The 62,835-nt window shown below is 34.1% G+C and overlaps 1 protein-coding gene across 12 annotated transcripts; it reads left to right on the forward strand.

The window, feature by feature from the left end:
• Positions 1 to 8,050: 8,050 nt before the first annotated feature.
• Positions 8,051 to 56,543, forward strand: LOC110037272 (sphingoid long-chain bases kinase 1-like). Of its 12 annotated transcripts, none has more exons than XM_020741885.1 (11): positions 8,051 to 9,316; positions 10,867 to 10,942; positions 11,824 to 11,906; positions 21,220 to 21,634; positions 22,671 to 23,045; positions 40,116 to 40,209; positions 40,284 to 40,321; positions 47,604 to 47,750; positions 49,685 to 49,784; positions 51,222 to 52,186; positions 56,105 to 56,543. In XM_020741885.1, exons 3-11 carry the CDS (start codon positions 11,854 to 11,856, stop codon positions 56,261 to 56,263), a joined length of 2,346 nt encoding a protein of 781 aa, XP_020597544.1. In that variant the 5' UTR covers positions 8,051 to 9,316; positions 10,867 to 10,942; positions 11,824 to 11,853; the 3' UTR covers positions 56,264 to 56,543. The 12 variants fall into 12 exon arrangements, with proteins under 12 accessions (XP_020597544.1, XP_020597536.1, XP_020597571.1 ...); XM_020741877.1 differs by having other exon boundaries at positions 8,051 to 8,331; XM_020741912.1 differs by lacking the exon at positions 11,824 to 11,906 and adding an exon at positions 17,423 to 17,624 and having other exon boundaries at positions 8,051 to 8,331.
• The last annotated feature ends 6,292 nt before the right edge of the window (positions 56,544 to 62,835 follow it).

A 62,835-nucleotide genomic window follows, 5' to 3' on the forward strand; every position in this document is an offset into this window, starting at 1 on the left:
TATCAATAGAATTAATATTTGCATTTAGTTATAGTTACCATCTTTACATTTAATACTTGCATTTAGGAGTAGTTGCTAGATAAAACATCATTTTAATCGACATTCCAAACTAAGGACTAATTGTAGTAGATTAGAATTTGACTAAGGACCTCTTACCTCGCTTCCCTGTTGGATCGATTAACGGGACTCCACTAGAGCCCTATATTACTTGAGAGAAACGTATACTTGCGTTTGAAATTGTGACTTTACAAAATCATTATAAATATATAAATCTGGGTTCATAAATTTAAGCATATATAAAATCGCTGTCAATCGATCAATCACTTTGGGTTTGATCGATCATTCCAATCTGATCACCCACTCTTTTAGGCCTGATCGATCGACCTACCTTTTCGGTTCGACCAGCTGCTACGGTTCGGTCAACCAATCACTTGCATGCTTGTATGCTTTCTTGCATTTTGCATGTTTTCTTTGCATGTGTATGAAAAATATTTTAAACATAATGTCTATGATTTATTTCATTGCATGAAAAATATATTTGTCTTATATGCTTATTATGTGGCATGTCTTGGATGTCTTCTTGAGCATCCTTGTTTGTGTTGTCTCTTTGAGCACCCTCACTTTATGATATCTCTTTGAGCACCCATGTATGTGATTGTCTTTTCTACATACGCCACCGTATGACAGAGAATAGACACTTGCACATTTTTTGAGGAGATGACTCACATGTATATCCACATGCCTTGTTCCCCACGACACCACCCACAATGTTATGGGGTTTTTCAAATTATGCTAAGCACGTGTCACGCTTTCTAGCCACTGAACTAATATGAGGCACAATGTATGTACACCTAATATGTTATCTCATCCATAGGAATTATAAGACATAATATGTTTAACACTTAACATTTTTGTTTGCTTGTCATTTGCATGTTATATGCTTGACATTGCTGCATTTTTGTATGCTTTACTTGTCTCATTTGCCTTGTTGCATATCTTACATGTTTGCATGTGCACTCAGTGAGTGCCTCTCAAGTAAGGTGTAAATCCTCTTTATAAGCACCCTTTTAGTAGATGCAAACTCATTCGTATGGGTGCCTACTCGTTGCATGACACCTCAAGTCCCCCCGAGTAGGTGTAACTCCTTTCATGTGTAGCCTGTTTTTATTAGTATGTCTCATTCGTGTGTGTCATGTTGCATGTAGGAATCCTTGCATTTATTTGCATGATGTGTGTTTCACTCTTTTGGGCCCCCGTTGTGATTGTATCGTGCTTCAATCGAACAATAAAAATGTGAACTTCTTGCATGATTGTATGCTTGACCATTTGCCTAAATGGCTTGTCTTACTCGTTAGGCGAGTAACTTGTTTGTTAGACGTGAAACTTAAACAAACATTACACATGAGGATATCTCAATGAGCAATTTGAGTTTTTGTATCATGAGTAACAAACAATATGACTGTGCGAAGGATCCAATAACTCTAAAGCATGTCACTTGATTACCCCAAATTTGTCATTAACGGTCTATTATTTTAGAATATAAAATGGATATTATTGCTACTACAAGTACTATCCACCTATTTTAAAATTACATATATGTTAGGCCATACGTGAGACCACCTCTTTTAAAATGTCACCCCCTTTCTTGTGATATGCTTTAGATCCCTTGGATCCTTAAGATGAGGCTAGATCTTTCTCAATATGCCAGTAAAAGTCATATGGTTATCAGAGGATTTATCCTGAGCACTTAGCTGCTTGTTAGGACACTTTTCAGTTAAATGATGTGTTATGCTAGGACTAGGTTGTTAAGGAGTATTTTTGGCACCTGACTATTATTCTAAGCTAGCTTGGTTGTCCTAGCCAGGTGGCTTTTTCTACTTGTGGTTTTGGTGATTGTATAGCCATTTTTGATACACATGGTAGTATATTAGGTTGATCTCTTAAGGGGCTATGTCATATATATGCACACACACATGTACAATAAAAAGTGAAGTATCTGATGATTGACATGCCAACTTTTTCTTGCAGGTGTTGCTTAGCTCCCCCACTAGGCATAACTCAGACAAGTTGCATGTTATAACCCATGCTAACATTTTTCTATAAGTTGGGTATTTCTTTCACTTTTTTGATGTACTTTTTAGAGTCTTCAGGAGAGTCATGTAATAGAAATGAGATTCGAGCATGAGTTCTGAGGCGTTTTAGTGCGGGAACCATGTGATGGGAGACCAGGAGCAGTAGCTCACGTTCTGTATCTTAATTCTACATTTGATTTTATTGTATAGATTTAGAACCAGACATGTATATGCGGAGTCCAACCGCTCTTTTTATCTTTTCTGGGATATGTTGCCGACCTCTACGACACCTGCCTTTTCTTATTATTTCATTTGACTTGTTTTCCTGTTTTCTATTGCATGTTTGCATGCTTGAAATTGATTTCATTATTTCTTTCTATGATTTGTCTCAGAATCATGAATGCAATATAAATTCTTTAGGATTTAAAATTCTAAATTTACTATGAAATCCTAATAAAACATTCAATATTAATAAAAATTTAGGATTAAATATTAAATTATTTAAATTTTGAACTTTACTTATCTGCATGGTCTTTGGGCCAGTTTTAAAATGGTTTGCATAGCATGACTATATCCCATGCCATCCAAAACAGGGCCTCTACAATTAAAACTAGATAATTGCATCATGTTGCATGTCCTGAGGAGAAGTCTTCATGCTTCTTCAACTCAATTGACCAAGCATAAGTTTTATACTTAGGTGTTTGTCTAGCACGTGTAAGATGTTAGAGGTTTCCTCGACCTAGACGGGAAGTAAGACCTTTTATTGGGAGTGTTTTTAGCTTTGTAACTCGACTTCTTCTTTTTTTTTCTTTCATGTGGCATTCTCGCTTTTGTAGGTATAAGTCCCACTTCTTGGAGCTCCACCTAATATTCATAGGATAGAGTTTTATCCCATTGAACTTATGGCTACCGAGGTCCCCGTAGATGACACAATTCACGAATTGCTGACTGGGGTTCTCTGGACGTGTTGGGTTGATTACTTACACGACCATGTAGAATTAATCTCCTAAAAACTTAAGATGATGAGTCTGTGGTACCCCTACCTGGTTACCTCTATATTTTAGGATTACTCTACCCTTTCTCTTTTTGAGCCCCTTTATGCCCTGTCGTTCCTTTAACTTTGTTGATATCATCTTGATGGTCTTATTACAGATGAGTTGCTGCCCGTTTGAGATACAATGATTTACCCTATGCTCTTATGACTCGGTGAGCTCGATTTATAGAGATTTCCCCGTCAACATGATTTTGGTTATTTTGTAAGATCTGATACTGACAAGTAGCCACCTAATCGAGACTTAGGAGACTCGTTCTCTGCCCCACAGCTTAGTGAGAACTTTGAAGCATTTGAGCATTCTCATACAAAATAACCCTTCTTTGATGCCCCATGCTTCAGATTCGTGGTAATATAAGCAAAACTCATTTTATCGAGAGTATTCTCAGGTATTCCCTAAGATGTAATTAATCGGAGGGATGCGCTCCTCTAGTAGATTCTTGACCCCATAACAATAATGGATTTTTTTGTTCACTGGTTATGAGTGGCTTATGTAGGGATTCTTTTTATGAATGTTGTGTTTCAAGGTAATTCGATCCATTCTTGTTAGGATGTATATTATCGACCCATCACACGAGGATTACTTATATATAAGCCTTATAATTGTTTCTTTTTTACTTGCTTAGCTATTTACTGTCGTATATCATTCTTTTTAATTTCTCTTCTCTTCGAATCATTAATATGATTCAGGAGGGAGATTTATTTGAATAAAATAATTATATGACGAAATATAAATAGATAAGTTGGTGAATCTGAGTCTTTAAAAAGAACCGAGAAAACAAAGCCTTTATCCCACTAAATGGGGTTGCCACATGAATCCCTTTTCTCCATTGTGTCTTATCGAGTTTCATATTTTCATTTAATTCTAATAATCATTTTTTATTCCATAAGCTTAAGTCTTTTGAGTTCTACTCTGCCCTTCTTAATATAAGTTTAATTTAAATCATCTTTTTTCTTAACCAAATCATCAGATAGTCGATGTTTAACATGATTAAACCATCTAAGACGACTCTCTCTAATCTTGTCCTCCACTGGAGACCAACCCTATCAAGGATATATTCATTTCACATTTTTTCTCTAAGTGTTAAGCCACTTATCCACCTAAAAATTCTCATCTTAACAACATTTAACTTTATTTTATGTTTTTCTTTTAAAGGACAACATTATGCGTCATAGAGCATTGCAGGTATTGATCCCGATTTTTATATGTAAGGATCTATGAAGTTGACATCACTACAGTGCCAAAAACTTGATCCTTATATGAAAATTAAATTGTGTAAAAAATATATAATTATAGGCTATTAATAATGAGATTCTACGCAAGTATACGTATCATTATCAAGTAATAATGAACTTTCTATTTAAGCCCCAAATATCGATCCCACAGGGAAGATGTAAGTTAGCAATGATAAATTTTAATAGGAAATTTACAGAAAATCAAATGAAATCTCTATCACTAATTTCAAATGTTGGGATATTAACCAAACTAAATTACTTAACTATTAGCAAAATGGAAATGCAAATTTTGAATAATAACTACCAATCTACTGACTATGTTTATGTAATAAAGATTTCTTATGTGAAAAAGCATCCTTCCCACTACAATGAAATTCTAGTGAAATGAGATGAGATAAATGTATATAATATGTATTGTGCTAAATAGGAACAATTTTAATTTTCTACCCTAATACAGTGCATAGAAAATCATTAGTTAATCTTAGGTTTAGTCCCTAAATCCGCGGCTAGGCTAGGAGAATACCGGCTCCCCCTCCAGAGCTCCCCCTACCCTTCGATTTTAGTCTGTCACCCTAAAGATTCTCCAATTCTACACCCAACAAAGAATATTTTCTTATTTATTTGCACTTAATTTCATGAACAAAATTCTCCTTCATGAAATCAAATGTGATCCTCACTCTGTTGTAGAACACATACTCCATTTCCCATTCATAACATATTTTAACAAATCAATTGGCCAAATTGAAAAGTAAATTAAGTTTGGAGTTAAAAAATCATCACAATTTATTTTATATTTTAATTATGACACATTCATATTATCTCTTCATTTCTATAGATCTCAAAGTAGGGGGAAAGATAGAGGAAATCACTCAGACTTCATGAGAAAGATACGACAAAACATAAATTTCATATATAAATGAAAGTTCATACAACACTAAATAAACAAACAAACAAACTTATCTGAAACTCTTTCTCAAAGCAAATCCTTTGTAGCCTTTTCTTAGAAATGCAAGAAGAAGAACTCTCTCACTTTTCTCCTTCTCCAACACTCTTACAGAAAGTATCACACTAAATCTCACCATAAAAACTCTAAAATATGAAAGCAAAATTACTAGTTGACTCCAATATGTGGTGGAATGAAGATGAATTATGGAAATGTAGCGTGGTGGAAAGTTGTAGAGCAAAAAATGAACGTAGAGGAGCCCCTTTTTTGATGAAATTCGGCCCCAAATAAAGCCCAAGGTCGGTTTTCCAAGAGGGCCTCCAAAAATTCTTCAAAAATCGTCCAAATACATCAAACCTTCTAGAAATGGGGTCTGAACTGCCTTGGTGCCGTCGGTGCTGAGTAAAAATCCTCCCGCTTTCGATTGTTCTGTGCCGTCGACGCTGACCTTGGCGTTGCCGGCGCTGAGTATTTCCTCAAAAACGTTATTTTGACTCCAAATTTCATTCTTTTTGCTTTAAGCCCTAAAAATCAACAACTTGCAAGAAAACATGAAAATACCTTGTATTAAAGTGCAATATCACCAAAAATAGGTATAAAATATGGGTCTAAAAATGCATATATTTTAAGTGTATCAGGTATCACCATCATCTTATAAAATTTTACTTTAGGTCGAAGCGATACTTTTCTATCACATAATAGCTAGGCCCGATGCATTCCTCCACTTTAACCAACCTACTTGAATTCTAAAAAGTTCACATCTTTTAATAAATTGATCACCCATAGTTACAAATTTGCCACTAGTGCTACTAAAATTACATTTCATGTATTTAGTTTTAGATCTACTCAAACAAAGGCTTTTATAATCTAATGCTGACCTCCATAATTTAAGTTTTTCCTGAACTCCTTATCTAGTCTTATCCACAGGAAGGATATCATCAATGGAAGTCATACACCAAGGTACATCCTCCTATAAATTTCCAGTAAGAGCATCCATAACTAAAGCAAAAGCATATGGGCATAAAGCCAATCCCTGAAAGGCTAGAGAAAGAGTTCAAATTATTTGTATTTTTTGTTATAATGATGAATAAAATTCCTCTACTTCTTGAGTGATAATATATCATAAATACCTAACATTAGATGAAATGCACTTATGAAGCCTCAAGTATAAACCCAACAAAAAATAAACATAATTCAAATGTCTTGAAGTGTGAAGCTACATATCAATTATTTTTAAAAAGATGCTTTAGAGGACATTTTACATCAAAGATATAATGCTTATGATAATAATAAATTTTCTCATAAGATAAATCAATTGTACAAACCCTCTTAGTATTATACATTATCACTTATGGCTTTCAAATTTGAGTTAGATTAAATAAAAATTTTCCTAATTACATGTCAAATAATCCATGGTTATGCTTATTAATTGTCTTTAGCTCTAATATTTGAAATGTGATATGCGTCTGTAGCTATTTATTCAAATGATTGTCGGTCTAAATAATTTTTTCATCTTGTATCTACACTGAATGAAATCTATAATATGAGATCACAATTCAACAAATATCAAGTCAGAGATATATTTTGGAAGGGACCTTTCTAGTGTTTCATTTGTGTGATCTTAATGTTGATAAAATTATTTTTTTTTCCAAGTTACACGGAGAATTAAAATATTATATTTTTTACTACATTCATGTTCACGCATCACACACTCCTGTGACATCTCCAATGGATATTTTGGTGATAAAACATCAATGGAGCCATGTCAATATCTATCATGTTTATCTTTGACAACACTATTACCTACTCTTAAATAAATGCATGTCATATTATTTATAGATTTTGTGCTATTTATTTGAACCATTAATCCTCTGGCATTTGTATCAATAAATATCCAATCAAATTTGCTATATTATTTGCGTTAATCCTCAATAAACACAAGAAAATTGATAAATGATTCACCTACAACAAAAACTCTTAGGGAAGTGCTCTAAGTAAAAAAAGCAAAAGCAAGATAACTCACTAGTTTGAAAAAGATTCAAACTAAGTTTGAATAAAGGTTGAAGCTTGTTCAACCTAATACAAACCTATTCTAATTAGAAATGACAAAGGTCAAATCAAATTTGAACATCATTTAACCATAGAATTCAAACCTACTTCGAGAGTAGATAAAACATAATTTGAACCTAACTCATTGACCATTTATCTAGCTCTACATTCATCTCAAAAAAAAAAAAAATCAACTTTCATTTTCTCATATATATTCTCCTTTATAACAAATACATTTATTACAAAACATCAAATAAATTATTTCAATTATATGCCACAACATCATCTACACATTAGAAATACTTCCCATAGGTGTCAAAATTTGCTAATAATATTTTGCTTGGTTCAACTTTATCATCTCATTATTCTCAACTATTTTAAAAGAAATATCACAACTACATAGCAAAAAAGTCAGCAATGATTGCAATGTAATGTTGTGCATAGAGGAGTTGAGGACATTGTAATGTTTGAGAACATGATATATAGTTGGCTAGAGATATATAGATATATTTGTCATATGATATATTAAAGGTATTAATTTGTGGCATAAAAAATTATTAAAAAAATATGTATTTTTTAAATCGTTGAAATAGTAGGATGGGATGGTTGTGGGTAGGCAGCTGCAGCCTTTCTTTGCCTTCGTGAATAAATAATAAAAAATTATAGAATAAAAGGGCGACGAGCGGAGGGAGGGAGGGAGGGAAGCGGGAGGAGGAAATCAGAGAGACGGGAGTAGAGGAGAGAGAGAGAGAGGGAGTTTCAGAACGCGCATTTATTCTCTTGAACACGCAGGGAATTGGAGAAAAAGTGCTTTCGTCAATCTGGATCTTCTTCTTCATCGAGCTGGGATTAGAGCTTCTCTTGACCTAGGTGTTCTGCTTTTCCTTTGAAGGAAGATTTTGTAGCTGGTCTGTCATCCACCTTGTTTCCTTCGCGTTCATGCTGGAATCATCAAACTGATCGGGGTTTGTCGCTGTTATGTGCGCCTCTTGCTTCTAATTCAGTTATTATTTATAGCTATTCGATAGCTTTTTGCAGGTCGAGGAGATCTGAGCTCGCCAATGTAAAAAAATACAAATGAAAAAAATAAAATTATAATCTGGTCCGAATATAGCTGCTTCAATCCGTTCATTTCACAATTCTGATCTTGTTCTTATAATTATTCTTTATTGTTACTATTTCGATAAATTTTCAGGCTGATGTTGGGTAAAGTTTTGTTCCTCGTAGCAAACGAAACATGCACTGTCGACGCATTTTTGAGTTGAGGATTGTAACTGAGCGCTTTGGTTTTTGGTGTGTATTTTAGAATGCCAGAGCAATATGATTATCAGATTGAGCATGGCTGAATTTGTCCAATCAGATATGTGTATCAACATTCATAATTAATTGGAAATTAATCTCTACGAATTATAGCTGAATTGGATATTTGCATGCCAGCTTATCAATCAATGTGCCGATGAAATTAGTTTTCACGAATTATGGCTAAAGCAGCTCCCTCTCTGCCCCTTCATCGATCTATGCGCTCATAAATGCCACCTCACCAATCCCTATGCATGTATTTGTGATAACTGATTTTATAGCTAAATTTTTGCTCTTGATCGTGTGTATACTTTTTTTTATTTAATTATCCTAGGATTTTGTTTTTACTACAAATATTGTAACGGTTGTGTTACATGGGGGAATGAAAAAACGACGAGTTGGAAGAGGAAGTGAAGAGTCAAACATGGCGGAGTTGAAGCGAGGAGTCGTAAAGCAAACAAGCGAGAGGAATCAAGAAGTCGGGAAACCGAACAAGCCTATAAATTCGTCGTGAGGAGGGCAGAAACTTACAGGAGAGTTGAACAGTGCAAGTTAGAGTTTCCTCGTAGTCGGAGGCAACGGACGACGCGGAGGAGACCAGCGATGAAGAAGAGGAAAGGAAGGAGCATCGTAGAGAAGGAGGAGGCGGGTTGAGACCAATGAGAGGTTTGTAGAAATTCCACGAGGATTCACTTGGCTTTTTGTTTCCTCGCGTCCATGCGGGTTTGTTCTCTATTGTTTGGTAAAAAATCCGCTCTATTCAGCTACCAACCCTCTATTCTAAGGGATTATTTTCTAACGATCTCTGTAGTTCGAAGTAATACACACACTTTTGCCCTCTCTACCATGGGAATTGGAAAGAAGCGGTCCAAATGAAGTTCATCTAGCACTATTATTGCCACAATCTCTTTGTCAATCACTCTCATTTCCGTAGAGTAATCTGCACGTGCACTTGACTTGTGCATGAAATTGTGCTTATCTCATACCCATGTGTGAACTCAACTTGGAGTGTCATTTGTCTTTCTCGAATTAGCTTGGACTCATTTGATCTCTTATTGATTACTTTCTCAGGAGTTTGAGAAATTAAATATTAAGTTGACTATGAAGATTACATCAATCAATAATTTGGGTGTTTTTGGTTTTTGGTCAAACATCACAAGTAAGAATTAATCCACTTCTCGATTTTAATCTTGATTTTTGTTATGAGAAAATAATTTTTGGGGCATATTGATAGATGCGATCTTGCTTCATTTGAAAAGCCAACATCAGCTAAATATTAAAATAAAGATGTAAAAGTTATGGGAAGGATTATAGAATCTATTAAATTGATTCTTTGCAGTACAAGTCCTTATAAAATGGCTAATAGTATATCAGAAGATTTACGATAAATTTACATTTAGGATAATGCAACTATACTTTTTCAATCAGAATATGAGATTGTGAAATTATGCTCAAGAAGACATCTCAAATCATGATTACTTTTTAAGCCTCAAAACCAGTGGATAAAATTAGTTGATAAATCTTTGCAAGGTGTCTTCTAAATTTCTTTTAGCCATTAGAGGTTCATTAACAGACAAAGAGAGTTTTTTATTGAAACTTGGTTTTGAACATGAGATGACGACTCATGACCATTCTCCAATAATGGTGGTGTGCTTTAGAAAATTACAATCACATGAGAAACTTGTTGTATATACAACTCACAAGAACCATAAAAAAAAAGATATGCAAATAGATGCAATACTACACATGCAAGGATTACTGGCAAAGTGCTGCAAATTATGTAGACAAAATTTTTAATTGTTGTAAGAAGTCATTATATTTGATTAAAGATATTTAAAAATGTCCTTAGAATTTATAATCAAGTTCTATAGAAGCAATGGGTTAATAATCAGTTTGGTTTACCCACACAAACAAATTGGAGGTTTGCTCTTATAGTTAAAGCCCTATCTACTTTAGTGCATCAAAGTAAGGATGCACTACATACTCTCTTCATCTTATTTTGTAAATTCTAATGCTTTAAATAACATAAGTTATATTCATAATATCATATCATATCTAATAGTAGTCTTTTGTCTCTCAAAATAAATAGAGATATAAACCTTAGAGCTTAAAATGTTCTCATATCTCTTATGTTCTCAAGTACTCTCATTTTAGCCCAAAAAAAAAATGATAATAAATATTTTGTTCGATTTTCTTGTGATGGTTGCACTATGCAGGATCAAGATAGAAGAAAAATACTCATGAAGGGACCTAAAGGTGGACAATTATTTTTTGTATCCATTCATTTCAAAGGTGATTTCATTATCATGTATTTTATAAACGAAAATAATGGTCTCTTGCAAAAACGTTTAGGTAATCTAAACTCTTTTATTTCATAGCACTTAATAAATTTTTGTTTATTAAGAATGAAATATCAATTTGCTTCTCATGCTTCACTTGTCTGCTCAACATGCAATTTAGGAAAAGAGACTTTCTTTCCATCATTTGGTAATCATGATAAAAATTATGTTGGTTTGATCCTTAGTGATTTATGAGCTATCACTCTAGTTATATCATGTACAAATTACCAATGTTTTATCATTTTTATCAATGATTTCAACAAGTACTCGTGGATTACTTTTTTCTATCAAAAGTATGAAGTATTTTGTCATTTAAAAATTTGTTGTTTATGTTGAGACTTAATTTTCATATCATATAAAAATATTGAGATTTGATTTAGGGGTAAATATATTTATTAACTTTCATGAGTTTTGTTAAAATAAGGGAATTATTTTTATGAGATTATGCTTTATGCACCTCAATAAAATTGTATTGTGGGACAAAAAAAAATGTCACCTCTTAGGCGTTTAAGCCTTACTATTGGAATTTATAGTTTTGTCTAATTTTTTTGTTTTAAGAAACAACCATCTAATCGATAGATTACCCCCTCGTACCATAAGCTTATATATTACCCCTTTTATAAGCATCCAAACTATAATGATTTGCACATATTTGATTATGTTTATTTATTTATCTATCAACTCATGAATATCATAAATTTTCAGCTTAGTTCACTAAATCCGTATTTATGGACTACAATACTTCTCACAAAGTCTATAACTGTTATGATCCAGGATCCAAAAATTTCAAATCTCTAATCATGTTGTATTATTTGAACATCAATCTTTTTTCAGCCCGCGCCAATTGATCCGTCATATGAACTTATGCAAATTAATGCACGATCCGAATCTACTAATGAGATTCTCAATGACTCCAGGTTGATCTTCCTAAGTTTCTCTTCTTCTAAATTGGTACAAGTTTCACACCATATTGACGCCTATTCTTATTCCTTCAAGTATTTGAGAAATCAGTAACTTTGAATGTTAGAAGGAAGCTATGGCTGAAGAACTCCATGTTTTTAGGACAATCATACATATAGATTGTTTATTGTCCCTCTAAAATTCTAAAGCTACATCATGCAATGGATATACTCAATCAAACTTTACTTTAATAGTATTCTAGATCACTACAAAGCACAATTAGCTGTCCTTTATAAAATCAAGAATATGGAATTGTTTATGAAGATATGTTTGCTCTTGTAGCAAAAATGGTCATAATGCTAATGATTGTATTAATTGCTACCTCACAAGTATGGCCACTTAACCAAATGATGTGAAAAATGCCTCATGAAGATCATCTGGAATGCATGTATATGAAAGTTCTCTCTAGGGTACCTGTCTCTTCTCCTATTGAAGTATTCAAACTAAAGCATTCTCTATATAGTTTTAAATAGATTTCCATGTATGGTTTGATAAATTTGGTTAACTCTATTCTATCTCTTATACATATAGAAAATTTTATTCGTCATTATTTATCTGTAGGGATTTTTACATCCATGGCACTTGAAACATTAAAATTTACATATATCACACCCAATTTATTCTATTTACAAATATAGAACCTAAATCTCTATTAAAATCCAAAAACAGCACTCTGTTTTATCCTCATTACTTCCCCTCAATACTTCCCCCATTATCTCCTTTACTAAAAAAATTGCGGAGTGCTCTAGTCCGTGGAAACATTACCTCTGTCAAAGGCAAGCTTTCCTCAATTTCATCCCATCTTTCCTAAAGAACAACATCAAACACATGCAAACCTTCATATTTCCTTTTTAGTGAAGGAGATGACAATAAAAGAAACGGGAGATAACTGAGTGTTATTTTTGGGGTTTTAAAAGTGATTTAAATGTTATTTTGTAAACAATACAAATTGGGTGAGATACATGTAAATTCCAATGTTTCAAGTGTCGTGTATATAAAACCCCCTGCTCTATAAGATATTCAATGTAATTGTTATGTTTCTTTCAATAAACTTGGGATCATCTCTTAGTTCTTAGGTTTTGATATGCTCACTAATTTCTTTAGTGCATTTTTAAATCGACATTCACATACACAAGATCTGATTATTTTAGTAGTCGATCAAAATACTTTCCTTACAAATATTGAAGTAGAAAGAAACGCAAAGCATTGCTGTGAGAAATGTTATCTTCTCTTTGATCCCACCACAAATAGAGAACTGATAGAAAATTTAAGCTATTTGACTGTTACATGATTGGATATTTTCTTCATTGTTCAACAAGTCACTTATGCAAAGTCTTGTCATTTACATTTATATTTTGTTCATCAAATTATTTGCTAGCTTATTGGGACACCAAGTCATTTATTTTTTTTTCACATGATTCTCATCTAGTGGGGGAATATGGTAATGTGGATTATTCATAGAATAGTGAGGTATCTTACTAATTGTTTTCTTTCTAGAAAGAGTAAGAACTAATCTTGTGTGCCTAAATCATCCTCATAATATAAATATATATTTCTGCAACATGTTCAACACTTATTTACTATAGAAATTTGTTGTCACACCCAACAATGTCCTCTCCCCAAATTGACGCGAGATATAACAGAGGTGTATATGATTTAGCTGATTGAATAAATTCCTATCATCCATTCTAATATCATATTTGTTAGAATAGGATGAGCGATAAACTCAATCACTTGAGTATACCTGAAACAATATATTACAATATTTCACACATCTCTAATAAAATCAAATCATTCAAATTAAACAAAAACATTCCAAAGGATTTCGTTTAAATATATATATATATATATAAAGCATCTAAAACACGAAAAATTTTAACAAAAGGCATATAATTTAATTTATGTCTTACCTCGATATTTCTCTATTTTATAATAGTTATATAACTAAAAATGATAATAAGATGAAACTGATTTACTCATCCTCAACTTCATTTGTTCCTGCAAAGATAGCTACAATCATCTATAAGGAGCTACAGGACTCAACAAAATAAACAAATTAGATACATGTTATAAATACTCAGTAATAGTAAACGACATAAGTGATAACGACGAATAGTCATAACCATAAAACTGAATATATTTGATTTGTACATTACTATAATAGTGAAAATTAAATTTTAATTATATAAATTTTACTTTAAAATATTGATACATGGAGATAACAATAGAATTGTATTGATAATTATTTTTGGTATATTATGTCAGTTAATTATCTACTTACATATTAATCTAATATCTTTAATCCTTTATTTGGTTATATATTATTTTCTGTATTGTTTTTTTTATTTAGCTTCAGCATGTGTCATGAACGTTTGTGTACATTTAATGGTCATCATAAGGCAGTGAGTTGTGAAATCACACCTCATAATCTAGGGTATTAATCCATTCTGACGGCTACATCATCAAGTTTAATAAAATTTATGTGAAACCCACCATGGACCTTTTTGCCCCACATAAACATATCATTGCCAATAGATCCCCCATGAAACGACACTTTGTAAGCTCATTAGATCTTTATTATTGAACATTTAAATAAACATGTGCTTCGTTTTAAAATATATTGAATAATAATATACATAAATATGTAATTTATAAATACTAGATGTCTATTAAAATTATCACTAATTAAGGAAAGATTTTTATGATGAAAGTATATTTAATTGCAAGCTTGTATCAACAAACTTTTTTATATGGTCATTTATGTATGAATAATAAGCTGTAAAAAATGAATTCTTCAATATGAAGAATATTCATTACCATGTAATTAACAACCTGATTTACATATAAATACAAACACAAATGGCTACAAAAAATTACATTCATACCAATCAAATCCTTCTTATCTCATCTAAAATACCACAATTTCACCTTTTAAAATGTAAAATATAACATTTTCATGCATATGTAAAATGGTATATATATATATATATTAAAATTTTGTATATATGACCCAATTGATGATTTATTCATTCAAATTGAATATCCAAAACTTCTTTCTTTTGGAAGCAATCGAAAAATTACAAATTTTCAATCAATAGCATTTCCCAATTTATAGTTTTCTCTTAAATCAAGTTATCGTCAAAAGAACTCCATCCCATAGATGCTTTGAAGCCCATTATTTCAAATTGTAATCCATTCTTTAGAGAAATACCAATATATAAATTTTAAATACTTTCTTACTTCCTATCCTCCTCTTCTCTGCTTCTTCTTCTACTTATTCTTCTTTCCCCCATGCAATTCTAATTTCCCCTCGGTTTCTTCATTCCAACCACTGTTTCAACCATTCTGAAGCTCCTGGGATGATAATTACTAGAAATAAAGGTTGCTTTGCTGCTAAGTGGCATGGGTTCATTTTATGTATATATAATAATATAATTTTTATACCTAAATTCATTTGAAATCCATCACAACCATCCATTTGATGATCAATAGTTGCATGTCTCTGTTAGGGGAAAACCAGAATTTTATCGCTTAGGCCTAGTAATAGTGGATGAACATTAAAATTAAATTAAAATTATATGAAATTTAATTAAAAAAAACTTCTGTAATTTTCTTATCTACGAGAAGCAACATATAGTTCTATATATCGAAAGAATCGTTTTGAAGTGTTGAATGCGATGCAATGATTTCTGAAAAAAAATTGAAGTTTTGGTTATTATTCATTCAGGATATTTACGCTTATACATAGTCAAACAAAGAGATAAGATATTAAAGAGGGTGAATGATATATGTATAAACTAGTGAAGTAAAAATATAAGGAAAATAAAGATTTGGTTCAACTAAAGTGTTTTAAAGATAAAAATTAAAAAGCACTTTTCTCAAATGAGGATATTCTACATAGGTGAGTGAGATATTTTGATAAACTTTTCAATGAAGATTATGAAAATATGAACCATCACATTAGTAAAATGAAAGTTAAAGAGACTTTAAAGAAAATGAAGTGTGAAAAATAGTAGGAACTGATAGTATTCTAATAGAAATGTAAAAATGTTTAAGATATTTGAGAATTTCTTGGCTTACTAAACTTTTAATATTCTTTTTAAAAATTTTAAAAAATGTCTGATGAGTGGAGAAAAGAGTCTATTAGTCCTTATTTTTAAGAATAAAGGGGATGCGAAAGAGTGCAAATTATATAAAAATTAAGTTAATGTGCCATAAATTTAAGTTATGAGAGAGAGACTTATTGAGCATGGATTACAACATGATAAAAGTTTTTCAAAATTAATATGGATTCTTGTCAAGCAAGCCTACCATGGAAGCTATTATGTGATAGAAAAGTAGCACTTCGACTTGAAGGAAAATTTTATAAAATGTTGGTGAGAACTGCAATGCTTTATGGAGCAGAATGTTTGCCTGTAAAAGAGAAGCATAAATTTAAGTGTTACTGAGCTGAGAATGCTTAGGTGAATGAATGAGTTTCAACTTATAGACAAAATGCGAAATGAATATATCCATAGAAGGTTGGAGTAGCTCTGGAGAGAATCGTGTTAGATGGTTTGGTTACATTAAATGTCGACCACCTGATGAAACAGTTAAGAAACAATATTTTTTTGATATGAATTATGCTAAAAAGTGTAGAGGTAGTCCTAAAAAGACTTGAGGATGTTGTGTATAAAAAATAATTTCATTTATTAGAATTGAATGAAATATGACACTTAATAGGACACAATGTTGAAAAAGGATTTGTGTAGCCGACCCCACTTAGTGGGATAAAGATTTGTTGTTTTTGTTATACACTTGTACACAAAAATTGAGTATCATATTATTATTTAAACTTAAATTCCCTCAAGAAAGTTCCACTCCTGTACATGTTGACAGCACAAATGTCATCAAAATTTCCGTCAATTTGGTATATCATTAGATGATCAAGCATATTGAAGTTAATAGTTATTCAATTCGGGAAGCTATCTTTATTTATATTATTTATCTTCCTTACTTTTCCACAAACCCTCAAATTGCAGATATATTCATGAAGGCATTGACTAGACAAAGACATTTATTTCTTATAGGCAAATCAATGCTTCTTGATCAACCAATATTAATTTGAGTGGAGATATTGATGTATATAACTAGTTGGTTGGAAATTAATTTACATGAAGCATGGCTAGATTGGCTCTATGCAGGCTACTTCATCAATTCATGTGCTTATGTAATTAATCTTCATGAATGCTGGCTAGATCGCCTCCTTGCATATCACTTGCTCAATTCATCTCCTCATGATTCCCACCTTATCAATTCATCTGCATGAATTTATTGTAACTAATTGTATAGTCAAATTTATACATTTATATGTGCATTCTTCTTATTATATAATCTTTCTAGAGTTGTAGAAATATGGCTCAAAGGATGGAATAAGACTTAAATTTCACGTGGCATTTTATTTTTCAGTATTGCCTGACAACTTTTTTCTTAGGAGATTGCATGGAGTAAGGCTACCTAAATTTGGAGTTCAGGTTTTGATTCACAAAAGAATTTGCAGGGGCAGGGTCCTGTACATCAACCCCCCCCCAAGAACCATAAGTGATGGGATCCTCATGCACTGTGTGACACTTTTAGGTTGCAAAGCTGGGAAGCTGATGTATGTATTAAAAGAGTCTACATAACGCTAGATAAAGGTATTAGCTTTAAATAAAAAAATAGCAGGAATTTTAGCGGGTATATATGACGGAAAGCTTACATATTATTTGACAGTCACTGCTATATAAAAATACCCATAATATGCACTATTGACTTGCAATGTATGCTGTTCATAGTATGCCGTCAACAAATTCTTTAACTTTTCTTTCTTGATTTAAATAAGCGATGTGAAAGGGCTAATGGGATGCTCTGGCACAATTGGTGACTTTGTGCAGACATGCATATTTTTATATAAAATATATAAATTTGATTGTAGAATATATATGTTTGTCTAGAGCACATTAAAAATGCTTTCATGTATGGTAAGTAATTTCACATGCTTATATGGGTGAAAATTTCATTTCTTATTGTTGACCTCTAAAAAAGCGACGAAAGAAGGAAAAATACAATAAAATTAAAACTCCATCTACTTTCGCCCTAGGACGCATAACTGCTCCCGCTCGTTATATTCTATTCAAATAAAAAAGACACACGTTAGACAAATAAAGGACACAAAAAATATCCCATCCTCTCTGCCTTACGAACTCAGAGCAGGACTAGTTCCACTTCTTCTTCCACTTTGTTCATGTAACCCAAACGACCCCACGGTCGTAAATATGAAGTCCCTTGCTCGATTTTGTCTCCTGGCCGACGTTCCGTGACAGAAGAGCAATAACAACGGGATCACAACTTACAAAGACCTTCAAAACTCTCGCCTTTCTCTCCTGCGCCCAGGAAAGGCAACAACGGGATCACGACCTCTGAGACTGCTTAATTTTGTATGTAGGAATCCATGTGTTTGTACGATCTGAGTCGAAGTCGATGCCGGGATCTTTCACCGAAGTTTAACCTCTTTCTGTTCACCTACAACACTTGCGATACGCTCACGACTAGAGCAAGGAAAGAACAACGGATCTTTCTCTTCATCCTCCCATCTTACCTTTTTCTTCTTTAATGCTGTAGCTGAAGCCTCTTCATTTTGATTGTTTTGTCTTTCGTGAAAATTTTCACAATATAGAAGTGGCTAGGTCTAGCCGTGAAGGTAACAATGGAATCAACGTGTATAAAGATTTTCAAAACTCCCACTTCCCATTTTGGACCCACATCCTAAGACTTTTATTGAATCTGGGAGCACCCTAGCCCTTCAACTGCCTCGTCGTCATTTCAATTTGAGCCCTTCACCACTTCCTGTTCGAACAAAAGCTTATAGCCCTAGTTCCTCATTGCCACAAATCAACACCAAGTGATCCCGTAACAACCTACCCAAGCCATTATCTTTCCATATCAATTTGGTGCACTTTGAAATATTTGCCAAATTTGTCGTCATCATCACTATCTCACAAGCAAAGATATAAATACAGGGATATTGTGCTTATATTATTTTGACGCAGGAAAATTGAAGACCTCTTGCCTTACGGACTATTAGATAAGAAGATTCTCTCCTGCTGTAGTGTCTCACGAGACCGTCCAAGGAGTCTTATAGACAGTTGGGCTAGCAGGCATCCCCGATGTGGTCGCCTAAATGGGATTGAACCTCGGGAGGTTGCTGAAATTGCTGGTGATCTTGGATTTGTAACAAGTAACTTAAAGGTTCATATATTTAGATTTTTTGGACATTACTTTAAAATGACATAAGAAAAGAAGAACGGGGAAAAATATAAATTGTGAACTAAAACACAAACTCAAATCTGAATCCATAACTTGATTATGCCAGCAGTCAAAATGGCTGTAAATGCTTAAAAATAAAATTATGCATGTAATCCAAAGTCATAATTTTTGCATAAACTTTCAAAATTTTTGTATGATTTCATGAATTGATGAATTCGTCATCGGATCTGCAATTCTAATTGACAGAAGACAGTTCCATTTAAAGCTCAAAAATATAATTTTACATGCACTCAATAATATAATATCCAAGTAAAATTTTATGGTTTCAAATGATTTTAAATTCTAAGAAAATGCAAGACTATGCTTCAACTCAAAATATGTCTTGAAATATGTGCAAAAAACTACGATATTTCAAGTAATTATACAAGTGCTGTCAAGTTATGTGCAGATGGCTAAAATATCATGTTATACTTTGAAGGACGTACAAGATTATGACCATATATGTGTGCTAAAATTTATGTAAAATGTGTAGTATGAATGTAATAAGATGTGTGCACATTCTCAAAATTGATCACTCGCATGTGCTCCACTAAATTATATAAATGTTTAAATATAATGGGGCTGAGTATACTGTGCGGGTTTAAATAAAGTTTTTACTTTGATTAATCTCACTTTGAACATCAATTAATCAGACCGCTTTGCCTATAAGGCTGGGTTGTAAGTCTCACTCAGTAAGTCCCATCCTTCTTTTAAAGCCTGAAGTTGATGAGTCTAATAAATTCAATAATGTTCAAATCGTAACTATAAGAATTTATAAGTCTTGTAAGTCCCACTCAGTAAGTCCCATCCTTCTTTTAAAGCCTGGAGTTGATGAGTTTAATAAATTCAATAATGTTCAAATCATAACTATAAGAATTTATAAGTCTAAATCACTCAGTCTGATCCTCATCTAGAATGGAGTTGACATGACTAACATGCTAAAATTATTAAACTAGCAAATTTCAATTGTAATTCAACCATAAATATTTTAAACGTTCAAATCTCCGATGATTTAAACTAACAAATTTGAATGTTGGCCTTTGAATGTTGGCCTTTAAAAGAGAAGCATAATAATAAGTTAAGTGTTGCCGAGATGAGAATGATTAGGTGGATGAGTGGCTTTACACTTAGAGACAAAATGCGGAATGAATATATTCGTGATAGGGTTTGTGTAGCTCCTGTGACAGACAAAATTAGAGAAAGTCGTCTTAGATGGTTTGGTCATATTAAACGTCGACCATTAGATGATCCGATTAGGAGAGTAGATGTTTTAAATTTGACTTGTGTTAAGAAAGACAGAGGTAGACCTAGGAAGAATTGGGTATTGTATTAAAAATGATCTTAATTTACTAGAACTAAATGAAAATATGACACTAAATAGGATGCAATGGAGAAAAAGGATTCATGTAGCCGACCCCACGTAGTGGGATTAAGGCTTTGTTGTTGTTGTTGTTGTTGTTCAAATCTCCGATGATGATCGAGTTGATAAAAGATTTTAGTTGGAATGGTCTTTTTCAAAATTAAAATTTAAAGTATATTTGAATATATATATATATATATATATATATATATATATCCGATATATACACTTGTGTTATGTGCAGGATAGATACAATCATGCATCCATAATACATGTATGTATTGCGTTTAAGCTCGCAAGGCCTATCACAAAACTTAAATCAATCTTTTTAGACTAGACTCAAGCTGATAATATCGAAGCCGAGCTCAAGAGACTAGCAACTTTCCTTGTTACCCCGAGCTGTATTATAACTGCACATAGCATAGATTCCCTGAAGTCTAAACTTATTTTCTTGGAATTCCTTGTGGACGCTCTTTAATAGTTTCATGATATTTATGTTGAAGCTTTCTCTGATTTTTTTGGCATAATACTGTGCATCACTGCATAAAATCAGCTGTTTTGCTTATGCTAGTTTGTTTAAATCTCAGAAAGACGAACAAGATGCATAAATCTGCCATCCGTCTTCAGAATATTGTTTCTTTGAGAGTATTGGAGCAAAAATCTTTGCGTTCTGCAGGAAGCAAACAGTCTCATGCAGCTACAGGTCACCCGACATCTCCAATTGTCTTTCCAGAGAAACGGGGACATCAGGTTTCTACTGTTAGGGATGATCCTTTCAAAACAAAGGCTCAGGAACATTGTGTGGATATAGACGAGCTGTCAGATTTGTTGGGATATGATATTTTCTCAGGTAAGCTTGCCCTTGTCAGGAGATCTAAAAGCACAGGTACTAATGAGCAATCGGGTTCCGGATATACAAATCCATCTAGCACTGATGCAAAACTTACAAGCAAAGCATTGACCTGGGGATCTCAAACTTTACTTCTTGAGGATGTAGTATCTGTAAGTGCTATATAAATTTCTGATCGTTTATGAGAAATAGAGTGTGCTCCAAATATTATAAGCTCATCCAACCACAAATTGATGTCCTTAGCATATTATTCATCAGGTTAATTTACCAAGTATGTCACATCGTGATCTATTAAATGCTTACTTGAGACTTTTACTTTAATGCGTAGTTTGTGTAATCCTCTTTGCTTAATGACATTTATTTGTTTTCTTGTAGACATTTCTAAGTTGCATGCTTGCGATTTTGATCTGCTTCTATTCCAGTTTTTATATTTTTGCTCTTTAGTGCATTATGATGAAATGTGATAAAAAAAGCAGATATTGTGGTGGACGTTTGATATATTGATTATTAAGAAGGGAATAATTAGGTGTAGAGAATAAAGTAAATGAAGAGAAGTGGATTGAGAAGATTTGAATAAAGAATGCTTTAAAGGAACAGAAACATGATGCTGGGAGAGAAAGTATGAAGAAACTAGGAAGGGAGGAATCAAATCATTGATGGGTTTCCGAAAGAAATACTTATTTTTATTGCATTATCAACCATATGATTACAGTCTGATCGGAATTGTTAATTGTAGCCATAAATTCACGCACTTTCTAACCCTACTAAAAATAAAATATTGAAAAAATCCAAATTGGCAAATGTGAACTAGCGGCATAAAATATGATTATTTTGACACAAATATGACTCAATATTGATAATTGAAAATAAACATCTTGCCTTGCATTATAATCTGTTGCTCAAAGCCCTATTGGTGCTTCTAAAGCAATAAATTTTGATAAATCTAAAAAGAGTCTTTGCATTACTGCTTGTTCTCATCCCAATGAGAATTGATTGTACTAATGCTTTGAAAGCAACAACTAGATTGGTTGTCTTCATCTCGTTAGGATTTATTAATAAACTGATGATATTTCATTGATAGTGTGGATCATTCTACATCATTTATTGTTTTTCAGTGGGTAATATTGAAGTTGCCCCTTTATTTAATCAAGCAGGTTCTAACAAATGTTGATTTAGTAATTCTCGCAGGTATCATACAATACTGGTTTGCGATATTTTAATGTGCATGCATATCCTCTTAGAAAAAGATCTGGTGGGCTTTCATGTATTCTTAAGCCAAAGAGATGCCGAAAGGACTTTTGCTTCTTGGCATCTAGTTCAGAAGAAGCCATTCAATGGGTTTCTCGGTTTGCAGACCTGCAGATTTTTGTTAAATGCTCACCTCATCCTATGAATTCGTCTAGAAAGAAGTCAGCGAAGGATTTGGTTGCAAGCATTCCTTTGTTTGATGAACCATATATAAAATGTAAAAGCCCACCCAGAATATTTGTGATTCTTAATCCACGTTCTGGTCATGGCCGTTCTAGCAAAGTTTTTTATGGAAAAGTGCAACCGATATTTGAGGTGTGTTAAGCTTAAGAAGTTATGTTATTTATATATATTTTGATGTGTAAGCAGCTAAAATTCATGATCCATTTATTATTATGGCGAACTGAAATTTCTCTTCTATTTTGTGCATATTTTTCAAAATACAGGTTATAAACATTTATTACACAGGTTAGATGAAATCTCTTACATCGTAGTTTAGATTCTTTGCTGGGCTATTCCTATGAAGGGAAAGTATTTACTAAACTTTATTAAAATCTGGTTTTTTCTCAATAGATACACGTTTTTTATTGGAAATTTTAAAGATTTATTTATTATGGTTATTTTTGTGTAGTTTTGGCTCTTAGAGATATCCATTGCATGAATCCTCCTACCCTTTTACCACCTATTATGTTTGACTGTTTTCTTTGACAGTTTTTATGATTTATGCTTGGGCTGTCCTACTTCAACCACAAGTTCTGTTTGCTTGTGCAATGGAAAACATTGATTCAGTTATGTTTCAAAGATCTTATCTGTTGAATTATTCTTGCATAGCTCAACAATATAACATCCTACTTGGGGATAGAATTAAACATTTATATATCTAGTTGTAGCGTATGATATCTTCATTTATTGATCTTGAGTCAACACATTCTTTAAACATTATTCCTGATCTCTTATGAAAGTTTTCTGGGAACTTACCGCTGAGGCTGAATTGAGCTTTTCAAGAGTTATATAAACTTAGACTAATGTGGTTACTTGTAATTAGGTGAATCGTGAAGGAGAAGTGGGGACAAATATAGTGGAGACAAGAAAAGACAGCAACGGAATAGTAATTATAATGTGGAGAAGATGGGTCTTTTAGCATTCCCTTGTCGGGCATTACAAAGTCCTTTGGTTCTGATAGGTTTTTCTTCTATGGGGTAGTAATACTTTTTAATTAAGTTAATCATAAAAAAATTGATATTACGCATTTACGACACTTACTTCACAAATGTAGTATGAGAGACACCTCACCACCCTTGAGAGCCTTAACCTAGAGTTTGTTCTCTCATTTTCTCCATTCTATGTTAGCATGAGACAAGACCGAGCCCCGTGCAAGTTCCACATGCCTGAAAAGCTTAAGCGGTTCAAGAGCTTCCTGGTGCATCATCAACAAACCCAAATAGAAGAAAAGAAAGGAGGAAGTCAGCTCCCAAAACAGGTAGCGACTCACAAGAGCCATTCCCGCATGTATAGACGTTCAAATAGAGTGTCTGCGAGCTTTGAAAGTAGGGAACAACTTGTAGAAACTATTTCCGCACTTGAGAAGTGCTCAATTAAATGCAATTGAGCATTTGCTAGCTCCAGTAGAAGAGAATCATGCCCTAACCGAACGAAGAGGAGAAGAGGAAAGCTATGTGCAATTTTTCCCCTATCGTGTGGCAATTTATGCATCCGAGGGAGCTCGTCCAAGCTCTTCATGCTTTGGGCACAAAAATCGGGAAATACAGTGAGAAGGAAAGGTTTTGTGGCTTAGATAAGAAATTTGAAACTCATTTTATTTTTTTTTTTTCATTAAGCATAGAATAATACACTATCCCGAGAGATATAAATATTATCTTTGTCATTAAGCATAGAATAATACACTACACTATCCCGAGAGATATAAATATTATCTTTAAATGGATCTAATCATTCGAATGAAATTTTTTTTTGAAATTTGTGTTTGCATAACTAAAGATTTTTCTTCTACCTTTCGTGTATAAGATTTATTTTATTTATTCTGCGGCTTGCCATCCTTACAAGAGTAAGCCTTTATAGTTACTTGCATTCAAGAATTGTGGACTTCTGATTATACTCTCGATTAAAGTATTGCATCATATTGTGTAGGATTACAAGATTGGTGTATTCAATATTGATGTTTAAGGACTTTAAATTGATAGATTCAAGGTTTGAAAAGATTTGTTCTTGGAGCTCAATGGTTGAGACTTATAGGTTGATGGCGATGTGTCATTGGCAAGAACCCGAAAAATGGTTAACCAACTCTAGAAGAAAGTATACCTTGTGGATAAAAATTGTAAGATTGTTGAAAAGGTTAGGTTTTGATTTAAAGGTTAGATTTGTTTGAAAAACTTGATTGATTTGAACGTTTGATTGAACCTGAAAGTTTGATTGAAGTTGAATGCTTGATTGAATTTAAAGCCTAGACTAAGGGACAAGATTGAACAGAAAAATTTCTAGATGGAAGTAGAGCCATAATCCTATAATAAGCATAGACTCTATAAGCAGATTAAGTATGTGGTCTAACTTAATTTATGAGCATAAATCCTTTGGTCAAGATGCCCATGACTTTTCATCATCTCGAGTTCATTGACATCCTTAGACTATCAACTAACGAGACAATCAGAGGTCTTCACTTAGGGTGCGTTTGGGGCAGCTTGTGTGTTTCGGATAAACTGCTTATCCTGAAACGCGGCCCGCGGGCGGGCCTTGGAATTCGGTCTGCGACCTGCATTTTGTGTAAAAACCCAAATACAATTTCATATAAGCTGGCGAAATGAGCGAACCAAACAATACGACGACGTTTTGAAAACGTCGTCCGCACTTATAAGCTACCTCAAACGGGCCCTTAATATCATTGCGATGACGACCATAGATCCTCTTATGATTAGGTGGTTTGAGGTGCATTTGTCAGTAAACCTGAGCTACTTCATTCTAAAGCACCTATATAATCTAAGGGGGTAAATATTATTTATTTTATATGTCCTAGTACTTAAAGTTAACTAGGGGTACCTAATAAACTAAACTTGGCTTCTAGACTGGACTATTTGAGTGAGTGTGGTCCTGAATTTTGTTTCTATGTTTCTAGGGTTCACAATTGACCTACCTAGGGGTAATTTCTATTATTTAAGTTGGTGAATTTTAGGTTTATTTTGTGTTTTTATATTTAATTCATGGTTTGGTTCAACTTCTAAATAGTCAGTCAACATAAAAATCAGAGTATTCTATGTTTAGAGTTTTGCATTCAGTTTTCTATTCTTAGTTGGTGTTCTGTTAGTTTTCCTCATTATTTCGACTTCTAGCGTTGGTTTACTGTTTGAAGCTCACATGTCCGAAAATTCTCATATATAAGCCATTCAATGCTTACATTTTTCATTATTAAGTTTCATATAAATGCTTAATTTTTAAAATTTTACTTTCACACATGAAAAAGGTAGTTTTGATATATATATATATAAGGGTTTCGCCATGGCGATCCCTGGTTATTACTCCAATGCTTCTCTTCGTCGATCAAACTCTCTCGCCATTGTTGACGTGTGTCCTCGTCTGTTGCTCGTGCGTCATCGACTTTGTCGATCGAATCGTCTCTACTTGTGCGTCGGATGCGTCAGGCTCCCTCCCGCTCCTTCCAATAGTCGCTTCTCGTCCTCGGGCTCGAGCTGAAATCGCCGGGACTTCGCCGCTCCTGCTCGTTTCGGGTTTCCGCTCCTTTCAATTTGCTCTGAGACCGCAAGGGCTTCGTTTTCGCTCTCGTTCCCTCTTCCGGGTGTCCGCTCCTTCCAATTTGTCCCTCAAGCTGAGATCGCAGGAGCTTCGTCGCTCCCTGTTTGGGGTTTCCGCTCCTTCCAATTTGCTCTCTGCTCTGCTACGCTACACCTCCATCTATTTGGAATGACTTCAGACAGATCTTATGCTGCTGCACTTGTGGGCGTCTACGCCTCAAATACACTTAAATCATGCTCTTTCTCTCCTTCATTTGTGTGGGCGGAGGACATCAAGAAACCCGGTAGGAAGAATAGGAAGCCTGTCATAATTTTTACAGAAGCTGAATGTATTCAATTTGCTTCCTTCCGTCGATTGAATTTGGTCGGAAAATTTCTGTATGACCATCCCAAAATGGAGTTGATTCATAAGGAATTTGAGCTTATGCACCTTTTTGGGGAGAAAATTTGGACTATTAGATGGAAATCATATTCTTATATAACTAAATAATGAAGAAGATTACACACGCTTATTTGCTAGAAAGATAATCTGGATTGATAACAGAGCAATGAAGATTCTGAAATGGTCTGTGGATTTTGACCCACAGACGGAACCACCAATCATTCCAGTTTGGATTTGCCTCCCTGGTCTGAAATTTCATTATTTTACTCAAAAAGTGTTGTACTCTATTGCCTTAGCTTATGGTAAGCCACTCAAAACAGACATTCCTACTTTTAATCTTTCTCGTTCATCTAAAGTCAGAGTACTTGTTGAAAGAAACATCACTTCACCCGCCTATGAGGAAATTTAGTTGGGCACATAGCATCATGGATATTGGCAAAATGTAGTGATTGAGCTTTTTCCTTCTTATTGTTCAAACTGTCGTATGTTCGACCACTCCAGTTCTCAATGCCATCATTTACACCCCAAAGACAAAAAAAACACAGTGCTCTGTCAGCGATTTCATCTCATCCTTGACATTATTGATCACCAAAAGGATATCCCGGAAGACGTCACTATTCTCGCAGGAAATATGACAACCATTCAGTCCCCAGTTGTAGCTCCCCTGTATTTGGAACCTCCTATCGTGGGGGAGAGGGTGATTCTTCAGACCCCACATGCCCTAGAACTTATCACCGATAATGTAGGTGACAATACTTTATTGCTTCACTACCGCCTCATCAGGTTGAGCAAGCTGTTAATGGTACTCAGACTCATGGGATCATGATGTGCAACAGCCTACACCTGTCCGACCACTTTTGGACAAATCTACTGATCAGATGAGTCAATCATCGGATGAGGAATGACTGTTCTACACATCCAGAAGGAAGAAGAAGAATAAAGATCTACTTGAGCTCAGAATCTGATGGATGATATGTTGGTTACTACGGACAATGGTACTCACCTTAGCAATTTGTTAACCGGCTCACTTTCGAGGACTAGAGGCAAAGGGAGAACTAAAGTGGGACGGCTGTAACACTTTTGCGCACTTTTATGGCGTTTTGATTTTTTACCTTTATGTATCTTTGTTTTATTTGAATTTTGTGTGTGTTGTATTGTGTGAGTTGGGCTTTCTTTTAGGTCATCTCATACATCATCTCATACAATTCTCATACAATATTTTTGTATCTTTTCCGTATTAATATATTTGCCCTCGGGTTTTTTTCAATATTTATATATATATATGTGTGTGTGTGTAAATATTTTTATCACACAAAGATGCTATTGAGCATGCAAATTAATTAAGAAAAAAATCTGTTAAGTATTAAATTGCTCCAAACTTATATATTTTGGTGTGAAACTTATAAATCACATGTTTTTGAACGAAAATATGTTCGTTTGTGAGCTAAACATATAAATATGTCAAATCTTATATAAGTTACTTATTTATGAGGATGATTTGCAAATATGTTTAGTTTGTATGGAAATCTATGTATATGGTGAGATGATGGAGGCTTTGAAGATCAAAATGTTTGCTTTAGTTTGAAAAAGATTTATTTAGGTTTGAAATTTTTTTTTCATTTTATTTTTATATAGGTTTTATTCATATTTATTTAGTTTGAAAAAATGTCCTACTTTTGTTTTAAAAAAATTCACTTAGATTGTTTTATTTCAGTTTTGAAAAAAGAATTATTTAGGTTCTATTTTAAAAACGTTTTGTTTAGGTTTCTTTTAATTTTGAAAATTAAATATTTATGTTTTAGTTGAGAAAAAGTTATACTGAAGTATTGTTTAGAAAATGTTTTACTTGAACTATTTTTTGAAAAAAGAATGGCTTAAATTTTGTTTTGTATTCAAGTTCTATTTTGAAAAATTTTATTTAAGTTTTGCTTTTGAAAATAATTTATTTAAGTTTTGTTTTGGAAAAAAAAATTATTTAGGTTTTGTTGTGTGTTTAGGTTTGTTGAAAAGGTTTTATTTTTGAAAAAAACTTATTTAAGTTTTGTTTTGAAAATGTTTTATTTTGAAAATATTATATTTAAGTTTTATTTTGAAAAGATTTTATTTAAGTTTTGTTTTGAAAAATTCATTTAGAAAAGCTTTTATTTGAGTTTTGTTTTGGAAAAAAAGCTTTATATTGAGAAGGTTTTTTTCAAGTTTGGTTTTCAAAAAGTTTTATCGGGGTTTCATTTTGAAAATAGTTTTATTTAGATTTTATTTTGAAAAAAAATTATTTATCTTTTGTTTTGAAAATATTCTTATTTAGATGTTATCTTGAAATAAAATTTTTAAGTTTTTTTTAAATTATTAGGTTTTCTCTTGAAAAACAATTATTTAAGTTTTGTCTTTTAAAAAATTTATTTAAGTTTTTTTTTTTTTTCTGAAAATATTTTTATTTAGGTTTTGAAAATATTTTGTTTAGATTTAGAAGATTATCTTTATTTATTTAGAGATTTATTCTACCTTTAAAAACTTAAAGTTGAATCATTTTAAACTTCAAGAAAATAAACTTTCGTTGATATTTTGAAGTTAGAGCACACATAAATTTTTATTATATTATTCACTCCTTTTTTAGAACTCACTTAAAATTATATGAAGATAAATTCTTTTTAGAACAAACTTAAATTTATATAAATATTTAAGAATAGTTAATTTAAAACACATTTAAATTTGTATAAAATTTTATAGAAATAGTAAATTTAGAGTACTTTTAAATTTTTTATAAATTTTATAGATATGGTTAGTTATGGAACTTTTAAATTTATATAAATTTTAATGAAAATAGTTGTTTTTGATTGTTCAAATTTATATATTAACATATCATAATTATGTAAACCCTACAAATCTTTCTCTAACTACCTAACTTGTGAGAATAATCAGCCTCATGCGTGTAAGTACATGTTTGCAAACTGCACATCATAAACATGCTTTCCACCAAACACACCATGCCACAACTTATATTTGAAATATCATGATTTTATGCATGAAACCTAATATCACAATATGATTTTTTTGTTTGCTTTAAACATAGACCATCATAACATGAATTTTTGGTTCCGTTAATTGCCTTAGTAGATGAAATTTAAAAGGTGAGAGACATTTGGGCAAAGCTGAAGAGGATCTATGTTGGGGCTGAGAATCATATGAGGGTGTTCCAGATTCAGCTTAGGATAAAGATAGTGGGACAACATAATATATCAATTCAGGAGCACTCCATAGATTTGGAGTGGCTGTGGGTAGATTTTGATCACTTATCACTTATGTTGAGCTGTGGTGATCTAGGGAGCAAGAAGGGGGAGATCTTTGCACAAATGAGGACTATGCAACTTCTGTCTCATTTAAACCCGTCCTTTGATTAGAGGAGATCAGTTTTCCTAGCCTAGGTGACGATCTTATCACTGGATGAGGCCATCACTATGATGATATAGAAAGAGAGTCACTTTAATCAATAACACTCTGAGCAGAGTGAACTTCCAAGTACGTGGTCAACTTTGATTGCCTCGAGCTCAGGTATGACAGATGTTTAGGGGGGATTTGCAAGTGCTACTACTGCGGTGAAGTAGGCCACTTAAGGAGAGAGAGACAGGTGGTCGCGGTCGTCGAACAGGCGAACCAGACAAATTTGATGGTAACAGAAGTCGAGAGAGAGACTGGTGTGGTCTTTACCGATGAGGTTCATGAGTTTTTGGAGGCGTTGAAGAGGAAGCTGAAAACAACAGTTATGAACCTGAATGCATTCACCTCATCATCATCAAGGGATAACATTGCTACTTATACTCACTTTGACAAAGATGCTCATGATACACATGTTCTTGTTGCTCTTTCTATCACAAAGATTTTGGTGCATCTCAACATGTGATATGTACTATTAGAGAGTTTTTTTCTTATGTTCACCTAACAATTTCAAAGAGCATCCAGACTGTTGATGACACAACACAACCTCTAGTTAGTAACGGTACAGGGAGGTGTACCGATTTTATGAGTTTGTTCTATTTTTTGCATGCTCATTCCTTTGAAATGAACTTCTATCTATTGGTATTATTCTCCAACTAAAATGTCTTGTTTCATTTAATATTCCAAAGGTTATCTTTCAAGAGTAAGGGATAGCCGCCTAGACACTTGGGATTGGAACGTGACATAGTGGACTTTTATACTTAGATAGAGAGGGGATTGACTCAACTTTGACATTCATGGTAGACGTTGCTGAAGTACGGGGATCTGCGGGGGATGTGTTATTGCTATGTCACATACCCATAAGACACTCTTGTTTTAGTTTACTGAGTCGTTTGTATTGTCTTTATATGAAAAGAAAAATAAACAAAAACTTATATGAGATGCTTGTGACTTTGACAAGATTATTAGGAGCTCTTATATCAGTTATGAGAATAGGAGTTCTTGTGGGTTTGATTTGATACATTCTGATGTTTGGGGGCTTTGTTCTACGAGTTCAATGAATGATTATCAATATTTTGTGAAATTTATGATTGTTTTCTCGTGTTACTTTGCTTTATCTGATGAAAAACAAGAATGATGTGTTATTTTCTTTAATGATTTCCACAAGGCAACCCAGACTCAATATGGCGCAGTTGTAAAGGTATTGAGATTTGATAATGAGCGGAGTATACCAAGGCATCCAAGGAATACTTATCAGCCCAATGGGTACAACATCAAACCACATCCATACATACATACACAAAACAAAGTCACAAAGCAATTTATATCTTTTAGAGGTTGTCTGAAACATGATTGTGATGAATGTCTCCAAGTACTTGTGAGGGCAAGCAATTTTTACAGCTCCTCAATTGATCGGCAAAATGCCCTCGACAGTGTTGGATTGAAAGTCTCATTGTCAAATGTTGAAAAAAATAATAGTGAAATCCTCCCATTGAACGTATTTGAGTGTTTATATTTTGTAATGGACAAAATACCATCATCAAGGAAGTTGGATAGAGTTTGGGTCCTCACATTATCCCAAAAGCCATATTAACTATTTATAAAGGTTGCCCCCGTCTCAACATAACAATTATCAATAGTTCCCCTCTGATACCAATAATTTCCTACGTTATATCAACGTGTGATCACAACGTTCTCCAAAATTTTATCACGGCTTGAACATCTATTCTTTTTTCCTCTTATTCCTATCACTTAATCTTCCCCTCCCCTCTCTGAAATTGTGCTAATGACTCTTACAGAAGTTTGCAAACCAAGTTCGACACTTCCAACAAAAATTCGGCGCCTGCTACGACCACCGAAAATGATGAAAACGTCAAAACAGAAATAAGAAGGAAATGAATGTTTATAATAAGATTCATACTCACCAATTTCTTCTTGGACTCATCGTCGGGAATTGCGGCTCCCAGGGCCACCACTCACCTCTCTGTTAACGCCCAATACTGTAGCACAAGTCGCTGGACTCCTATAGGCGAGCGAAATGTAGTGTGGGAGAGGCATGGAGTCTTGATGTTAGAATAATTCCCTCTTAACTCTCAGCCGCATGTTCTCATTTGACCATTGCTTGCACGAGTAAGTGTGGGCGATCGGTTAACTGCAATGAATAGGCATAATTAGGATATAATTAAGGGATTGATTAGGTTAATTAAACTTGTAATTTCCGAATTTTATATCTCCCAATCCATTCAAAACTAATATATAATGCTTTATATCGAATCAATTGTTTTGGCGTGTAGAATTTTGTACATATAATTTGGTTGAATATTGAGGGGTGCGAAAATTAGGATACTTTTAAAATTTATTGAACTTTTATCCGATTCTCAAATTTTCGGCATTACAACTCCCTAATAAAAATTTCTTCCTTGACTTTTCTGATTTTACTTAAAGGGAGATATTTTTATCACATTTCTTCTTCTTTTTCCCATGCGGTTTCCTTTTTTAGGTTTGTGCTTTCACTTTTTTTATAAAAAAAATCCGTCTGTTCCTCAATTTTATGACATCAGTGTCTAAAATGCTTTTAGGCTTTTTAATATAAGTTAGATTCTCTTGCACATCAATATCTTCATGTGAAATCGTGTGCTTTGAATTTGAAACCCATTTTCTCAGCATTAAAATGTGAAACACGTCATGAATACGTGTATATCCACAAGTAACACTAGCCTGTAAGCAACTTGACTGATCTTTCTCTAATTTCAAAAAGATCGATGTACCTGAGACTTAACTTGCTTCCCTGACTAAATCTAGCTGCACTTTTCATTGGCCTAACTTTCAATAATATGAAATCTCCAATTTCAAATTCTACTGCTTTTTCTTTGGGTCATAATATTTTTGCTATCGATCCTGAGTAGCTTTGAATCTGTTTCTGTTTAATTTGATTTTCTCTGTGGTTTCATCAACTAACTTCGGATCTAATATTTGACGTTCGATCGCTTTGACTCAACTCAATGATTTATGCATTTACTGCCATACAATGTTTCATAATGAGCCATTTTGATACTAGACTGAGATGAACTCGATCATCGAAATATGATATTTTCATCTGCCTCCAGAGTTGATAACACAAAATCATAACAGATCTTTCAATACTTGAATTCTTCTTTCTGATTGTTTGTCAATTTGTGGATGAAATGCAGTGCTGAAGTATAATTGTGTACCTAAACGTTGTTGAATAACTTTTTACATCGTAGACATGAATCTTTCATGTTTTTCAGAAACGATGACTTTTGAATTTTGTGTGATCTGATAATTTCGTTGACATACAATCTAACTAACTTTTCAATTGAATTTGTTTGTCAGATTGACAAAAAGTGATCTGACTTTATCAGCTTGTCAATAATGACCCAAATACTGTCATGCTCCTGTCTGGATCGAGAAAATCCCCTAACAAAATTCATAGCAATTTCTTCCCATTTTTATTTAGGTATCAACGGTGATTGTAGTAATCAAACTTGATATTGAGATACATATTTAGCAATATCTTTCTTCATAGCTTGCCACCATAATATCAATTTCAAATCCTTGTATATTTTAGTGGATTAATTTTGTAATATAAATGTTGAGTTTCATGTAAGATCTTCTTGTCTCAAATCAAAATCAGTAGATATCCATAACTCTAGCTTGTTTTTGTTCACACCATCTTCATCTATTGTTATATCGACTCTCTTTCTCGAATGGATGTGTTTCAGATATTCACTATCAACTCTCTGAACTGTTATAATTTTATCTATCAAATTGGTTGCACTACCAACTAATGCAAATATCGAATATCGCTTGATCTTCTGATTTCCATCCGCAAGACATCAATTTTTTTTTCAAATCTTGCTCTTAAGTAATAATCCAGCTTGCACTGCTTATAGATATGCGACTCCAAGCATCAACTACTACATTTTCTCGGCCAGAGCAATGTTGTATATACATATCATAATTTTTCATCAACTCTAACCATCTTCACGATTTCAAATTCTAGTCTTTTTGTGTGAAAATGTACTTAAGACTATAATGATCAGTAAAGACTTCACATTTCACACTATACAAGTAATGTCTCCATATATTGAGAGCAAACACTACAACAACTAACTCAGTCATGCGTCAAATAGTTCCTCTCATGTGGCTTCAACTGTCTAGATACATAAGCTATTACCCTTTTATTTTACATTAGAACACATCCCAAATCTCTCAACGACACATCACTATAAATTTGGAACCCTTTTGGTACCTGACGTAATGGCTAACACTGGAGCAGCGATCAAATATTTCTTCAACTATTGAAAATTTTGCCCACATTCTGCATTCCACTTAAATTAGAAATCTTTTCTTATCAGCTTGGACAACAATATAGCTATCAGTGAAAAACTCTTTACGCACCTCCTATAATATTCAACCAAACCAAGAAAACTACGTACCTCAGTAACATTCTTTAGAGTAGGTCATTTTAGAATTGCCTTCACCTTTTGAAGATCCAATGAGATTCTTTGGCCACCAATAATATGCCTAAAAAAATATAATACTTCACAAACAAAATTCACATTTCGATAATTTTGCACATAATTGATTTTGTCTTAACAACTCCTATACAATCCTTAGATGCTTAGTATGATCTTCGTTAGTTTTTGAATATATCAGAATATCATCAGTAAAAATAATGACAAACCGATCCGCATGAGACTTGAAAATGCGATTCATTAGGTTCATAAATTCAACATGATCATTGGTTAAGCCAAAAGATATAACTAAGAATTCATGACGATCAAACCTGGTTCCAAAAACTTTCTTAGTTATAACTTTCTATTTGACACTGACCAGATGTTTTTTGATTTCAAGTGAATTTGAAAAAAATACAGTAAAACACTCTAATTGATCAAATATATCATCAATTTTTGGCAAATGACATTTGTTTTTTATTATCACTTTGTTCAGCTCTCTATAATTGATGCAGTCACATCGATCAGTCTTTCTTTTAGACAAACAAAATTGGAGTACTCCAAGGCGAATTACTTGACCTGATAAAACCCTTATCTATCAATCCTACCTGATAAAACCCTTATTTATCAATCCTTGAAGCTGACATTTCAAAATTTTAAATTCCTTTTGGAGCCATCCCATACGGAAACTTGAAAATTGCAAACGTCCCTAGTTGTAGATCAATGCCAAACTCAACTTCTTGTTCTAGTAGTAGCCTTGGCAATTCTTCAGGAAATGCATCAAAAAATTCTGCATTAACTGGAATGCTTTTCAATCCTTGCACATCTTTATTCAGCCTTCTAATTTAGTCAGTAATACTAGTTCATTTCTTCACAAATATTTTGCAACTTTTATTGTACTAATTAAAGAAGATTGTGCATTTTGATCACATAAGATATAGAATGACTCTGGGTGTGGAGGGAACCTCCTGCCTGCCTTTGTATTTTTTTTTTTTGGTTTTGATAAAATTTTCCTTGGGATTCTATAAAGGGGATATTGAATGACTTTCCACTAGGAAAATTGAGTTTCACTCGCCTTTTCCATCATTCAGTTGTAGAAAATGTTTTATCAACCAATCCCATCCCCAATATGGCATCGAATGTATGAATTGGAATGATAATCAAATATGCTTGCAATTTTTTATCATGAATATCAACATGCATGGCACATTTTCTTTTTGCAAAAAACTGCGTCCTGAAGGTATAATAACATACAATGTATGAGTAAAGTGCATAATATCAACATGTAAACTGACAACAAATTTATTAGAAATAAAAGATTGTGATGCACCTGAATCAAATAAAACAATATCTAACTGAACTCGAGGCAAAAACACACCGATAACAACTTTAGATTCTTTGGCTTCACGAGGTGTAATTTCAAAAACTTGGGCTTTACGGGTTGCTTAGTTCCGCGCTCTGAAATTTCACCCTTTGCTTGAACTGAAGACTTTCTCAAAAATTGAGTTTTGTTGAACCGACCGCCTTTCAAAAATTTTTTGTGCTGTCCTTGTCCTTGAATTATCAGTGGTCTGCTGTCTTTTTTCTTTTTTTACGGACATTGCATTTGGATACGCCTTGACTGTACATATTTGTAGTATTTTTTTGAACCAATCAAACGCTGTCCAAAGTGTATTTTTCCACATTTTTCATAAACTAACTTTTTATTACAACTGCTTCTGCTTACCTTTTGTTTTTATTTTTTTTACTTTAGGGGTTGTCTTCCTTGCTAAAATCCTTTCACTTACTTGTCTGAGGTTGCCAATGCTGACCGGAGAAATTGAACTCATTTTCATTTGATTGGCTCATTCAATTAGCACTTAGAAATCACAAATTTCAAATGACACCAAAGCCAACCTCAACTGATTTCTAAAGCCACGTAGAAATTTGTAATATTATTTTTCCTGGGGACTAACATAGTGAGGTGCATATCTAGAAAAAAAATTAAATTCTGTTTCATATTACATAACCAATCTGGACATCTGAGTCAGATTGAATAATTTATCTTCTAATACTAATTTGACTGAAGGCGGAATAAATCACTCTTTCAAGACTTTAATAAATTCAGATGACTAAATCTATGGAAGAGATGTCAGCTGAAATTTTTCTCTATGCTGCTTTGCTAAAACCACTCTCCAGTTTTTTAGAGAAATCATATAATCCAAGATTTTTCTGATCTTCAATAGGTAATCTTTAGCAACTGTAGGGTTACTGACACTCTCGAATGCAAGTGGCTTAAAAGACTGAAAGATCTTCAAATGCCGATCAACTTCTGCCCCAATTTCAGATTTGGACCCTATACTAGTGGATGATCTTTCAATAAGAGCTATTTTTTTAACCACTTAGGCTATCAATTGAATGATGCCTTGTAGCTCAGTTACCCTAGTTTTTTCATTTGTTTTGTTTTGATTATTATTTCTGCCCAAAATATTTTTAGTTCTTAGTCTGCTCTTGGCTTAAGAGACCGATTCATAGTACTTTCTGACTCACATTCAGACATATTTATCTGCATTGACAATAGTTATTATTCAAATGCAAATTATCGTATAATAATTATATCGTGCACATATGATGTATTAAGTCATATGGGTTACCCACCTCATATTCATCAACATATAGATATGTATACATCAATTCATATTTGATCTCCTTCTTACTTCTAAATCCAAAATATTTTCATCATTCTTTTCATTCAATAAACTTTGCTCTGATACCACTTTTTGTCACACCCCATGTAGCCCCCCTTGAAGGGTCGGCTAAGGTGCAACAAAGGCAGACAATTTAATCAGATTAAATTTTGACCAACACTCATTCTGACTTGCAGAATTATGACCTAGTCAGTGATGAACTTGTCTAACTAGATCGTCGTAAACATACTTGATACATTTCATTCATTAATTTTCACGTATAATCAGAAGCGTGAAAAATTATATCATCAAAACATATAAAATATATAAAGTTACTAAATCCAACATTAATAAAATACGTACCCAAATGAATGTACAAATTCTCAGAATTATAAATGCAAAATCTATACAAGTCACACACGACTACTTGCCCATTGCAAAAAAAAATTCTATGAACAACAACGATTGAACAATATTTATGAAAATATTTCCTGAAAATAAACAACATAGATTGAACAACAACGAGCTCAGTGAAATAATCAAGACAAAAAATATTTTATATACGAAAAAGAGATAGCATGCATGCCTGTATGCTTGTACATAACAAACATATCATAAAATGCTAGAATCGTATAACACATGTAAAAGAAAAACATATAGTATAAAAGAAATCATGAAAATTGTATAAAATATGTATGTCATTCATTAATGTGTAATCATCAACATGTAATCATAAACATGTTCATAAGAATTATATACCTGTTCATAGCAATGTCACCTGTAAATATACAAGTCTCAATTATTTTCATGTTTTGTCATATTACAGGTCGTCACCCTGCCTCAATGACCATATTAAGTATTTATAATAGTTTCTCCCAACATAATAGTTATCTATAGCCTCATTGATGCCAATGATTTCCTATGTTATGTCACCTTTTGATCACAATGGTTCTAGAATTTCTTCATCATCTGAACACTAGGAATCGAGAGTACCACATCTCTGCATGGTTTACTTGCAAGTATTCATGTAATAACATACCCATAACATAACTTGTGACATTTAAATCATTATTCCTATATCAAATATTCATCACAGACATTTCATATATGATCCATGAATAATAAGAAATGAATATCTACAAGCAATGATTTTATAAGCATAATCATCTATATTATAGCACAGGATAACATCACATATATTTTAAAACAAATTAACTTACATTCATACATTCAATGGATGCTTCCATGCACAATATGTAAGAAATTTTATTTGCATCAATGTCAAATGTGGAATCATAAGAAAACCTTTAGACAATTATTTTTCTTAAGTTATCACGAGATTATTTCATCTGATTAGATGAAGCAGCCCAACGACGAGTTCCCACACTCTTGCTCGAGCTTGCCGCCTCATGTAAAGAACATAGAAATTGTAGACATCGTAGAGAAATTCATTGAATCATAGCTTGTTTCATGATTTAACCAAAAATTTAATTCATTTGCCAAAACATAAGTCAAACGGGCTTCTCGGCATAATCCAACCTTCCGATACCGCCCATTCTTCTTCCCTCTTATTCCTGTCACCTCAATCTTCTCTTCTCCTCCCTGAAATCGTGCTATAACCCTCACAGAAGCTCCAAACTAAGTTCAATGCTTCTGACAAAGTTCGATGCTTGGTATGGCTACTAGAAACGAAAAATTGCATAAATTTATAGCAAACATCAAAATGGAAATAAAAGGAAGGAAATTATTGTATAGAATAGCGTAAAAAAGGGATTCATGCTCATCAATTTATTTTTGTAACCCATCGTCATGAACTGCGGTTCCCAGAACTGTCGCTCGCCTCCCTGTTCGTGCCCAACACATTAACAAAGGATGCTAACTCCTACAAGCGAGCGAAATGTGGGTAGGGAGAGGCGCGAATCCCGATATTAAGATAATCCCTCCCCTTAACTCTTAGCGACATGGTCTCGTCAGACCATTGCATGCACGAGAAAGTGCAGGAGATCGGCTAGGTACGGTGAATAGGCATAATTATGATATAATTAAGGGATTAATTAGGTTAATTAGATTTATAATTTCCGAATTTATATATCTCAATCCATTCAAAATTAATATATAGCGTTTTATATTAAACTGATCTTTTTGAAGTGTAGAATTTTATTAAAATAATTCTATTGAATTCCGAGGAGTGCGAAATTTGGGGTACTTTTAAAGTTTGTTGAACTTTTACCTGATTATCAAATTTTGGGCGTTACACCCGCTATTTATTTGATGCTTGGTTCTCATCCCCTCCATTTAGTGTCTTCGTGTGCAAAATTTTAATATCTATTATAATTATGACCTCTGTCTTGTAATTGAACCAATCACCAGTGACTAATGGAACAATCCTCTTCATTGTTTTTTTTTTTTTATTTGTCATTGTAATACTGGTTTGATTTGAATGACTAGCTTGCAAAAACTTAATTCACTTTTTATTTGTTTTATTTTTGATGAAATGTTAAACGTACTCTATTTTTTTTATCTAGTTATAAATTTATCTTTTTTAGTTTTTGCCTTTTTTATAAATTAAATGTTTACGGAACTGCAATGTTGGATTTGATAATTCAATTTCACTGTATTATTATAACCTTTCTTTGTCTGTTTGCTTTATTGGATTACAAGTGCAGCTTGCTGGTTTCGAAATGAATGTGGTTAAAACAACTGCTGCAGGTCATGCAAGAAAGCTGGCTGCTACAGTTGATATTAACACTTGTCCTGATGGTAGGCCACAATTGCTCTTTTATGCATTTCATTATGTTTTTGCCAGTGTTGCTTAGCTTACGATCGTTTCACAGGAATTGTATGTGTGGGCGGTGATGGAATTATAAATGAGGTTAGTCATTCCCAAGTTCTTACTCTGGCCTTGGTTGATTGATTGATTCTTTTTCTTCTCTGATGTGCCATCTTCTAATTTCCGTGCATTAACTATACATTTCTGTATAATTGCTTTAAAATATTTTTGACCATTTATTCTTTAATTCTTTTCTTATTCCTTATGCTTACCAAACATATAAGCGCAAACTAATTAATAGCATGGAATATATTTTTACTTATCAATTTTATCTGAATTGAGGTGATAAAGGCTGGCGGATGTCAATCTAATTTCTTTGGTTGGACTGTATTTCATTGTTAGAAATCCCAAGAAAGCAACTTTTTGCTGCTCCGTAGTTCTAATAAAGGGGTTTCACATGCAATATTTAATCATAGCATACTTTATGAAGTTATTAGGCACCTGTTTGTTTGATGTGCGGGAATGGAAGTGGTTAGAACTCATTGATGCCTCAGATTCTATATTCAATTATATTTTATTTTGTGCATTCATTAGGATACAGTTTGTTTGATATGAACATATGGAAATGGTTGAAACTCAATGAAAGGAGTTTTATTGAAGAGATTTTAGTGGCATCTCTTTTGTTTGACCAATCAATTCCCGTTAACAAAATCTGACTAGTGTTAGAGAAGGGGTTTTGACCCAAAGATATATGAGAGGAATTTACTAGAAACCAAAAATAACCAAGATAACTCACTGAAGATCTCTCAAAAGAAATAACCACAAATCCACCACTACAATTGCGTGAATATATAACCAAGCAAAATAATTTTCACTTACTGATCATTCAAGGGTTAGCTGAGCCACTTGGGAGCTGGATCTATAGAGTTACAAAGAAAAGATACATTGAAATTTTTTATCCAAGGGTTGGTGACGCGGGGCGCTAAAAGGCGACCCTTAACGGGATGCTTGGCACACGGGGTAGAAAACTCGCGAAGCATCGAAAGCGGGAAATGCATTGCTAAGGCGGGATCGCAAATTCTCGTGATCGTGGGAGACGCGTGAGGGTAGATCATGATTCTTTGGTGCCCGCCTTCGTATAGTAAGTTTTAATAGCTATTTTTCTGGATTCTTCTTGCCTCCCCACCCTTCCTTTTGTGTAGATGTTTCCTTTGTCCTGTGGGAGTCTATAAATTGTTGTTCTCTGTGTGTGGGAGTCGGTTCTTGCAGTGTTTGTTTTCAAATCTTCTGTTTGGAGTTCTTTTCCTTATTCTATAGTTGTATTCAAGGAGGTGGCGGCGCTCCGGCCGAACCTTCAACTGTCCTATGAGCAGGGTAGTCACTCTCACAGATCAATACGCTATGGAAGAGATGAGCGAATAGGAGAAAATTGAGGAATAGAGCGAGGAGTATCAACTCCCACCAGACGAAGAAGTGCTTATGATTCGACGAATCCGGCAAACCGAGGACACGAGAGATCCGTTGTGGCTTTGCCACAATATATTCTACACTCGTTGTAAAGTAAACAAAAATGTATGCAGTCTTATCATCGACAGCGGTAGCAATAAGAACATGACATCAACATAAATGGTAGAAAAATTGGGACTTGCGACTCAGGGGCATTCCCAACTTTATTCATTGATGTGGCTGAGAAAGAATAATCGGGTTAAAATTAATCAAAGATGTTTGGTAGAGTTTTCAATTGGAGGCTAGCTACAGGACCAGGTGTGGTGCGACATGGTTCCCATGGTTGCTTGACACCATTTATTGGGACGACCGTGCTAGTTTGACTAGAGGACTCAACAAGACAGATATAGAAACACATTCTTTCACCAAGAACGGGAAGCGCATCACCTTACTCCCTTCAACAAAACCCGAGGTCATACGATCTCTTATCAACAGAGCAGTATGAGTGGAACAAGATTTAGTGGCGACACAAAATGAGTGTACTGAGATACTAGCTCCAAACACGGGATATATACGACAGAAAAGATTTCAGGAGCTCACAGTCGGCATCATATCACCAGCTCCACCACTGGGCGGGAAGGTTCAGGCCACTCTCCCAACACAACAAACTGAACCGCCTGTAAGCTACTTTAGGAAGATTTAGCAGTACGTGCATGGCACACAGTCCTAGAAGATGAGATTGAGGTGGATGTTTGCTCATAAGTGGAAGAAGACCCTCAGGCACCTCTGGAGACAGTGCATTCACAATGGGATCTAAGGGTGACTTACGATGAAACAAAAGCTTCGACCATTGACGTTGAAGCTCCCCCAACCCCGAGAGACTGACATAGGGAGCTAAAAAGCGGCCTTATAGCGGGGTGCTGGACATGTGAGGCAAAAAATCTGTGAAGCATCAAAAGCGGGAGAAGTATCGAGAAGGCGGGAAGGCGGGGTCGCTAATTCTCGCTATCGCGGGAGAAGAGTGAGGGCAAATTTCGAGCCTTTGGTGCCCGTCTTCATATAGAAAGTTTATAACTAGGTAGGTTTACGTTTTAGATACCCTTACCCTTTTAAACTCCTTTCATTTTTAGAAATAAATCTCATATATAAGTTTTATTTACCTAAAATATCAAGTGTTCTATATTTCAAAATAATAATAAAATAAAAAGATTATGAGTTCTGATGCTTGGAAACCTTGTCCATTTTCCATACAAGGTTAGTACATTAATATTGTTATGTACTTGGTCCGCCTTTTCATTGTGATTAGTATCTCATTCAGTCAGAGACAAACTTATTGGATCAGTGGCTGAGAAAAATGATCTCTCGTTAACATGATGTGCTGACAAGTAAGCATTCACGAAATTGGAGAGGCTTTAGTGTAATGATGGAGTTGGTTTTTCTACATCCAAATCTCTATTTGGTTTTGGAACTAGACAGAATGTCTGTGTTACGAGTGCGCCTAGCCTAAGGGCAAATTTGTTTTTTGTACGCCTAAGGGTAATTTAGTCTTTTATTATTATTATTATTGGGTGTAAATAGATTTGTTGTATCTAGGGTTAGGTTTTATGCATGAGATTGAGTTGTGAGGTCTAGGGCTTGGGAGAGATTTCCTTCCTCTCTAATTGTAGGAATTGGGAGAGATCACCTGCCTCTCAAATTGTATGTGCTTTTTTTTGTATTTGTGTGAGTTGTTTGGATTATTGAAGAAAATATTTGTGTTTGCCCTAATTTCTATAGAAATCTGTGCCAATTTCGACGCAAAATCATATCAAATTGGTATCAGAGCTCGAGATTCTGGGAATCAGATTAAAGGATCAAAAGCTGAAGCAAATTGCTTCTTCCTGGGCTGGGCGACGATTTCAATGTGCATAACGCTTCGGCTTGCTTTGTCGTTTGCACTTTAAGTGAGGCTGAATTGGTGTAGAGAGACCTGATCTCTCCTTGATTGGTGTGATCACAGCTTATGGAGATCCGCAACCCATCGGTGCTCCTTTTTCCGCGCGGTCTCACATGGTACAGTCGCGATCAGAGCTTCTTGGGAAGCTAGTGAGACCAACAGAGAACAGAAACTCCCATTTTTCTCTGCCTCCTGTGCCGACTTCGCTTCCTTTTGCATCACCTATCCGATACAGTTGCGATCAGAGTTACCTGGGAAGGCAACGACTCGGAAGCGACCTATAGAGATGCGAAACTTCTGCTCCGTCCCACAATAGGCCTCGATTTCAATGCAAGGAAAGGCGATGACTGGATCACGTCTTCCGAAACTCGCGCCTTTCTCCTTTTGCTCCGTCCTCGAGATCTAGCTACAGCTGTCGTTCCGTTTTCACAACACAACCACAATAGTTGTATGCTGGGAAGGCAATGACGAGCTCGCGGTTAAGCAATGACGTGCTCGGGACTTACAAAAGAAGGCAACGATAGGTTGGGAGCCTTTCGTTTGCTCACACTGCCGTGAACCAACCCTACGATACAGTCGTAGTTAGAACTTACGGGGAAGGTCACGACGAGATCTTATCGGGGCAGGACAGAAGGTTTGTGCATGTCGTTTTACTTTCATCTCCATCTCATTGAACTGTGTGAAATAGACTCAGTTAGATCAGAACTAGCGGGGAAGGCCGCGACGGAATCAGGCGTGCCCTAATTTTAATACTAGAAGTAAGTGACTGGACTCAGAATCAAGCAGGCCCTAGTGTCAGGAGATAATGACAGCTAAGAAAAATAGAATATAAGAATTTAGAGGAAGAGATAAGTCAAATTAGGGAGATGGAAGAAAAGATTGTCGCCATAGGAAAATTGAATGGAGGTTCGATTCGAAAGCATGAAGGAAATTCGAGAGATGATAAAGAAGCTTTTTGAGATGTTATCCAAGACCCTGGCGGTGGTTCAATTGCCAATCCTAACCAAATATTGATTGGAGAATCCGTGGCAAGATTGAAAGAAAAAGACATTGAACATGAGGAATATGAGGAAGAAAACCTCCACCATCATGAACATCCTCTCAGTGCTCTGAGTAGGGGTGAAATAGAAATTTGAGATGGAGGCAGTTGAGCGGAAACATGGAGAAGTGATTATGCTAGAAGTTTGGAGGAGCATGAAGAAGGGAGAGAAGCGGGGAGGGGATATGACTACCGTCAAAGGAAGGAGTTATATCCTCGATACATTGATTGAAACAACGGAGGAAGAGGAGGTTGGGGTGAAGAAGTTAGAGTTAGGAAGTTAAGGTGTCGGTCTTCAAGGGGGAAGACACACATGAGTGGGTGTATCGAGTTGAGCGATAATTCACTGTGAATTGGTTAGATGAGAAGGAGAAACTCATGGTGATTGTGATTGGAGGGGAAAGCATTAGCTTGGTTTTAGTGGAGGGAGGCTATATACTCGATTCGTTCGTGGGATGAATTTAAGGATTGTTTGTTGAAATGTTTCCGAGCCATTCGGGAAGGAGATCTACACTAGAAATTCTATGCCTTGATTCGGGTGGGGACGATCATGGAATATAGAGAGAGATTTGAACTATTGCCAGAATGACTGTGGTGGATTTTTAAAACGAAACTAGAGGGGAATTTCATGAATGACTTAAAGTCCGACATATGGGCAGCACTCCGACTACTAAGAACGCGGGGATTGGGGAAGACGATGGAGTTATCCCAGATGGTGGAAGAGAAGAACCAGATGAAGAGAGCCAACAATAGCAACATAAATGGAGCATTATACAGAACTACTGCAACCACAATGTTGCCAAAAGTTTAGACAGTGGAAGTCCAGAGGGAGGTTGCAAAAGACATGAATAATGGACCACGATCGGGAGCAACACTCAAGCGCCTTATAGAGACAGAGATCTGGGAGAAGCGAGTCAAGGGGTTATGTTTTCGGTGTGATGAAAAGTTTACCCCAACACAACGTTGTAAGGATCGAAGATTACAAGTTCTCATAGTGCAGGATGAGGAAGCAGAGAATGGAGAAATAGAGATAGCTGTGGGGGAGGAACACTCATTTTTTCCCACCTTGAGAATAAGGTGTTTTTTGAGGGGGGAGTATTGTTATGAGGGTGCCTGAACTAAGGGCAACTATGTCTTTTATACTCCCAAGGGCAATTTAGACTTTTATTATTGTTATTGTTAGGTATAAGTAGACTTGTTATGTCTGGGGTTAGGTTTTATGCATGAGATTGAGTTGGGAGTTTTACATCTAAGACTTGGGAGAGATTTTCGACCTCTCGAATTGTAGGAATTGTGAGAGACCGCATACTTCTTGAATTGTAGGTATTTACCTTTGTATTCTTGTTCAATCGTTTGGATTATTGCAATAGTAATTTATGTTTGCCCTAATTTCTACAAAAATCTGTGTGAATTTCTATGTCGAATGTATCAATCTGTTAACCCTATCAGATTTGACTCAATATCAAAGGCTTTAGTTAACAGGGCCTAAATGACCAATTTATCCAGGGTTGGACCTATGTATTATCCATAGTGGGCAATTGTCCACCTTGAATTTTAGAATTTTATTAATGAAGGGGAGAAAATTCAATTATTTACCCCTCTGAATATGTCGGTTTGCCCTGTTGCCCCTTCGGTAAGGCTTCGATTTGCTCAGTTGCCCTTCTGGGGCTGCAAGTAAGAACTTGTTCAATCTAGAACTGACTAAGTTTATTCACAAGTCAATTTTAATGAGCTCTTTTTGAGCTGATTAAGCTTATTAAAGCTCAATTTTAGGCTTATTAACCCGATTTTAATGAGCTCTAATTGAGCTGATTAAGCTTACTAAAACTCAATTTAAATGAGCTCTAATTGAGTTCGTTAAACTTATTAAAGCTATACAAATGGTAATTTTAAATCAAAGTAATTCAATTAACTTCAGAAGTTAATATTTTTATTTAAAAAGATTTGCTCAGTTGCCCTTCTGGTCTGCAAGAAAAATGGATCAAAATAAGAGCTGCATGACCATAAATTGTTAGAAATTTATGCTTTTTAGGGCTACTCCTTTATATTTAAATAGCAGTATCACCAATTACCTTTCCTAGTTGAGACTAATATGAAAGCATACTGAGGCAGGCGGGACTACCACCGAAAACCTCCCACCCAAGTTTTAGGGGCATTTACATGCATACAATCCAATCCAATCTATTTACATATTTAACCTAAACTTCGATTTTTACATTTATACCATCTAAATCCTTCATATAATATAAAAAATACCACCATTTTAACTTTTTTAAAAAATGAAACACTCATGTTCCTGCATAAGGTGATATGCATGTAAAAACGGAAGTGAGTGGTATGTACGTAAATCTTTTTCAGTAAAAAATACCATCATTTTATTGTCATGTTTTTATTATGTTAAAAAAAATAATAATAATTTGGCATACTTATAATATATATTTGTATTAAAAAGTTTATATTTTTTGTGATATTTGAGTGAGTAAAATATAAAATAAAATTATAGTTAGTCTCAAAGGTGTAAATTCACTTATTAATTTTTTAATATATCTTTTGTAATTAGTATGAGCTTCACATGAAACTTGCAATTTCATTAAATTATATATAATGGGAAGCTTTATGCTAAAATATGAAATTATTTTTCAATTTACTTTTGATAATTTTTTAATTATGTTTTAATTAATAATATAAAAAGTAATTTAATAATAAATTAATTCTAATCTTATTTTATTTAAATTAAATGTTATTTTCTTTATTTTTAGAAAATTGAATTTATTTATATAATAATTGCCCACCATTAAAAATGAGATTGGTTTTAGCCCTGAATCTATAATTTTAATTGAACTTTCTTTTGCCATATTTCAAGGATACCATGAGTCATTGTAAACGTGTTTGCAAAAAGGTTTACTTTTCCCTTTTCTTTTTGTTTTTAATGGATTTTGTTATGATATGCTTCAATGGTGCAGGTTCTTAATGGTCTATTCAATAGAGATGATAGGAAAGAAGCGATTTCAATTCCAATTGGCATCATTCCAGCCGGTTCTGATAACTCGCTTGTTTGGACAATTCTAGGAATTAGAGATCCAATCGCAGCTGCATTATCAATTGTCAAGGTACTTGAAGTTTCTTGACGCCAACTTTTTGTATTTTAAACATTATTCTGACAATTAAAACTTCGAGTGAAACTTTTTATTCTTTTTTTATTATTATGGTTTCCTCCAACATGAAAATTAAATAATGTTCTTGATTTTTTTTGAACTCCGATGTTTATGCTAATTGATGTTTGAAATGTTTATCTTTATTTCATTAGTTGTCTAGTAAACAATTTTCTAGAATGGAAGCTACCATTTCATGAATTTAGATTACTTCAGTTGCCTTATTATTAATTAAAAGAGTCCGGCATTTGTTATATCTCATAGAGGGTCATCAGAGGAGTTGTAGATATTTATTAGTTTTCCAGAGAACAAATTTTTGGAATGTAAAGTTACTGTTTGGGATGTATAGATTACTACTCAGCTGCCTTGCATGTTGATAAAAGGGATTTAACTATTGATATATTTTTTATTTTTTTTACATTTATTTGTAGTCATTTCATCTTTCATATTTTTGTTTTTTTTTCTCTCACTATATTCCATGGTTATATCTTCTATGTAGTGTTAACATTCACATGGGTAATTTAGACATGAATTATTGAAGCATATTCAAAAAACAAGGTTCTGTAGGTTCCAATCTGACGTGGAATCATGGATAAGATCCACACACACACATACAGAGTGCCTTAGAATTGTGATTCTCGGTTTTGATGGAGAATTCAATTTTACCTAAGAAATCGCTGACTCCTTTCTTCTTTTTTGCTCTCTCCTATTATCCTTCATTCCATTTTAGTCATTTCTTATATATGTGTTGTAACAGTGTTTAGAATTCATTTTTGGATAGTCTCTCTGTCCATTTCTCCCTTCGAGGGCTGTATCCGAGGGTTTGAGTGGTGCTCCGGTTCTATCTCTCCCGATGTGGTCTTTATCGTTCCGTATCCCCTTCCGTCTCCTCCCATGTCGCTCCCCGTTGCTCCGGTCTTGCTACAACCACCCGGACAGTTTCCTTTACCTGGTTTTTAAATTCTGGCATTACAATACAGTCACTCATTTGCAGTCATCTTACAAATTACTACAAGCATTTAAGTTGAGTTCTTGAGTTATCTTAGATCTCCTTGGTTGTTCTGAGTATGTGACAAGGCCGGTTTAGGAATGGAGAATCCTAAGGGCGCATTTGTATGGGAATGCTTGATTTGCAGTCCTTTGACAATCATGGTTAATCCTCAGTCCACTTGAACCTGGCTTTGTTATTGATTTTGTTTAACTTATAATAGCTCTCAAAATCTATACTAACCAATAGTCATTCGATTCTTAACTGGAACAACTTGTTTAAAGTTATTGTTCGGGTAAAATGGATGCTTGAAATAGCTATTGATTGCTCCAGGAAAATCAAAGCACAAACACTGTTGTTGCATATCATTTAATAAAAAATATCAGTAACATTTTTACAAACCAATCTTAAAATAATTGATGTCATGGTTCTATGTGACTGGTTGTAAAAGCGACCAATTTGTTAAAAAATGCCTTTTTTTCAGTTATTTATGGTGCTTGCATGGTGATCAACTTTTCTAGTCTCTCATGGAGATTGTAAACATGATGTAGTCTCTATACACTGGTCTTTTTAAAAATCAACCCATCTTCAAGACATGCGATCAATTTTCTATGTTTTGTAGCATTTAGGTTCAAATGGCCTCTAGTTGTATATTTTTTTTCCATCATGTACCTTCTACAAATTAGCGCTGCTCTGAGGTTCTCAGGGCAGGACTCATACATAATACTAAGGTTGTTTGTGTCTATTTATTTCAGTTTTTTTTTCTTGATCATGTTCTGTTGAAGTGATTGGCGTTTTTAATCAAAGATTTTAAGCACTTATAATATAACATGTAGTGTATTTTAATTAATTTTAAGGGTTATACTCTTTCTGAAATTTTATTTTATTTTTTTCCTTTATGCAGGGCGCTCTCACACCTACAGATGTTTTTGCTGTTGAATGGATCCAGACTGGAGCTATTCACTATGGAAATACCGTCTCCTATTTTGGTTTTCTTAGTGACGGTACTATTCTCTTTGGCTCAAGCTTCTGTATGTTTTGAAATATAACTTGTCAACACTATGTACCCATTTCGTGAATAATTTCTACTTTTTTGGCTCCTGTTAGCCTCACGCTTCAACTCTCTCTCTCTCTCTACATGGTCACATAACATTACGAGTTTGTCCCTCTGTCCCACTGTCCCTCCATGAGCACATAAAATACCCAGTTTGTGTCTTTCTCTCCCACTATCTCTCCATGAGCACATAAAACTCTCTCTCTCTGAACCTCCATGATCACATAACGCACTCAGTCCTTCTGTCCCTCCATGGGCACATAACATACCCAGTTTCCCTCTCTCCCACTGTCCCTCCATGAGCACATAACAGACCCAGTTTGTCCCTTTTTCTCCCAGTCTCTCCATGAGCACGACCCTCCCAGTTTGTGTGCAGTTGGAACTTATATTGCTAAAGGATTTCATGCGTGATTATATTAGGTGGCATGGGAGCGGGTAATAGACTTCCCAACCTAAGACCCATCAAATTGTATGTTTACATTGTCAACTTTTTATGTTATGATGTTTTAAAGAATATGAAAGTCTAGCAATTAAACAACTAATTAAGGGTTCATCCCATTAAATTTCAGTAGTACCATAATTAATTTGTAAATGTCGAAGATAAGATATGTTCTATGTATTGCTCGAAGACATCCAAACCAACTCAACCTAGGTGGACCATGTTGCTCCTTTTTTTTTTTCTAGATGTTTTGGTTTAGAGTTATTATTTAGTTCTACCAACTGGAAAACACCTCTTAGGTATCTATATTTATGTTTATTTGTTTGTGTGTTATCTAACTTTTTTGCTTCATCTATGTGTGTATGCTGTGTGTGTGAGTTATGGATGTATGCATGCAAATGTATGTATGAAGTTTGATTAATAACAATTTTTCTATTTAATTGTTACTTTGATTCTCAAGCTTTCAGAATTGTTCTTTTTAAAGCTTTCAGAATCGAGTAAAATGTAAAGTTGTCTTCCTGCTTTTAAAGTTGTCAGGGCCGTGTGACTGTAAAGTTAGTTTTCAGTTCTATAGGAAAACACTATTGTCTCATCCATTTTCCTTCCAAAATATGTTGGCTTTGATATTCCAATGCATGCATGTATTTACATATGGTTAGATTCATTCCATAGATTGGAAAACATTATATGCCTTATCTCTCTATAGTTACATGTTGTATTCCTAAGGATCCTAGCATGACTTAGAAACTCCGAAATATAATTTTTTAAATATAGACTTATGGATTATCATATTACTATTGCTTCAATATTAAATTCAGTATTTACGTTATCCTCTCCTCCCCCCTTTCCTGAGGAGGACATATTCTTAATCAGCCTCTTTTTGTGCTCAAACCCTGTCATGGAATTCCGTGTCTGATACAATATCTTTTATTTGCTTTTCTGTTACAGTGCTGGAACTTTCTGAGAAGTACCAGAAACACTTTGGCCCTCTTCGGTATTTTGTTGCTGGTTTTCTAAAATTTCTGTGCTTACCCAAGTACAGTTTTGAACTTGAATACCTTCCTGTGACTAAAGAGGTGCAAAATGATCGAAAGGCTTTTGATGAGGAAGGCAAACTTGACATGCCCGACCTTTATAAAGACATATTGAGGAGGTCAAGAAAAGAGGGTATCCCAAGGGCTTCCAGTTTATCAAGTATAGAGTCAATTATGTCTCCGAGTAGGATGTCCGGGGACTTGGACGTAACAGGTAGCACTCTTGCAAGCAGTGAGCCATCTGAGGTTGTTCGTGGTCTTGATCCTAAATCAAAACGTTTATCATCAAGCAAAAGCAACCAAGTTCCTGAGCCAGAAGAAGTTATTCATCCTCACCACCATCTATCTAGTACTCCCAATTGGCCAAGGACCCGATCAAAACCTTGGATGGATAAAGGTTGGAGTTCCCTTAATACTAAAAATGATTCCAGGTTTTCTTGGGCACCCACTACTTCAAATGATAAAGAAGAAATCTCTTCAGCAATCTCTGATCCGGGTCCTGTCTGGGATGTTGAACCAAACTGGGATGGTGAACTGATTTGGGATAATGAAGCCAACTGGGATGCTGATGATCCCATTAGGTTACCTGTGCCGCCAGTAGATAACGCAGACATAGGCATGGTTAAGGAACCTGTCCCAGAGTTGAGTGAGAAGTGGGTGGTTAAGAAGGGGCAATTCCTAGGGATCCTCGCATGCAACCATTCTTGCAAAACTGTTCAAAGTTTAAGTTCTCAGGTTATTGCACCTAAGGCTGTGCATGATGACAGAAGTTTAGATTTGCTATTGGTTCATGGCAGAGGAAGACTAAGGCTGCTAAGGTTCTTTGTGTATCTGCAATTTGGTCGACATCTTTCACTTCCCTATGTGGAATATGTCAAGGTATTGGCTTTTTTTCTTTTTAGCATTTGTTCATATGTATTTCAGGCGTTTTTGTAATAAGCTAGCGTTTCCATGCTAACAACTGTGTTTTCAAATCTCTTCTTATATTCCTCGCTTTATAGCATACTAATACATTCATGATCATTGATCTGGCTCTCTGGTTGGAACATTGTGCTGTTTTGCCACCTTGTCTTTGATACTCTCAGTTAGGTTTGAGAATAGAGCAGAATAATTTTATTGATAAAAATGAGGACATAATACATATTACAAGTCCCAAATAAAAGAAGAGGTATAAATCCGGAAATAGACTAAGGAATTACATGAATAAGGAAGCATGAAAGGAAGTAAATATAGGCTAATAATAGCAGCAACAATAATTTACCTAATAATTAGGCTAATAAATCTAATACTCCCCCGCAAGTTGAAACATAGATGTCTATCATGTTCAACTTGGATTTGAAGTCGTCAAACAATGATCGAGGAAGATTCTTGGTAAGGATATCTACTAATTGACCATTGGATGAGACAAATGGAATACAAATCTCCCCTTAATCGAGCTTCTCCTTAATGAAGTGTCTGTCAATCTCCACATGATCGTTGGACCGGATTATGAGCAATACTGATGACGGTTTATTATCACAAAACAGTTAGAGAGGAGCAGAGATTGACGATTCAATTCACGGAGCATGATGCGTAACTAAATAGCTTCATAGATATCTAGGGGCATGGAGCGTAACTTGGCTTCAACAGTACTCCGGGCCACAACTGAAAATTTTTTATATTTCCACGTGACTAGATTTCTCCTTATGAAATCCATAGGTAGATTGTCAATCATGAACAGACCCGACCCAATCCACATCTGTATAAACAACAATAGAACAAGAGATGTGACTTGAGAAAAAATAAACCTGAGCCCGTTTTGCCTTTCAAGTAGTGAATGATCCAGTAGATAGCTCGGAAATGATGCTCATAAGGATCATGCATGAATTGACTCACAATACCTATAGCATGACAAATATTAGGATGAGTATAGGCAAGGTAAATGAGTTTCCGCACATGCCATTGGTAGTGTTCTTGATCATCGGAATTGCATTGGAAACATTAGCTAATTTTTCTTTAGGATGCAGTGAGGCTATCACTGATTTGCAAATGAGATGGTTATTTTATGTTAATAGATCAAGTATATATTTGCGTTGACATAGGCAAATGCCCGAGATGATCGAGCAACATCCATGCCTAAGAAGTACTGGAGTAACCCCAAGTCCTTCATTTCAAATGATGTAGGTCACTCGTGAGTATAATATCATCGCATAGGCGATAAGAATACCAATTTTACCATTGAATGAATGCTAAAAAAGAAGTGAGTGTTGTAGGAGAAAGAAGTGAGTGTTGTAGGAGTGATACCTTGATGGACGTGGGAGGTACATGGGTTGAAATTGAGTTGATTATATTTGAGGAATTTGATTAAACACTTCATCTGAATCTTAAGAGATTCGGGTGATTCTGGAGTGTTTCGAGTAGGAGTTGGTTGTACCGTAGTAGATTCAGATGTTGTAGTGAGACCCTTGGCAGTGGAGGATTTTTGTATGAAGGTTCGTATGTCGGTTTCCCATGAAGTTTCCCACACTTTTCTCGAGTATGGTTGGGTTTGTGACGTTAATCACAAGTGGAGCAAGTGGCTCGAGGAGTGTTTGATGAGTGTTGCTTACTATTAATGGCTAAGGCAAATGATTCGACTGAAGTGGAAGTATCGAGCATGACAGTTCTCCAGCTTTCTTCTTATCAAATTTCTGTGAAAGCAGCACGAGCAGAAGGAAAGGGATACTGGGCTACGATACGACCTCAGACTTCATTAAAGTCTTTGTTAAGGTCTGCTAGAAATTGGAACATGCTATTTTTTTCTGTAGTTTTTTGAAAAAGGGAAAGATTTGCTGGTGATTCCTACATGTAGTCGTAATAGAGATCGCATCCCATCCATAAGGCCACTAAATCATTGTAGTACTTGGTCACTGTCCTTGATCCTTGTTTCGCCTCGCAGATCTTCTTGGAAACTTGATAAAGTTGGCTAAAGTTCCCTTCATTTGAGTAGGTGTCTCGAACTACAGTTCATAAGGCACCGACAAAGAGAAGAAACATATACGAATGGCTAATCGCAGTCTCCGTGGAATTAATTAGCCACGATATGACTATGAAATTCTTCACTTCCTACGCTTCATATGTCAGGTCAGTTTTAGGAGGTTCACGAATCATTCTCGTGAGATAGTCAAATTTCCCGCGTCCCTTGATGAACAGACACGGCTTGGGACCATTGGAGAAAATTAGACCCGTTTAATTTATGGGTGGTGATTAGGAAGTTTATGTGAATTTCTGGTCCTCCGGTTTGCGGAGGAATTGCGATCATTGTCGACTCTACAGTGTACTCAAGTACACCATCAAGGGAAGGCTTGATGGTGGAAGAATCCGCCATAATTTCAACTGAGCCAAATGTGACGTTGGGTTGCTGAGATATAAAAAATCCCTTTTTAGCAACCGGGGATCACTGGAGGCCAAAAGAAACTCGAAACACCAGCCGGAGAGAGCAAGTAACTTTGCAATAGGTGGGATACAGATGGTTGGAAAAGCTTCTTGGCTCACAGGAGTTAAACTCACACAAGAACTTGCTGGCTATGAGGCAGATTTGGTTAAACCAATGACCCCTGCTCTTGCAGCACTATAGTTTGTCTGCCTGACCAGAAGAAATGAACCCAGGAGCAACAACATTTACCTTGATATTTCTGCTTGCATATTATTACCAAGGAGACAGATTTCACGGGAGACGGCCAATATGGAGACAGATTTCATAGGAGATATTCACGGGAGACAATATTTATAGCGGAATTGCTTGAGATCTCTCGGGAGACGGGATTTACGATAGCTGGAGGAGAATTACTGGAGAAAACGGAACACAGGAAAGAAACTGCGGCAGTAGGAAAAAAACTGTTGGAAGAGCCGGCGGCTAGGGTTAGATCCTTGACTTTGATACCATGTTAGGTTTGAGAATAGAGCAGGATAATTGTATTAATAGAAAGGAGGGTATAATTGCATATTATGTCCCAAATAAAAAGAAAGGTATATTTCAAAAATAGACTAACAAGGAAATACATAATAAGGAAACGGGAAAAAAAAAAGCAAACAAAGGCTAATAATTGTAGCAGCAGTAATTAGCCTAATAATTAGGCTAATAAATCTAATACCCTCTAATCTCTTCCTTGAAGTAGTTGTTTCCAACATTTGCTGTTGATCATGTTTTATGATAGCAAATAACTTTTTTCTCTTGGAAAGTCCTAAAGTAGGTCAAAGATTCAACAGGAAGGCCTTCAGTGCAGCTCACAAGCATGTATATTTCTTTTATCACAGTCTTCCTTGGCTTCTATATGTCGTCAATGCAAATGGCAATTAAAAAAGGAAAAAACTCGTAATGAAGCATGCTATCCTGCCAAGTTATTGGCATATTTTCTGCCTAATTTTATCAATTACATCATTAGGATATTCAATTTTTTTTCATTCCTTGTTGCTCACTTTGTATTAATTAACCAAACTACTCAATTACAATTACTATTTTATCACCCAGCCAATTGAGCTTTTAATGAGTCAGGGCACCGGACGTAAATTTGCGTCGGGTGTCTAATTAGAACCACTGAAATACATTTTTTTTTTTTGAGTGGGACCCACTCTTTCATTTAGGTGGTTTTAATTGGACACCGAATGCAAAAAACTTAAGTCCGGTATCCTGACGCAGTAAAAAATCCAGTCAATTAGGCTTCATTTAAATATTTTATTGTTCATTGCTCATACGAGCTTCATGTTTTTCTCTCTGTGCAACTTATTTTCTGTTCCAGTTTGGAACTTAGTTGTTGCTTCTCTTTCTTTTTCTTATAGGTGAAATCTGTCAAGCTACAGGCAACAAGAAAAACTAGCAATGGTTGTGGTATAGATGGAGAACTGTTGCCCTTAAATGGGCAAGTCCTTTGTTCCATGCTTCCTGACCAATGCCATTTAATTGGCCGCCCAGCTAGGGCTCGTCTACAACAGCAGTAAGCATTTTGAATTTCACAAGTGTTCAGTGCAGTGGTTTGAGGATTTTTCTTTTTAGATCCAATGGGAGGGGCGTCGGACCATTACATAGAACGGCAATTCAAGATCTTTCAAATCTGCTTGGAAAAGCACAATGCCACTGGATGTCTTTGTATATTTTTCATAAGCCTGTTCAGCTGAGTATTTGATTTTTTTTTTTTAATTCCCAATGATAGCTTGTTTTTGTTTTATTTTTTGTTTTTGACATGATGTCTGATGATTGAATACTTATATTGTAGGGATTGGTAGGATATATATATATATATATATCAGCATCCTGTTTTCTGACTAATGATAAAAATCATATTGTTTATTCATGTTGGAAGCATTGGATCAAACAATATAAGCATAGTTTATTTATTTTATTTTAATTCGTAGGCTATTTTATTTATGTAATTAAAAGCATGTTATAAAATCATTTTTAACACAGATCAATGTCAGTGTATTGCGGTGGGGCCCATTTTTAACACAGACCAATGCCAGTGTAATTAAAAGCGTGTTATAAACTCATTTTTAGCACAAATCTATGCCAGTGTAATTAAACTCATTTTTAACACAGATCTATGTCAGTGTAATTAAACTCATTTTTAACACAGACCAATGCCAGTGTAATTAAAAGCATGTTATAAACTCTTTTTTAATAGTGATCAATGCTAGTGTATTGCGGTGGGGCCCACTTAACAAGTGGTGTCCCATCATTGGACTCAAAACACAAATTACGTTAGGAGTCTTGATGTAATATTTTCTCTGGAGAAAGGTATGTGATTTTTCCTAAAGCAATTTTGACTACTTGAGATTTATCTCTTTTTCAACCAATGTGCTGTAAATTTGATCATACTTCCAATGGGGCGCGGGATAAGCAAATTTGATTGTTGGGGGTAAATTATTTGATTTTAATGTAAATTCTATATTTTTTTTTCTATGCGCAATTTTGAATGTCTGCCATCATATTCATTTAAGCTAAATATTCTCTAAATAATTTTTAAATCAAAGTATTTTTATGTTCATAATAAGCATTTCTGGTTTTAGCTTTTGGTTTGATGAGAGTTTGAATAAGATATCAAATATGATTGATTCAGTAATTAATTAAAATATGAAAAATAGATATATATATATAGATTGCTACTACATAAGCATCTAAGCATGTCTAAAAAGCCACCACTGCGTAGGTGACATTAAAAATAGTTTGAATATAGATAGGCAAGTTTACCCCATGAGATATGAATGCATTTATAATTTCTTTCACTAAATACACATTTTTAGCTATATGTAAGAGACACTAGCCATATCATGATTTATGAATAAGCTTGATTTAATGTTAATGTAAGCAAGTCATTATGAAAAATGTATAAATAGCACAATATGCTAGCTATAATTTCACATGAATATGAAAGGAGAGATTATAATTTAAAAAGTGCACTTAAAACCATACAATTTTTTTTTTTAAATAAATTTTTTTATGATTAGTTTTAACATTAATTAACATTTTAATTATAGTACTAGAGAAAAATAATTTAAGAGTCTCATGAAAGTATGATTCCAAACAATCCAAGTCATCAAGCAAAGAAAAAAAGATCAAGCTAACATATTGTGCATACTATTATAACAATAAATAGTGATCAAGCTAACATAATAACAAAACTCATGTAGCCTAAAGTAGATAGAAAATATGCATACCAAGGCACTACATAAATACAACCCTATCAAATGTATAAATAATAGGTATAAGCTAGAGGTGTTTTTTGCTCATAGTTCTTCGTTCTTGGATCTTTTGAATTTGAATTTTGCTCGCTTCTAAAGTTCCATGTTTGTAATTTTCCTTAACACCTAGATCTTCAGACATGCATCTAAATGTATACTAATAAAACTCCATACTTATACACTAGCTTATATGTAGGGTTTTCTTAGCTAAAATGTATATATATGCACCCAAAAAATATGTGAAACATTAATTATTACATAATAAATTTTCTTGACTATTCAAGCTTTTAATTAACGATAAAGGGGTTCAGTATAGTTTAGTCCAATTAGCTTATAGTTCTTTCTAAGGACACCCCCATTACAGTAGGTGATAAGAAAAATTAAACTAATTGATATTATTATGATATGACCACCAATGCTAATATCATATTCAATTAAAGCAAACTTTAACCTCTTAGATCATATTGGAAGTACTGATGAAGTCACGATTTAAAAATTTTGTATTTTCCAGCAATTTGATTGATCGCCAATTTTAAATCCTTGAAGATTTTGACTTCTTAAATTTTTATCATGATTGTTATATGCAGACAAATAATTAAGGCTACTTGTTATTGGTATATTTAACTTATTAAACCATTTAGTTAATCATCAGATATCTTATATCATAATCTACATCTTATGTATTATTAATTTAATAATTAATTAAGCATCCCAATTAAGAATTTGTTAAACGATTAATTGAACTTCATTTAAATTTCAAAAAATTAACCATGTGGTTTTTATATATCCAAAATGTTCTAGTTAGAATTTTTATATATTTCTTATTTTTTTAAAATATTTAAATTTTTTATTCAATGATTAAACAAATTATGCTTCAAAGCCATACCCAGACATAGGGTAGAGAGTGAATCACCATATCCTAGAAGGGCGGTGGCCTTTTAGCAAATGAGCCTGTCAAATGACATTAACAATATGTCAAAGGTATAAAATCAGCTCAATTAGGGTATATCAATGAACATATAAGGAATTTATAAGTTGGTAGAGATAGTCGGGTCAGGATTCTCTGGATTCATCATCCCAAGTTATTAAGACTCAAAATCTACCTAGTTGTAGAGATAGTAGACCCAACTCGACTAAAGATCCGTGAGGCTCGCGAGTTTCTTCAAGATAGATGATTCAGGGATCGTATCGATTGTGGTTTTCCTAAATGTTTTCTTACGTGATTGTTGTTGATCGGGAACAAGGTACTATATATGCATATGTTCATGTCGAAATAAACCTAGAATTCATGAATTTGAGGCTTTCTTAATCCCCACGACATTTTGCATGATTTTTCTGATCCCTTAGGATGATTGCAGAATTCTACTAGAATATGTCTATCCTCTCAGAATTATGTGGTTAACCCTTCATTTCCACTACACAATGGTTAGAAGTTGTAGTTTTATAAAATATTTTAACTTTCTAGTTGGACAAACTAGAAGTAAATGAAGATGAGAGGTTAACCAACAACATCAACCATGAAAAACTCTAGAAAATGATTAACAAAAGAATATTGTAGAAAACCAATGATAAATCCCTACATCAAAAAGACACGAATAAAAGCTTAGCCACTCATTACAGAGAATATCATAGCAAAAAATACCACATGAATTCCATTGCAAGCAACATAAAGATGAAAAACTTACAAAAATTATTTTCACAGCAAAAGTCAACATCTTTCCCTCTTATACAAAATCCCTCACAACTCACGGAGTAAAGAAAAACTTTATCTTGACGGTTTCAAACCAAGGAGAAAGAAATCTCTCAATAGATCCCTCAAATCCTCTCCTGAACTCTATTCTTTCAGCCTGCAGGCCTTCTCTGATGCAGAAATACTTATCTCCAAGCCTCCAAGAGGCTAAGAATGATTTCTCTCATGAAAAAAAATATATTTTTATAGTTATTATTATATTAGGGATCCAAAATAGGCATCCAAACTCTCAAAATTCTCAATAGGTCCAAAATTGACAAAACAAAATCATAAAATAAGAGCTGGACGTCCGTAGCGTGGTCATGCCAAACCCTCGCATTGTCACACCTGAAACTAGCCGATCACGCTAGTTCTGGCATGATCAAGACCAGATCATGTGTGGTCACGCTGGACAACACTATATGACGGGTTTTGACCCCATTTTGCACGTTCGACACTTATAACTTGCACAACAAAAAAAAAACCTTTCTCAACTATAAATCTATGATAAAAATGGGAAAATAATATATAAAGTATTGGGGAAAATGCATGTAAAATCATGTAAATTTTATGCATGTCAATGCCTCCGAACGTAACATATTACTTGCCCTCAAGTAATCACGTGGTTCAACTTTAATTATTATGAATTCTTTCGTACTCTTGTAGGTTTCTAACTATTCAACCTGTTAATCAAGACTAAATGAAAATGTTTAAATGTCATTAGGATCAATTATCCTTAATGTTTAATAACTTGATCTTTTCTTAATCTCCTTCATTCCTTCCTTAAGAAGATTCCATTGATGCCTAAATTGGTGTGATTTAAAGTTTTTATCACTAATCTCAAATGTTTTTAATTCAATTTCAATTGATTTAAGCTAACTCCATGTCACTTAACTCTTGCCCTTGAAAATAACTTTTAACATGGTTTTAATTAAAGAATCAAGATAAAGTTTATCACTTAAGTGTCATTAGACCTTCTGATTTCTTTTATTTTCTTGAATTTTTGTTGTGCTAACCTCAAGCTTCTTCTTACGAATTTTGTACTTTTTTTGCTTTTTCTTTTTTTCTTTTTCTTTTTTTTTCCTTTTCTTCTGAGAATTATTTATCTGATTGGCAACTTTTTTTTTCTATTTTTTAACATGTAAAGAAGGGTAATGTTTTTTAAGCAATAATACTAATACTTGATATTCTTAATATTACACCTTCAAGTTATCATTTCCGGTTAAAACTTAAGATCACATTAATTTGGTTAACATGAATTTTAAAAAGAACAAAGATATTTTTGGTTTACTACACAATATCTAAATCAAAAGTTCTTTAATATTCTACGGGTTCTTTTAAGTAAAGTTTAAAGCTGTTAAGTTTTAAAATAATATTATTAACTTATTAAAGTTAATCTTTTCTAATGATCTTTATGCACTTTTAATAAGTCATAATAATTAGTTTAAATTATCAAATATTCTAACAGGAGTTTACAAAATGAGGTTAAACTTTTTTGCTGAGCTATGTGAAATACTTATCATGTTCATAATGAGGCAATGTTTTCTTCGCCCAAACTTGTCTTTTTCCAAAAGATGTATAACAAGAAAGTAATAATACATATAAAAAGCAGGTCAATATAAAAAAAATGATAAATGCATTGTCCACATGAATCTTAGCTTGTACAAATATCAAAAAGCAAGTAAGAAAACATGTTACAGTAAAAATCTCAATATAGTGGTTACCACTTTGTAGAGAAATAAGATTCAAAACTAATTCAAATAAAAATTTAAAGTTGATTTGAAAGAAAATTTAATGCAATTTCAAAGCTAAGTTCAAAATAAAATGTAGATAAAAAATAGGATCAACACATCAAATAACACTTGGGTTGTCTCCCAAGATAACATTTAATTTAACATCCTCAGCCTAACAAAAAAGGCTTCCTCTAGAATTAAAATCCTAATTTAGTAAACCTCAATCAATCACCCAATATTTTGTTGATTCTGAAATTTCTATTAAATCCTTAATTTTAAATTTTTCTTGTAACTTTTTCTTCTCACTTTTATAACAGTCATCTTGAGGGTATGTAGGGAATTAATTCGGATTATCATTCCTAAAATTTTTTTCTTAATTCATAATTCTCCCAATTATTTTCTCTATTTGCATATCAATATTTTCCTCACAAGTTGCATGAAGCAGATCCCTATAAGATAATTCAAGGTCTCCTAAATTTTGGGATGGGTTCTCCCTAGGTTTTTCAGGTTCAGGATTTAACTCTACTAGGTTACTCTCTTCAGTTGGACTGTCTTCAAAATCTTCCACTTAAGCCACTCCTAGCATTGGTTCTATGGGCTCATTTATCTCTCTATCTATTTTAGGGGATGCCTTATAAAAAAAAACAGATTTTTCTTTGTCTTCTCCCAACAAAAGTCATCCGACCCAGCTTGCTATTTGGGGTCTTATCAATTAATATTGACATCCTTTAGGGTTCATTAATTAAAAGGTCATCTAACTGCTCAACTTGATATTTTATGTTTCTAAGTGCATCAACTTGGCTTTATATCTCTTTCCCCACATTTATTTCTAGTTCCCCAAAATACTCATTTTCTTCATGATAGTTGACATCGACTTTAAATATGCTTAAAAATACAAGAATTTGATACCACTGCTAGAAGATTTAAATCCCCGACAACGGCGCCAAAAATTTGATGCAACTTTTAATATGTAAGAATTTATGAACCCAGATTTATATATTTATAATGATTTTGTGAAGTCACAATTTCAAACGCAAGTATACGTATCGCTCAAATAATACAGGGCTCTAGTGGAGTTCTGTTTATCGATCCCACAGAGAAGTGAGGTAAGAGGTCCTTAGTCAAATTCTAATCTACTACAATTAGTCCTTAGTTTGGAATGTCGATTAAAATGATGTTTTATCTAGCAACTACTCATAAATGCAAGTGTTAAATGTAAAGATAGTAACTATAACTAAATGCAAATATTAATTCTAAAGATAATCCTTTTTGAGTACTTAAATATTGTATGTGCCAAATAGGAGCAATCCTATTCTTTACCCTTTGGTCCAGGCATAAAGAACATTGACTAATCCTATGCTTGTTTACTGATT

This window comes from Phalaenopsis equestris, unplaced genomic scaffold (assembly GCF_001263595.1).
Source record: "Phalaenopsis equestris unplaced genomic scaffold, ASM126359v1 Scaffold000002, whole genome shotgun sequence".
Taxonomy (NCBI): Eukaryota; Viridiplantae; Streptophyta; class Magnoliopsida; order Asparagales; family Orchidaceae; genus Phalaenopsis; species Phalaenopsis equestris.

Coding starts and splice junctions, on each gene's coding strand:
- LOC110037272 (XM_020741885.1), top strand. CDS start 11,854: ATGCAAATTAATGCACGATCCGAATCTACTAATGAGATTCTCAATGAC. Junction 23,046..40,115: donor AAGTGCAACCGATATTTGAG/GTGTGTTAAGCT, acceptor TTACAAGTGCAG/CTTGCTGGTTTCGAAATGAA. Junction 47,751..49,684: donor CTGCATTATCAATTGTCAAG/GTACTTGAAGTT, acceptor TCCTTTATGCAG/GGCGCTCTCACACCTACAGA.